Source organism: Xenopus laevis, chromosome 2L (genome assembly GCF_017654675.1).
Source record: "Xenopus laevis strain J_2021 chromosome 2L, Xenopus_laevis_v10.1, whole genome shotgun sequence".
Taxonomy (NCBI): Eukaryota; Metazoa; Chordata; class Amphibia; order Anura; family Pipidae; genus Xenopus; species Xenopus laevis.
Window position 1 is genome coordinate 145,488,207 of NC_054373.1, and position 72,089 is coordinate 145,560,295.

Consider the following 72,089-nt stretch of genomic DNA (forward strand, 5'->3'; position numbering starts at 1 on the left):
AGGGACTACATTAAAGGGCATTACAGATTTACCAGCAACTACATTGATGATAAATATGTAATACTGGCAACTACTTAGTCAGTAATTTTGTAATATCGACCTGAGCGGGTGATTTGCCAGCTAGGCCAGTAAAATAATGGCCGAATGGCAACAAAACCCCCAGATTGCCCAGCAATGTAATGGTATTGGCTATTCAATATACCATGTACAAAATCAAACAACATGTTTCACCATTAGCTAGTTCATATCTTATACCCAGAAAACACAAATGGGTGAAGTTTTTAGTTTGCATATAATGCCCCAGAATTCATAACAGGGTTAAGGCACGGTTGGACTGGGCCTTGTGGGCCACGCCGACCCAGACCCGCATCCATCTATGGCCCACACTGCCCCCTAATCCCACCCCCCTCCAGCAACTACAGGGCAAGTAGGTGTGGGGGCATGGTTTGGGGGAAGGGTTATGACTGAGGCGGGGGGTCTGTAGGGAGGTTACGGCAGAGGCAGGTTGGGCCCGGAGGGGGTGTGGGGCCTTGTATTGAAAGCTCCGGTGGGCCTGCAACCCTCCAGTCCAAAGCTGGGTTAAGGTGAAACATGCTATAGTAGCAAGGATTCATTGGATATGGATAGTGATGGGCGAATTTATTCGCCAGGCGCGAATTCGCGCCGAATTTGCGCGATTCGCGCCTGGCGAATAAATTCGCGAAACGCCCGCGAAAATTTGCGTAAAAAATTCACCGGCGCCAAAAAATAATTTTCGGAAAAACGGACGCCAGCGTCAAAAACGGACGCCGGCGTCAAAAACGGGCGCCGGCGTCAAAAACGAGATGCCGGCGCCGTTTCGCGAATTTTTCGCAGTTTCGCGAAATTCGCTAATTTTTCGGCGAAACAGCGCAAATTCGTCCATCACTAGATATGGAGAGTAAAGGGTTCCCAGACTCAACTTCCCAGCTGCATGTATGTGCTTTTAGTACTAGTGTAGGGCCAATTAGAATCATGTGAAATGCATCGATTTAAAAGAATCCTCACTACATTTTTTTCTGTTTAATATTTTTTACCAAAGTTACATCTGAAAATTCAAATGCAAACCATATAAGAAAAGAGATGCAAAAATGACAATGGTGGATTGAGTTGTTATTATTTTTGTAATTTTTTCTTATTCCTGTTATGGGACAGGGAGGAGAATTGGAGAAAACGGGTAGGCAACACAAAAAAGTGGAGATATTTATAGAGTAGGTCAATGCTGCAATGATCTTAAAATGAATCCCTTGTAAATTATACAATTGAATACAGATTTTCAATAGACTGGACTGGAAAGTAGAGAAAAAGCCACTTCTGGCTTTATAGAACTTACTCTGGTGACCAGCTGATTGCAGACAGACGACGGCATACACAAGTAGAAAAGAGCAGAGGCGCATGTAGCACCAACACATTGGGCCACAGCAAAAGCCATTCCATGGAGTAAGTCCAGCTTCCGTGCACACACCAGGGCAAATGTAATAGCTGGATTTAACTGAGCACCACTTATCTCCCCAAAACACTGCACCAGACTCACAACTGTCAACCCTGCAGCCAGTGCTGGAAGGAGGGAATCTGATCGAGATACTCTCAAGCCAAGGCAGGAGGATCCCAATACCACAGTCACCAACATGAACGTTCCCAGAGTTTCTGCCAGTACTGATCGCCAGAAGCGACATCGTCTCAGCTCCTGTAACGCAAACGACAGGATCACAAATACATTGATTATAATATATTAAACTACTTTTCCATTTCCTAAACTAAAAATAAAATTGTAAATAACATGAATTACAAACCTTTGAACACAGTCTAGTGGACCTTTGTTTCTTCACAGTAAGCCTATGCTTAGTGCCATTTCTATAGCAGCCACAGTGTTTAGGGTCCTGCAGGGGCTGTTTTTGCATTGTGCAAACTGAAAATCTTTAAATCAAGATGAGCTACTAAATGTGAGGCTTTTGGGGATAATTACTGATATATGGCTGAAAGAGTAATACTGTCCCTATGAGCAATAAACAAGCATTCTTATTAACTTCATTCTAGAGTCAGGTATGGTAAAACACCATGCTGAGCTTTTCTATATCATCTGTTATGGAAATCACCCTTGAATGCTTAATGACAACTAGATCCCAGTACCAGAAAAATCAACCCTTCTCAACCAAAAATGTTGGAATAAAAAAAAAAAAAAACACTTATTTGTCAAAGAGGGCCTAGAAAATTTAACCATTCACCCCAAAATAACTCAGAACTTTTTCAAGCTTGAAATGCATTGGATTGCAGCCCAACGAGATGGTGGAATTGTGTAAAGGAACAGAAGGAAACGGTGTAAAAGTGAAAAGGCAACAGATAAACTAGTGTTGATCAGACAACAAAAGATGTCCACAAGGTAATAAAGGCCGATAAACAAAGAAGACCAACTTTTAAATGCTGTATAAATCTAATAAAACTATCAATTCAATAATGCCTCTGGTTCTTACCTCTCTGATGACCATGCTGCTGCAGTGTTTCCCTCAATATGAATATGCAAAAGAGCCACTCTTGTATTATTCAAGCATACAGTTCCAGGGTCCTTCTTCAAACCATCCACCCCTCTCTATTTATAAAGGGGCACTCTTAAAGGCACAGCTACAGCTTTTCTAGCTTTTCATATTACAATACCATCTTGAAAGAAAAAAGAGAGGTTCCTATTATTTACAAAAAACATGTATTTGTAGCCCTAGCTATGTCCGCAGAGATGGTTTAGTGCCATATCATTTTATATTCAGCTGTATGTGTACAAACTAGATCAGTAATTTAATTTAGAAATAACGTTGAATCGTATTCACTTTTCCTAATAATGAATAGCTCAAATAACAGAAAATCCTGACCTGCATCTTTCTATTTATCTCTCATTATGGAAATTTCAAGCTCTGTTACAATGTAAAAGGCAAAGGTGTGCAGAGCAATTGTCTAGCCCGAGCCTTCATCCTAAGGTTGCCTGGGAGACCACTGAGCTCAGGATCTTTTATCTTTATTATCAATATAATGAAATACAAAATAACCTGAAAGGGAACTATTTAACATGCATGTCTTTGTTGTGTATTTGTGCAATGTTCCAGCCTGCATGTGACTCAATAATGCAATGATATTATTGAATACACCTTTGTAGAAACACCACAGTATTTGGTTTATTCTGCCAGCTTTAGAATAAAAAAAAACAAGAATAACAAAACGTAGACATGAAATAAGTGAGGATAATAAACTGTAAATTAGAATAAATATTACTAAATAAGGATCATACGAGTAGAGGAGACCAGACTGGCATTAAAACTGTAAAAAAGTAGATAGGTGTGATTAGCAAAGATAAATACTGAATCCCATTAAGCATGGTGTGTAGGGTAAATTAGAGGGAAGAAGAAAACCTAACTTAACCCAAAAAGCTGGATGTGAATAATGCAGAAGGCTTAACAAATCAAGGCACAGGAACACTATACACAAGTTACCTCATCTGTAGATCTTTTAGATGTAAGCTGCCCTTTTATTTGTTCGTGGTCTGAACATGAAGTTACTGGTGGACCCATCAAAATCTCATTAGGGCTTCATCAATATAAAGCATTGCGTAACTTGATAGCACTATATAAATAATGTATGATTAGAAAGGCATCCGGGAAAGAACAATCTGATATGTTGAAATATGTGTTTTGTTGAGTAGAAGTTTTGGGGTTTGACTGAAAACAATGCAAAGAAATGGGTCCACTACCAGTTTCAGTGGTAAAAAAGGCTCTCAGGTTCTGTTGGGCTGGAAACAATTCCTGGTTCTAGTTAGCCACTGGTTATGATCTGCAAGTTGCTAAATGTCAAAATCCTGCATATTTCCAAACTTGCCTGTGGTGTTTATACAAATGGCCTGCAGGTGTTACTGTGCACTTGAGTTATACTGAGTATACATAGTACCTTCTATACTGCTTAAGAGTGATAGAGTTGGAAGTTACTGTTGTGTAATTGCTTCATGAACCTGCTAATAAAGCACTGTCATACTCTACTCATCCTCGGCTACCAAAACATAACATTGCCAGATCGAAATTTCACTTTATGTCTCTGTTCATGCCATTATTTATGGCCATATTAGTATGGATCAGGGGTGTCCAAACTGCGGCCCGAGGGCCACATGCGGCCCAGGATGCATATGAATGCGGCCCAGCTTGAAACGCTTGGTTCCCAAGGAAATAGGAGGAGGTGGGACTCTGCCCATTGCCCAGTTAGTAATAATAATATAATAATACATCTATTTAATATCCAGGTGTCCCATATTCCAGTGTATAGCTCCATCTGGTTATCCAACTGGCATTGTAGTTCTTTTCTGTGTATTTGCTTTACTTTTACAAATTAAACGTGTTTATTTATTTCATGTGTGGCCCCAGACAATTTTATCTTTTTCCAATGTGGCCCGACGAGCCAAAAGTTTGGACACCCCTGGTATGGATCAAACAATCAAAAAGACTGCTCAAAGCCCACACTCCTATAAAGCCACTCTTGTGTTTATCACCAGGTGCTCAGTCCGCAGCGTCCCCACTGCCATCATAGGCATAGGCCAATGATTAAGGGAATAACTCCCGAAACGCGTAATTTAATTTCATGTGTTTCAAAAAATGTATACATTGTAAACCTGGACATCTCCCATCACTAAAGTGATACAGTGATAAAAATTTTCTTTTCAAAATATTATTCTACATTAAAAGTTACCTAGAGGTCATGTTGATTTTTCGCTGATATTTCTGCTTTTATAAGTCACTTGAAGATCCTAAACCTGACTGTTTTGCCAACCTGACTGTCCCTTCTTAACGTGTCAGTTAGAGTTTCTAATGCTAACGGACTTCTGCTGCACAAATATGGCAGCCCCCTCATAGAGGAACAGGATAGTAAGAAATGTAATGTAAAAGCATCACGCAAGTACTTTTATGACAAAATTATAAATGTTATAAAAATAAGACAATGTTATGATAGATATCAAAAAAGGTTATTTTATGATGTCAGTATCTCTTTAACTAAAAAGTGCAACAGACACAAAATAACAACGTTACCAAAGCATCATATGTTGTACTAGACAGGCATGTCTTTCCTGCCAAACTTGGTTTTCAAATCTCAGAATGTTGTGTGTTGGTACTGCAAGTGGCAAAGTGCATGTACTAAGCAGCTTATTATATGCTCTTGTCTCAGCACACAGTACAATGGTGGATACTAAGGCATTGCAAGAATGGCATACCAGAATATCTATAGCATTGGCAGTTGGGTGCTCAAAGGATGACACAAACAAAAAATTAAAAAATTTTTATTCAAAGCCCCTATTACCCAATACAGTAACTTAATTACCTAACAAAACGTAAACAGTTGACTATATATGAAAAGGGAGCAGTTCCATACATCAGTTAGGGATCATAGTAAAGGAAAGCTGGAGAGCATATCTCCTTTACATGGCAATTACAGTAAGCTTTCAGATTTCTGAAGTTTCAGTCCAACAACCTTTAGGATCCACAAGAAATAACAGTTTGAAATATTTTTTTTTATATACAGTATTACATAACGTTCCATTCCATATTAATTTACAGTTTACCTGCTATCGGGGGACTAACTACAGAGGAAGCACACTGCAGGGGGCCCAGACATTATTGTAGCCCCATGGGGCCATAACTTATATACAATTTCAATAAATACTGGTAAAACAGGTCAACCTCTAGGCATTTTGTGGGCCTGAAATATAATTTGCTGTGGTGCCCAGCAATATCTAGTTACGCCACTGCCTGCTATGATGTTTCAAGAACATCCAGAATATCACATTAGAATTCATCCCAAATGTTATATATCCTTGTAAATAAAATGTTAGAACAGGCCAGATGAGCAAGGTGATGGAGACTCTGGGACAGTGCCTCCCCTCAGCAGCATGTTGGATAGACAAATTGTGTAGCTTCTACTACCTCTCAATATACACAATAAATTGCACAGCATGCTAATAAATAACACGGTTAGGGTTAGTTAAGGCTAGAATATAGTATATGTTTATAAATAATACCCCTATGTAGATTAGCCATGTTTCCTTATTCTGTATTCTACAACTAGTCAAGATGTAGGTGTCCTGATCCTGAGAGGTCCTGAAACTACATTCATAATGTTATTCATTTTCAGAATAATCCTTAACCAGACTATGGGGCTGATTCACAAACATAGGGGCAGTTACCCATATTAATCAATAAGATTATTGGTTTTATATTGTAACAGATAGTAGCCCATGGAAAAGCTGCTTGCTTAGTACTGACAACTTCACTAGCACCAGTGTTTTTAAATAAGTCCTTATATCTTCAGTGAGAAAAAGTTTTTAAAGGGATCCTGTCATTGGAAAACGAGTTTTTTTCAAAACACATCAGTTAATAGTGCTACTCCAGCAGAATTCTGCACTGAAATCCATTTCTCAAAAGAGCAAACAGATTTTTTTATATTCAATTTTGAAATCTGACATGGGGCTAGACATTTTGTCAATTTCCCAGCTGCCCCCAGTCATGTGACTTGTACCTGCACTTTAGGAGAGAAATGCTTTCTGGCAGGCTGCTGTTTTTCCTTCTCAATGTAACTGAATGTGTCTCAGTGGGACATGGGTTTTTACTATTGAGTGTTGTTCTTAGATCTACCAGGCAGCTGTTATCTTGTGTTAGGGAGCTGCTATCTGGTTACCTTCCCATTGTTGGAGTAATATCACTCCAACTTGCAGTACAGCAGTAAAGAGTAATTGAAGTTTATCAGAGCACAAGTCACATGACAATATTGACAATATGTCTAGCCCCATGTCAGATTTCAAAATTGAATATAAAAAAATCTGTTTGCTCTTTTGAGAAATGGATTTTAGTGCAGAATTCTGCTGGAGCAGCACTATTAACTGGTTCATTTTGAAAAAAAATTTTTTCCCATGACAGTATCCCTTTAAGGAAATAAAGTCAGGTTTGCTCTCTCCCGCCGATCTTTCCACGCTCTCTAAGCTGTATCCAAAATATCCAGAAAAAAGTATGGCAACGGAGAAAGCAGAAACCTAAAATAACCAAACCTAAAATAGTCATCTTGTAAATTACAGGCAATATATCAAGTGGTCGTCTTGTAAGTAGGAAATTTGGCCATATGGTGGTGGAAACTGATTGGATGTAAAGAACCGACTGCATGTATTACTACTATTAACGGAGACTTTAAAAGGAAAGTACACCTAAGTGAACATTTTTAACACCGGGTAACTTCCGAAATATTTAAACTTGCTGCACTATTTTGGGTTTCTGCTTTGCCATATATGCTTATCTACATACTTTTTTTCTGGATATCTTCAGTAAGTTATGCCATATAAATGACTTCTTGGTCTGTTCTCTCTTTATTACAAGAGTACTTTATTCTGTACAGTGGATCAGGCAGCAGCTATTGGCTACCCAAAGCAAACAACAGACATCAGCATTATAGAACAGGCTACACATGCAGAGAAAAAAATCTCTCATGAAGTCATGTGGCCCTTTATTCTGTTCTGGCATAGAGAGAATTGGGGGTGGAGAGTACTGAGAAGTCGTAGCTTTTTCTAGTTGTATTCCAGCAATGCCATGGGCTTATACTCCTGATGGAACAATTAGGAAACTTCTACACGCATTAAACACACAGGACAAAGGAATAGAGCCAGCCCATATCACCCCATATCTGGACACCAGGCCTGTATTGTTTAACAGCTAGAGGGAAATGTGTCCCAAAATAATAAAACTTAAACTGAGAACAGAACTAAAAATAAAAAGTGCATGTTTTTTTTAAGTATAATCAGTATTTTAAAACACTGTGCTCAGCTATACTTTACTCAAATTGTGCTGCACATTCCAACATACAGGTATATTTTATCCTGAATGCTTGGGACCTGGGGTTGTCTGGATAATGGATCTTTCCGTAATTTGCATCACCATACTTTGTCTGTTAAAAATCAATTAAACATTAAATAAATCCAATAGTCTGGTTTTGCTTCTTAGTTTGGATCAAGTACAAGGTACTGTTTTATTATTACAGAGAAAACAGAAATAATTTTTCAAAATTTGTATTATTTGGACAAAATGGAGTCTATGGGAGACAGCCTTTCTGTAATTCGAATCATATATTTCTCCTTTGTAATTATTTTTGAATATTTGCCCCTTTACTGTGTATGTATGTATGTTTTTATAAATAAGATGTTTTCGTAACTTCATTCCATTATCTAATTTTTAATGATTTTTTGTGACTTTACCCTTCTTATAACACTTGCCTTGTACATTACTACTTATTGTATACACATAAGAATTTCCTGCCACCTGCTGGCAGAAATAGAATAAAGCACCCAAAGGCTCATTTACTAAAATGCTTGTGCAAAACACCACAGGGATCAGGAACAAAGTCCCCAAATGCAGTACCAGAGCTCTCAGGGGCACAAAATCAGTTCCCTTAGTTCTTAATGCACATAACCAGGGTTTTGCTGCTCCTTGTACCAAATTAAAAATCCTTAACGCTTCATCTAGTGGTGCTCCATAACCTGCATGTCATAATGACAGGTGGGGGATGCCTATATGTGACCCCCCCAGCCAGCATCTCATAAATATAGTGCTGCTGAATGCCAGCAGTGCTTAATTCAGTGGGGACAGGCAGGTCTTTTGTATTGTTCAAAGGGCAAGGCAGGGTGCAAACTGGCTTAAAGCATGGTAGTTTGCATCTAATTTTTGTACTTTCTATCTGCTCTTTGTAAATGATGCCCCATATGATTTGCCCCCAATGCACTTTGGCCCTCAATAGTTGGGCCTGGTGCTGCAAGTTGCCACTCTTTTCACACCCAGCATGCCCGCCAATGTGTCCCATAGTGTGATCACACTGTGATGGCAACATAAATGACTCTATCATAGGAGTAATTTATGAACACAGCTACAAATGTGGATGCTCTAATATGGAGAGCACATAATGACACAATTCATTAAGGTAGTTGCATCCAAATGCGCTCTTGCACGTCTATGTGGTTGTCAATGTATCAGTCCTACCTCTTCTGAGGAATGTTGTGCAGGTCTGGACTGGGATTCAAAATAGGCTCTGACATTTCAAGTACAAACAGCCCCCACCAGCCCACTATATAGTGACTTTATATGGCATCTTACAGCAGCTACCTCCACCCTGTACCTAGAGGTAGTTTCAAGGGTCCCACAGAGGCTTCTGTCAATTGGTACACCAGGCCTGTGCCTAGAGAATCCTACACTGTTTTTCCATGCACAATATGGAAGTGCAGCAACGCCTATTCTGAAATGACTAAATGTGACTTGCACGCCATTTGTGTCCAATGTATCGGGAACAATCATGGCAGCCACAATTCAAATATCAGCCAAGATGATGCTGGAATTATTGGATAAAATGTTGCATTACAAGTTATAAAGATGACAATTATGTGTCCAAAACACTTGCATTTGTAAATGACCCCTCATACATCTTTGTCTTCACTTTCAAATCATACTGCAAAAACATGCCCATCGTGATGCCATGATCATCACTTTATAACAAATATTTCAAAGATTCTAACCTCTTCTGAGGTTCTCCAACATTTTTAAATCATTTTTATATCGGGTTGTGAATGAGAATAGAATTCTGTGTTTGCTCTCCCACCGGTAACTCCCTATTTGCAAGTCTATAAAAACTCATTTTTTTGTTCAGTGTTCTATTTGGGATATCAGAATCCAGTGAGCTTGTGTCAAATAAACTTTGTCTTTGTCTTTGAAATTCCATGACAGTAGCATATACAGTTTAGAAAGCCATTCGGGTAAAGCATATAATCCTGAAATGGAGAAGTCTTTTTAGTGTTTTTCTGGCAATGTATCCATGGTTCCTAGCTGTATATAAACTTGATATGCAATTATAGGAGAACCTGGGAAGAGGTTTGCATACTTAATGTATCTGAAATAATTGATCTGCTTTATCACTGTTGATCGGAACAGACTGCTCTAATACAAGATACCCTTTGCTGTAATGTGATGCATTTAATAAACATGAGAATGTTTAATTTTTAAGTAGTGTATTGTCTCTTGGTAGGGTAAGGGCTTAACAGGCCATAGACATGCAGATTATTAGCCCATGTCGGACAAACAAACGTCTGTTCCAATCTTCCAACCTGCAACTAACCATTCAGATTAATATAAAGTAGTAAAGAGAACAAATCACACAATGCTCAGGCCAATAATTGACAGACAGCAATCGTACGAAAGTTATGTCCGACAAATAGTAGTGACAGTCTCCCATTGATATCATCAGCTAGGCAATATCTGCAGAGATATTACCTTTTGCCAATATAAATCTTTTAACCTGTCCAATGGACTGAACGACATCGCCATAGCACAAAAAATGTCGGGACAATCCACAGACGGTCCAAAAATCGTACGAAGCTTCGTATCTTTTATGTCTATGGTCATCTTTACTTCACCTAGCGGTCCCATGAGTTTCAAGTGACCATGGGCGTCTACAGATAGGGGCAAGTGGGGGTACTTGCTCCTCTCTGGACTTGTACTTCATAATAAAGGATATTCACTTGCCATATGTATCTATATTGTTTTGTTCTTTTTTATATGAACACGTTTCTTAAAATTACCATTAAGAACTTGCAACAAGCTCAGTGTCAGACTGGGGGGCCAGGGCTGCTGCCTCTGGGCCCACCACCACCTAGGGTTTCCACCTTTTCTGGCCTACCTATATAATTATCTTTTTTCCCTATTAATAACATTGGGATCAACCATCATTGCTACCGGCCAGGCCAGTTGGCAACCCTACCACCACCCCCTGGCCCCCCACCCCAGACACAAAGCACCCTCTGGCCCACTTTCCTGAGCCGCAAACACCCCCCAACCTGCCCCCCCCACTCCTACCTTCTTTTTCGTTCAGCCGCTTCCGCGTTCCATGTTAGGACCTGGACTGGGCCGGGGCCCACAGTGATTCTCTCATTCCTCACACAGTTGAGGAGCAGAAAGCATCTCATAGAGGGAAAGGGCGTAGCTAAACCGGACTGCTGCATCCATAATTTGAAGGGGTGCTGACCATAAGATGTTAGCCTTTATAAGCTTATTCATTGTGGACTGGACCAGTGGGTTAGAGTAGAACACCCATTTTAAATTTTTAGGAGACCAGAAAAAATGGTGAATAGTCAAGAGATGTATTATGCTTTATATATTGGTGGGATCACAAAAAATGGTATAACATACAGCGCCAGATTTGAAAAGAAGGCGTCCCTAGGCCGGGCAACTCTTGTGCCCCTACCCCCCAATGCATGCAAGCTACCCCTGATGTGCAAGCGCACACTACCCCAATGCGAACCAGCAATGCACAAAAAAATGCACATGGATCTCCGTCCTCAGCCCTCCGTGCTCGTAAGCAAGGCTGATAGCTGAGGAGGGAGGGCTGAGGATGGAGAGCTTTTGTAATGAGGGCTGAGGAGGGAGGGCTGAGGACCGAGGAGGGAGGGCTGAGGAATGACCCATGAGGGGGGTGATTGCAACAGTAAATGTGGGCAGCACGGAGGGGTGACTGCAGTCTCTTCGGATAAGTGTGTATAATAAGAAATGAGTCTGCATACTTCTTCATTAGGAGAGCGCATGCAAAAATTTGAGCATTTCTGGAGAAAAGTCTGGAAAAATCAGACAATCTGGGTTTTCGTTCCATTTTATTGAGTTTTCTACCAATCTGATTAAATCAAGTTATTTTATTAATAAATAAGGCAAAATCGGTCGAGCTTTTTTTATTGAAAGAATGAGATAAATTCGGGGTAAAAACCCGAAAAAATCAAGCGATTTGGGAGAAAAGACAGGCAAAATCATATGAATCCGGCTTTAGTTTCTATTTTATCAAGATTTTTACCAATCCAATCAAGTTATTTTATTTTATTAAAAATTGGGGATGGGAGTTTGGTCTAGCTTTTTTATTGAAACAAAGGGATAAATTCAGATTTTAGTAAATAACTCCCTAAGTGTTGTGGGGCCCAGTAAGGTTTCAAATAGTGATGCACCGAATCCAGGATTCGGTTCTGGATTCAGCCAAGATTTGGCCTTTTTCATCAGGATTCGGAGTCGGTCAAATTAGAATCCAAACAAATCGCATGACTTTTTTTATTACACAAACAAGGAAGTCAAGAATTTGTTTCTCTTTCCTCCTTCTTTCCATAAAATGCATATTTAAATAAGGATTCAGATTCGGTTTGGTATTCAACCAATTCTTTCACAAAGGATTCGGGATTAGGCGAATCCTGAAATTGTGGATTTGGTGCAGTTTCAACACAGGCTACAAAGGACTCCTGGTAATTTTTTTAGCATAAGGTCTTTGTAGCCTAAACACTTCAGGATATTATTTCATCCTGCACACACATATTGGAACAGTTTACCTTAAATTATGTTTATGTAATGCAAGAATTAACCATACATAGTGAAGGCAGAGGTCAGGAATGGATTTTTTCAAGCCAGCTGCAGGTAGAACAATAAATGCAATTATTTCATTGATTGCCATGGGTTACAACCCACCTGCAAATTTGCCCAGTTTTGATAAACGAGCCCCAATATTTGCATTGCTTTATTTTGAATGACCAGTAACAGCTCATAGGGGTATAAATAGGGTTGTGGCATTCTCTGGCGAAGAATTGTAACATGCAAATCATGTCATAATGTGACTGTGCCCCTCGAGACATCCTCAGATGAAAATGAAGTTCTGTATTACATTAGAATACTAACCAAGACACTGAGTTCTTACAGAAGCTGCTTTACTGAAAGATTGCTAGAACTGTCGGTCTCTCAATAGAGGTGGAAAAGCAAACACAGACATAGAAGAATGACTGGGAGAGTAACAGAGATGCTGTTAGAATGAAAGTGATCCTTCTGTGCAGACAGTCGGAAGCTTATGCATGAAGACTGGGTGAAATGAATTAACAGGGTTGGATGACATAAGATCTGTTGTGATTCTCATGTACTTCTCCCAGAGAAAGGGAGCCTTAAGGAGTTGGGTAATGTTGATCATTATGGCATAGATATTTAACCAAGGGGATTTCCTATATTTCAAGGATCCCTTTTACTTCTGTTATGTCTGGTATGTCTGCTCAAGCCAAACTGTAATAAAAATATTGAGGATTGTTCCTTGCAATCGAGTCTGAGTTTTCAGAATTTTTTTGTGTAAGACTCCTTTTTTGATTCACTATTTGGTCAGGTCCCCTTGGATCCTGACAAGATTATATTTGTTCATCCCAAATAACACCCAAGCTGACTTTACATGGTATGCATGGAAACTCATGAAAATAAACCCAAAGTACCCCTCTAACTGGTCCTCGGGTTGGTTTATACAAGTGCTGGGAGCTTGTACTTTCCTGGGTAATCCTTGCATGGGCTTGGAGTGGGCACATACAGTACTTAGTACATTAAGATTTGGAAGAATTGCTATTTGAGTCTATTTGAGTCTGTGCAAGGACTACCTTTCCCAAGAAAGAACCCCCTGGGCTGGTACATTTTTTCATAAAGTTGAATGGGTTCAGAACTGGAGGTTAGGCTTTTGGCTTTATGCTTTTGCTGTGTCCACTTCTTAAACACATGTTGCCCAACTCATCTTGAAAAGGTGTGCTATGAGTCTATCTAGCAGTGAGCAGTGAGGCAGTATTCATTTTAGCAACAACACTAAACCAATTGGGAATTTTATGCAGGCATGAGAAATGCCATGGGAATCAACATAAATAGAACATAGAAACCAGCACATCCAATCTCATGAACAAAGTCTGTGGTACCGGTATATAAGTATAAGCAGGGCCGCCATCAGGGGGGCACAGGGGGTACAAGTGTACAAGTGAAGTGGGGCCCGGCGGTGCTGAACTTTTCGAAAGAGCCGGTCCCCCCTTAATAGCGCCGAAGCCGCGCCGCCTCCTTCCGAAGTCCTGAACGACCGAATTGCGGAAGTGCCGAAAAAGCCAAACAGCTGAAGTCCGAAGAGGCGAAAAGACCCGAAGTCACAAAAGGAGGCGAAGTTGAAGTCCTGAAACCACAAGTTCAATTCCTCTGAATACCAACATGTGTTTTTTTAATTTTTTTTCATCCCCTATGCATTATTTTAATACCCCTGGCATCAATGTTTTTTTAAAAAATATTCTTTGGGACCCCAATTTTTTTAACTTATAAGGGGGGCCCTGGCATCAATGTTTTCTAAAAAATATTCTTTGGGGCCCAAATTTTTTTAAACTTGTAAGAGTGGCCCTGGTGCCAATGTTTTTTCTAAAAATATTCTTTGGGGCCCAATTTTTTTCAACTTGTAAGAGGGGCCCTGGCACCAATGCATTTAAAAAAAACTTTTATGGGGGGCCCTGGCACCAATACATTTTTTTTAACTTATAGGGGGGCCCTGGTCTCCAATAGCTTTTTATAACTTGTGTGTGGGGGGGGTTACCTTTTTTAGCGCTGATATCTGTGTGGTCTTTTAACTGTGATGTGGAGTGGGCGGGATCTGGGCCAGGGTGGGCGGGGCCGCGTGTACGGTGCCCCGTGGTTTCTAACAGCGGCCCTGTGTATAAGTTTAGCATTTGGCTTAGCATTGGGTACAAATGACTACTGCATGTCAATCTTGAGTACAAAATATTTTTATTATGACATTTCAGTTGTACTTCTGCACATTCTTCAAACTGCCTCCTGTAGTCTAGTAATTCAGTCCACTGTCTGCAGCATTATTTTCCAGCAAGGGACTGAGGGAGAAGGACAGGATCAGGTAGAGGTTCTGAGGCGTTTGCAAATATATTTCCAGTTTCAGCTCCCTTTGAGATGCAACATTTGGTCAGGGAAACTCTTAGGTCATAACAATTAAGGACATGTTAAAACTTTACTTCATCAGAAAATCAGCTTCAAGAATATCTAGGACAACGAATAAATGTGCACCCCAAATTTCACCATAATTGCCCACCAGTGAGAGTGTATACACATTGTCCACAAATCTCATTAGTGGCCTTTGGGTTAGGCCCCCATGGTATCCAGCCCTTATGTTTGGGAGTCCCAGAATTAAGATCTACTCTACAATTGCTTTTTTTTAGTAGTTTATGAGCTACAATAACAGTTTTTCTGCTACAAACAATGATGGTTGGGCACGCAAGATTACTTGGCATGCAATAGCTTATTAGACTAGATAATAAATCTGATTCACATTAACAGTTTTCAGCATGAAAATATATTGCACTGAGGAACAGTAAATATCTTTAAAAAATGTTCCAAAAGAATTTTTTTAAAAATTACAGTTGCCCGTTGGGTTCACTTTAAATTACTATAATGTGAAGTAAAGCTTGAGTATATTCTAAATCAGCCATAAATCAGCCCATCACTCTTAAAATGGCAAGTAATGCCTGAAGCCAAAGCTGTAATTTTACCATATTTAGGTTAATAACGGTCTTTGAAATTTTTATGGAGTTCGGGCAGAATTTGAAGATTTTGGTAAAAAAAAATGTAGAGAAAAATACGTGTCCCTTACTAATGCTTCTAAATGATTTATGCTTATTTACACAGGCCAGTGTTTTTTTTTCGGCTAAAGCATCACTTTAAGTTCCAAATGTTATAGATGCATGAAAATATTGCTACCTGCACCATTTAACCATAGTTTTAAGAACACCTAGGACAGCAAATAAGTGTTCCTCCCAAATCTCACATTAAGCCACTTTCATGTTGCCTCTTCCAGTCACTGGTCCAGCTCCACAGGATCCAATGGTAAAGTAAATTGATGCCACCATTACCCAAGTCCTACTCATGGTAGCCAAGACCCCTGACAGCACTCCTTTATGAATTAAAAGGAAATTATATAATATATATACATATATATATATATATATATATATGTATATATATATATATATATATATATATATATATATATATATATATATCTATTTATAGATATATATAGTTAAATTAAGAGGCATGATAGCAAATAAACACCTTGTATGACTGTAACCATAAGCTGACATATGTAAGTTAGTAGATTCACTTCTAAATTGAAGGGTCAATTGTGCTCAAGTAGGAAAAAAATTAAAGTGATGGTGGTTAGAGGCTAGAGTTTCCATCAAGGACACAAAGTGATGTACAGCTACACCATGCTCTCGAGATTTTCCAGTGACATCTGTTCCTCTGAACTCCCAGGTCCCCTCGTGTATTTTTGGTAGGTCTCTTGGTATTCGCTCAGCAAATTCACTACTTCATGTCTTTCAAATCGAATTGCATCTTGCAGAGGAGTGTTTCTCCACCTAAAAAAACAGAAAGACTCGGGGCTTGTTACGATTTTTCCAATTTCTTCTCATTATTTTTCATAATAATTAAACTTTTCCCTGCAAAGCATACAGTGGTGGTTGAATTTTTGTGAACCATTTTGAACTCATATTCAAATTTTTGAATAAATATGGCCTAACATATAATCTCTCTTTTTATTGAATTTTATCATTTTTAGCAGTTAAGATTTGTAAATCCACAGATGCCACTTACCTTATCTTAGGGACCGACTCACAATATACTGTATATATAGAATATAAACAGTAATAATACAAGGCTGATTAGTAATTCATTTTGATTCTCATTACATGGCAGCTCAGAGACCAGTGTATTTTGCATCAGAATTGCATAATCAGCCCTGTAGCACCAACTTATATAATATATAAACCTCATTAATTATCTAGCTCCCAAGGACCAAACATGGTTCCACTTCTATTTTCCTGGTTGCCCTGTTTATCTCAAGAAACAGACTTCTTGTTTTCAAAATAACAGTCAAAAAGTATGTTTCGTAGAAACTCTTTTATATTGAACTCATATGGAAAAGGGGTATGCTGCCCATTTAAAGTATGATCTTCACCCAATTATGAGTATGATAACAGCTAACCAATGAAATAATGGTGTAAGTTGCTTTTATTCTTACCTGTCCTCTGCAAATGGATTTACTCGACAGCCTTCAATCAGAAACTTGACCACATCTAAATGCCCTAGTGACAAAAAAATCAACAAATAGAATATATTTGAATGCTGGTAGGAACCAATCATCTCTACTGCATTCTACGGGTGGTTTACTCCATTTACTGGGATGCAGATGGGTGCAATACAAAGTAGGAGGCATAAGTCTATATGTATATATTAATACCTTCAGCAGCTGCAACATGTAGAGCTGTTCTAGAATCATAGTCCTTCTGCTCCATGTCCATGGCTGAGAGTGCAAATCTATGAAATAGACATTAGTAGAAATTCTATTATTCCATGTAGTTTTGTCTGGATAATTATGCCTGGATGCAGTGAAATAAACATGTCAACAGCATATGGATTCACACAGGACTTATGGTTATTTTATTTTTAAAAGGAATATAACTTGTATGTTGTATATTGTGAAATATAAAATTGGCCTAAAGGTCAAATGATCAGCTTTTGAAGTGGAATCTCATGCTAGACACCCTGAGTTAATTACCTGATTATTTAATCTTCTGGTGTCTGAGCATACATAGTGTGCCTATTATTGGCTGCCTTTCTTGGACTATGTAAAAAATTTTTGTCATGAAAGGCTCAGTTTACCTATTTATGAAGTTATGGCCACTTCCTAATACTGTTCTCATTGGTGCAGGGATCTCGTAAAAAGTCTTTCAGGCCCTGCTAAACTTATAGTAGAAGGCATTAAATAATATTCTCCAATAATCCATATTACTAAGGTAAAGCTGAGGCATAAGATTCTCACAGGTCATACCAACCACTGAAATCATGATACTATTGGTTGGCAAACACCAGGCACTGTGCTTTGAAAAAGGAACTGAAATGTTCTGAAAGCTTGCTATGATCTCAGTTAGCCAATAAAGGTATCAAGCAGCATAACTTCACTTTCCAGGGCTCCCCTCCAAAAAGATATTGGGTTGCCCCAACATGATCCTCTTCCTCTCCCTTTCTCCTCCCCAATCCTTCCAGTGGATCTGTTGGTCCTTACTCTCCTCCCACCAATGTCTCCTCCTACTCCCTGAACTATTTTGCTCTCTCCCCCTTCCATCCAGGTGTGGTTATATCTACTTATTTCTACTATTACCTTTTGGCTTCCTTCCCCAACTGCTTGACTCATTGTTGTGCTACCCAGCTGGTGGTGGCGGCCTGGCTATATTATGACATATTGTAGCAAAACTCCCTCCCAAGTGCACTGTTGGGGATGAGTAGGTGGTGTGAAGTTTGAAGTATTGATGATTCTCCCTCCACAAAATAGTGATGTTGTAAACCGAAAACCAAGATCATTTCTGCTTGACTAAAGAGGAGTCAGCTAAATTTTTTAAACACAGGCTGATGTAGGTGGCCAAAGAGATAAATAAGGGGCAAAATGAGTGTGAGATGTGAAGATACAGAAAAGTGAACATTAAGAAGTAAGGAAGAATAGACCTTTAACCAACTTGTCTCACCTTCTCATGGCTGACACATCTCCACTGTACGCAGCAAAAAGTAAGTTCACGACAGTCTTGTGCTGTATAGAGGAAGAAGATTGGCTAAATTGGAAAGACTGCATTTTACATACAAGAATCGGCAAGGCTTATGAAACTACAGCGTTTAGATAAAATTGTAAAGAATACATCTAGATCCATAAAATATGAAGGTATTTTCTGATGTTTTGTTGATGGTATTGGAGAATATTTACTAATGGTGACAAAACCTAGTGTGTGCCATCAACCTAAGGCTTAAAATGATGTTTCTGAAAGAGAAAGCCCAAGAATGGGTTTGTCTCATGCTCAGGTTTTATTCAGTTATATATAAGATTTTTAATGACAGATAAGTGCAATACAACAGTATAAGTGTCCCTGGATGTTTTTAAGGGTGGTTTACACAACTTTGTGCAGCCTTCAATTTTCATGTGTTAGACTGATCAAAAGATTTTCAAGGTGGCAAATCAGGCCCTATCCGTCAGGGAACAGTAACCCAAATTTCTAAACAATGAGGTTCTTCCATGGTTTCTTGATCCACATGCCTAATGTTTCACACATACTCAAGGATTATTTTAAAATTAAAAATAAAAGATTTCTTCAAGGATTATCTTAAAATTAAAAATAAAAGATTTCTTACATTACTTATTTAAATATCTTGTGTATTTAAAAGTTTGTCACTGTATTGAATGTACAGAGGTGAACCTTTTGGCTCCGTATAACCCACCTCACCCTAACCTGATTCTTCTGTTTTAGAACCATATTGGTACAATATGTACACACCTTGAAACTGCCTAACATGTATTTCCCATCACATAAAATACAAGCTCCACAATATTTGGAAAGGGAACAGTTCATGATTGTATTTACTTGTGCCTCGCTTCTCTCTTTTCTTGGATCCAGTTTACGAACACAGTGTCTCAGGTTGTCGTAATTATGAAAATTGAAGAGTGAGACAAGTTCCTAGATATAGAGAGAGATAATGTTTTATAAACATTATAAACACGTAGCCATAGAATAACATACATACTCACAATCAGGTTATTCCATAATCATTCTGGGTAACCAACCCAGTTTATGGGTAAGGGTATACTGGGCGATTCGGGGAGATTTAGTCGCCTGGTGACTAATCGCCGCAACTCTGCGCTGGCTAAAATGAAAAATCGCCGGCGCTAATCTCACGTGTCGATTTGTTTTCCGAAGTCGGCCGAAGTTTCCTTGTGAAACGAATCGCCGCGTGTGATTAGCGCCGGCAATTTTTCATTTTAGCCAGCGCAGAATGAGGGAAGGCGTTCGGTAAGATTGCTTGCCGCAAAGTCACGGCTAGACTAAATCTCCCGAATTGCCCAGTGTGCCCTTACCCTAAATTGTAAAGCCACAGCTCTATTCTTATCAAATAAAACAACAATCAATAAAAAGGCAATATAGCAGCAACCCCCTCCCTTGACACACACAAATGCGCATAAGGCCATTATACATTTCACTTGTCAGCACATATGGTGATCCCAAGGTCAGCAAATTCCCAATTTAGAAACTGGATACTAACAATGGGTTGTTGACTGGCTTGATTGAAAAAGCAGATGCAAGGTCCAAGAATTCGGAAGAAGCAAGGATAGCAGACATGGGAGCAACGAAGAAGAAAAATAGTGGGGAGTGGGGAAAGTAGATATATTATACTGGGGTGGGGAAAGTAGATATATTATACGTTTAGTCCAAATTAGAATTTTCGTTTCATGTGGTGCAGACAGTGATATTCTGAGACAATTTGCAACTAGTCTTCATGTTATCATTTTTTTAGTTTTTTTTAATTATATAGCTTGTTGTGCAGCAGCTGTCCAGTTTGGAATTTCAGCAGCTACATGGTTCCTATGTTTCAATTTACCCCAGTAACCAAGCAGACCGGAATATGAACAGTAGAAGGCCTGTGTACAGGACTGGACTGGGATTCAAAATAGGCCCTGACATTCCTAGTACACAGAGGCCCAAACAGCCCCCACCAGCCCACTTAGTAGTCACTTTCTGTGGCATCTTACAGCAGCCCTTCTGGTATTTGCCAGAACCCACAGATTGCCAGTCCGGGCCTGCCTGCATGGAAAGATAAGTAATAAAAAGTCAAAGTAAGGTTTTTGGCTACAGGGTCAGCGACTCCCATTTGAAAACTAGAAAGAGGCAGGCAAATATTGTCGATTACAAATGAAGATCAATTGAAAAGTTACATTTTATAAGGCACTAAAAGAGTGTGTGAGTAATAGTGATTGTGAGAGGGAGAAAGAAAGGGCATTACTAGATAGGCAGAGGGGGAGTAGAGCAGAAATGTAGAAGGGTGAGTGGAAGAAATGGGGAGACTTTAAATCATGATTTTGTTTTAATAAATGAGCATAATAATAGTTTGCACATGGCCCAACAAGAATGGGGGCCTCCAATAGTCATTTCAACTACAATAACCTTTAAATGAAGCAACTTCCGGAAATGGGATATCCTCATATTTATCAGCTAGAGGAGCTGTGTGGTAACTGCAGTAAGCCAACTAGGTAAGCACCAATTTCAGATATGGTTTGGGATTTGGCCAAATGCAAGATTCAGCCAAACCATGTCATTTTTAGGCTCTGCATAACTGAGGGCAACAATTTTTACTTTTCTCTTTTAATTGTCTATTCTTCTAAGATTTGAATATACAAATTAGGGTTGAGATTTGGATTGGTATTGGCCTGAATCATTTGTGAAGGTTTCAGTACTCACATGCATTTGGCACATCTCAAGTACCAATAAAGATTGACAATTACTGACTGAACTGGAACCTATTATTTTATTTAGTTTGACAGTTCAGCACCAATGGGCTAAGCTTTGTCACAGAAATGTGCTTATGAGACTCTTCACCAGCAGAGGTTAATTTCTGTGTTTGGGGAGACTAATTAAAGTCATTCTATACACAAAGTACCAATTTTATACATCCCAGAACACACGGCAGGATAAATGCAGCGGCTATTCCAGATATAATTTCTCCAGAACACATGGTAGTATAAAATGTCGGCTTCATGTATAATACCCCAGAGCACACGCCAAGTTAAATGCATGGCAGAATAAATATAGTGGCAGATTAATGTATAATAACCTAAACCACATTGTAAAATAAATACAACAAATTAACTCCACCCTGTTTGCTGTAGGCAATTAATGTTTGTTTGGTTTAAGTCTTTATTAAAATCCACCTATGCTCTTCATGGATGGATCAAAAGATGGTTTCTTTGCAGAGGAGCCAGCAAGGCTGGGGTAGGGTAGTTCTCTGGAAACTCACAGTAATAGGACCATGAGTGACATTTGTGATATTGATGTTAAGATTAGTTTGCTGTGTGTGTGGAAAATAACAAAAGAAAGTAACAATACAGATGTTGGCCCATTGAACAGAAATAGGTATGTATATATGCGGGTCTAATTTTCTGAACTCTTCCTCCCTATAATATTCATTTTTAGTATATTGACAATGTGACTGGAAGCTTATTTTCTCCCAACATATGTAATAACATCCCTCATGTTGTTCTTATCTGGGCAAGCAACAATATGTCAGTTTAATAAGTACACAAATGGGACAAAAGCTGAAAGTGCTGACTGATCTTCGCTGTTACACGTTCATTGGCATCTTATTGCCGGTGTTAAGTCCATAAAGTATACTTGGAAAGCATATAAGGAAAGCAATTTATATGAAGAGATTATAGAAGTTTATACACAGTGATGACATCTATTAGATGTATTCCAAAAAAATACTCCTTAAGTGAAAAAGGCTGAGTAAAGGGTATGCATATCATAAGCAGATACTCCCTAGGATTATAGATATTCTGGTGTGTTTTCATTCACCAACTACATATACATGGACATCTGCTTTAAAAGGGCATTTGCAAAGTGAGATATTTTTCAAAAGCCAGGGATTGCAGTTTTTCCCACTAAACATGGCATTTTGTTTCTCTGAAGCTTTAACATGTAAACCCATTTACCTGGCAGAAGTGAATTCCACGTATACTGTTGCCAATTTTGTCCAAAAGAGGAGACCAGCAGAAAACTCCCATAATGTTGGGTACCACCAGCAGGATGGCTCCTGATACTCCAGATTTGGCAGGTAATCCCACCTATATAAGATAACAGCAGTTATACTCCAGCAGTTGGCATCAATAAAGCTGAAAAAAACTGGGACTCTCCAGTAGCAATTAAGTGCAAAACAAGTTTCTCCCCAAATATTCCATTACTATGGGTTAAGAATTGTTGCCCATTGCTCTTATATAAAATTTAAAAAGTTGTACTGCCAGCAAAAGAATAGAAGGGAACAGCAAGGACATAGAAAACATTACTTGCAAACTGTTACTTAGGAGACAATATTCTTTTATCTGGAAAAACTATGCAAATAATTTATAATATAGATCAGACAGGGTGTGAGATCTATCTTTATCAGACTTTTGGTAGGTTAATGATTCTCAAAGAGCTCCAAACTCTTTTCTGCATTTTGATACATAGTCAACTGTATTGTATTTTGTGTGTGTATATGTGTGCAGTAAATGCATATATACACACACAAAATATAATTTCAGGAAGGATATGTCTGAAGAAAGAGTTGTGGGTTGTCCAGTGACTTGTTCACATTGGCTGTGGAATCAGAGTAAAGCTGGCCATAGATGCACAGATTTGATTGTACGAATCTTTATTTCTTATGATTTTATGGCCTTGTGTGGAGTGTCCTGACATTTTTCGTGCCATGGCAATTGGTCGTTCGGACGATTGGACAGGTTAGAAAATTTCCTTCAGCTACCGATAATATCTCTACATGTATTGGCGATCTGACAATATCAGTGGGAGACTGTCAGGAGCAGAACATCTGATCTGTTCTTTTACTACTTTATTTGATCTGAATGGTTAGTGGCAGGTCGGGAGATGGCACTGAACGATAGTTTGTCCGATATGAAGGTAAATCTACACGTCAATGGCCAGCTTAAGGGAGCTTTCGCCTTGTGACTAATGCAGGCTTTGCCCATCTGCAGCATCTTCCCAAAACCTGCTGCTTATGACAGAGGCTGTAGATGTCCAGTGGGAATTGCTACTTACTAGGTGGCATGTAGCTACATGGTTTGCAGAGGTTATGACTGCAGCCTGGTACTTGACCCACATTGTAAATAGATCCTTCAGCAGAGAAGAGGAAAGAGTAGTTTGAAAGGGTCAACTCACAATGCCACATGCAAGTGTCTGGGCAGAACTTGTGGCATTAGGGAACTAGCGTCATTATGAGACATAGGTGTTTGGGTAATGTAAGGAGGGGGCCCTGCATAAAATTCTGCACCAAGGTCCTTGGGCATTTCTTTTTTCCCATATGTAGTATCACTAGTGGTCCTCAACTTTCCTCTGGATGCATATTTGGTACATACAATCTTTACTTGAATTGGATCTTATTTTATTGATTAGAAACATACATAATGAAAACAAATAATATATTATCCTTTAGATGATACAATATGAGCTGTACAGACATGCATTCTTGACTCTTAAAATGTTCTCATTGCAGTGTTATCAATATGTTTCAGCCACATGCGATGTAACATTTTCCATGGGACTCACATGAAAAGCAAACTGGCCAGAGAAGTCATACATGCCACAGGAGTGCATCAGGCTCAGTGTGTTCCTCACAGCTTCGGCACTTAGGACTCGCTTTCCTGTGATGGGACAGATCCCACCGTTAGCTAGAGTGGCAGCAATCACGCTGCCAGATTCACAAGTCACTTCAATGGAGCACAGCTAGACATGGAGTAAAAATGCAGAGGTGAACATTTACCTAACGACAATTATTACAAATACAATATTTAATTACATTCTAACAGATTATACTGTTTAAATGAAGCCTCATTGCTACATGGGTGAGGTTTATAATTCTCATTAAAAATGTATACCATTAAGCCTGCTAGTAACCCATGTACAGTGAGGGTTATATATACCCAGTTGTTTATGGGTTCCTAAGAAACTAAGCCTTAGAACCACAACTAGAACGCCACACATGTTGCATTCTAGTTTTCATATAGGATTAGAAATACAGGGAATTATTGAGGCATACTATAGCATAGCCTTTGTTATAAACATGACATTAGGGGACAGATTTATCAAGGGTCGACTGGATTCGAGTGAATTTTCGAAGTTCAAAAAGTTAAAATTTCAAAGTAAATTTTTGGGTACTTCGACCATCGAATAGGCTACTACGACTTCGATTCGAGTAAAATCGTTCGAATATTCGACCATTCGATAATCGAAGTACTGTCTCTTTAAAAAAACTTCGACTTCAATAGTTCGCCAAATTAAACCTGCCGAAGTGTTATGTTAGCCTATGGGGACCTCCTAATGCATTTTTCTACGTTTTTTGTAGTCGAAGTAAAATCGTTCGATCGATCACTGAAACCGTTCGAATCGAACAATTTTACTTCGACCGCAAAACGGTCAAAATCAGCTTCGAGATTCGAAGTTGAAGTATAGCCATTCGATGGTCGAATTTCGAAGTATATTTCACTTCGAAATTCAACCTTTGATAAATCTGCCCCTAAAGGTGTCATAAGTTGAGGTGGTGGTATGTTCTGCAGGTTCTGACACCCAAAAATAATGTGTAATGTTTCATTAACTGAATGTTGGGGAAAAAATATTATTTGAAAGAATAAAGTCGTAGTACATGTAGATTGGATGCCAATGTTACACATCCATAGACCTTGGCAAAAAATCATTACTGTTTACCTGGAAGTAGAGGTCCAGTGCAGAGATCATATCAATACCTGGTGGAAAGCACTAAGAAAAGAAATATGATGGTGATTCTAGAAAGGAACAGTCTGACATAATAACTAAGACAAAAAATGTAACAGAGAGAAATATGGTGATGGAGGAGTAAAGTGTGGCCTTGAGTTAAACATGCAAGTCTATAAGTGTCAGTCAATATTTTAACAATATTCCAGAGCAAGTCCAATCTACCTTCTTCTCCTTCATGTAATATCCAATTGCATAATTCTGATCTCCCGTCTCTTTCTCAGACTGGAACCTGAAATACATAGGAATCTGTGTTACAAAGCTCTCTAAGAATATATGCAAGCCACTGTAATTGCTTCAGTAATTACAAAAAATGTATTGCATGTAGTTTGGTCATAGACATTTTCTGCACACTCGCATAATATTTAAAAGCCAGTAAAGATTCCACAAGGGAAGGGGTGTGTCAGACAATATGACTGAACCTGCAAATTATATTATGTGGAATCAATGGCCACCTCTATTGCTATAGTAGACAAGCAGTCAGCACAACGATTTTCACTCGTTTTTTGTGGGTGGTGCACGTCCACCAGTGGCCACTTTCCACTGGCACCACAAACGACAAAAGACTTCAGGACAGCACCAACGAATTCTTTTATATTAAAACGCCTTTATTCGTGCTTATACGTGATGCCCCTGTGAAGCACGAATAAAGGCGTTTTAATATAAAAGAATTCGTTGGTGCTGTCCTGAAGTCTTTTGTCACCTCTACTGCTATTACACTATTTTGCTTTGCCTGCATATTATCATATCAAATACATTTCCCTTAATTTCACTGAGGATTAGTTCATGTTCTCCTAGGTTTTACATAGCTGTGCCCAGAAGCCCTGACTAGAATGGACTTACGTTGCATTGCTGAAGCCGACATATTCATTCCCAGCCATGTTCTTCAGTAACTGCATAATCTGGATTGGACAAAAGAATAGTTTAATAGATAACGCTTGTATGAAGGGTCATGGCTGTAAGTTCTGTAGATACCTAATGAAGGTCTTTTCTCCACAGAAATCGTGTTCTATACTCTGGTTATATGCATTAACAAATAGCAGTCAAAGCAATTCTATGGTGTATGTGCCTTGGATACATTCGGCACCATGACTGTGGAAGTAAAACAAAAAAACCTGGCTCCACATTTTAAACCCTAAATAAATAAGGTGCCTGGAAGTTAACTGCCAACTTAACTTGTAAGCTCTATGGGACAGGGAGCTGCTTCCTCTTACATAGTTAACATAGTTACATAGTTAAATTGGGTTGAAAAAAGACAAAGTCCATCAAGTTCAACCCCTCCAAATGAAAACCCAGCATCAATTCACACACCCCTCCCTACTTTTACATAAATTCTATATACCCATACTAATACTAACTATAGAGCTTAGTATCACAATAGCCTTTGATATTATGTCTGTCCTAGAAATCACCCAAGCCATTCTTAAAGGCATTAACTGAATCAGCCATCACAACATCACCCGGCAGTGCATTCCACAACCTCACTGTCCTGACTGTGAAGAACCCCCTACGTTGCTTCAAATGAAAGTTCTTTTCTTCTAGTCCTTTAACCCCATCTTAAAACAAATGCTCCGTAAGACTACACATTTATTGTTATTAGTACTTTTTATTCCTCATCATTCTATTCAGGCCTCTCCTACCTATTCATATTCCAGTCTCTTATTCAAATTCAATGCATGGTTGCTAGGGTAATTTGTACCCTAGCAACCAGACAGCTAAATTTGCAAACTGGGAGCTGCTGAATAAAAAGCTAAATAAACCACAAATAATAAAAAATGAAAACCGATTGCAAATTGTCTCAGAATATCACTCTCTACATCATACTAATATTAATGTATTGTTCTGTTGTACAGTTCTGTACACATAAGTAGCACCATATACCGTACATATCTCCATATAAATAAAAATATACATACCTACATGTATTGACACTATTCATTTCAGGTCCTTGTGGTCAAACCCATTTTTTTTTTTTTTTTAGTTGTAAGACATAGTGCTCCAAATTATAGAAAGGCCACTTATTTGGAAAATCCTACATTTTATGCTTTCCAGATAATAAATCCAATTTAAGTGTAAGTTGCATTTTAGTATTACAGGTATGAAATCTATTTTCATCATCCAGAAAGCTCCAAAAAAACAAGGAATGTAATTTCTTCAATCTGAGCAAATAATTCTTATCTTTTTAATGATTTCCTTTTTCTCTGTAACAATAAAAAAACCACCTTATACTTTGATGGCAACTATGTCAAATGAATCCCTGTCTGTTCTTTTAATGGTTACATTTATTTAAGAGTAATGCTGGCCATAGACTCAAAGATCCGCTCATTTGGCGACATCAACACACGAGCGGATCTTTCCCCGATATGCCACTAACTATATCGGGGGTAATTCGAACGTTTGGCTCTATGGCCGACCGTTCGAATTACGATACACCAAGGGGCTCCGACGGGTCGGTCAGTTAAAAATCAAACCTTCCCGATCGATATCGTGGCCAGATATCGATCGGGAAGACCCGTCGGAAGCCCTCATACACGGGCAGATAAGCTGTCAAATTGGTCCATACGACCGATATCGGCAGCTTTATCTGCCCATGTATGGCCACCTTAAGACATAATGCTCCAAATTGTAGAAAGACCACTTATCTGGTAAACATCAGGTCTCATGCATTGCAGATAATGGATCCCATACCTGTACTGTGCCTTTAAACATATACTGCCTACTTTGTTCTGAGCACTATAAAAACAGGTTTGCCTTCTAATGGGCTTGCACCATGACATATTATGCTTAAATGGCAATGGATGACTCCAAGCTTTTACAGTAAACACACAATAGCAAATATGCAAACAGATCTAGAGACTCACAAATATGTATCTTTCTGCAGCTATAAATCAAAATGTATCCACGTACACAGTCACACGCTGCCAAAGAGCACATCAGTATACAGGACTAGACATGAAGAGCCAGAAGAGAAATTTATACACCCCAGGAATAAAAGCTGTTGCTCTTAGATTGATAACGCCAAATGTCGATGCACCCACTCGCGATAGTGGGCGGGGGAGTGACACAAAACCACAAGGATGTGTAGAGACACTTACTAATGAGAACACAATTAATAAATGAGACCAGGGGTACTTACATAGTCAAACTTCTCAGCTTTGTTTGTTGAAGGCTATAAAATAAGAAGAATACAAATACCATAATGTCAAACTCTGTGATTCTTCACATACACCTCTGCAGTAAAATCACACAGCTTTGCCTATCTAGGTTGAGGCCTACACTGCTGCTTTTTTTTTAGATAAACTACAATGTTCCAGACAAGATGTGTATTTTTTACAACACTATTCACTGTCATTTTAGCTTTAAACCACTTAAAATTGTGTTGTCATGTAATTGTAGGACAGAAGGTCCACAGCAGTTGTCATATAGTAAATAAATAAATATGCTTGATTTATTTTTTAAAAAAAGAGCCTTCATTTGTTGCAAATGTTCATGCTTACCTTAATTAATGAGCAGACAGCAATGGCACCAGCATTCACCATTGGGTTGTGGGGTTTACCTGAGAATACAATGTGCTTGAATCAATGCTTTGTTCAGTTAATATTTAAATATGCAATTGCTGCTGCTTCTACCTTCTACTTCTTCTGTTTAGGTTTTCATCAAACAGTGTTTCATCACCGTTTCCAGAACCTGAATAAGTCTATGGGGCAGATCTATCAAAATGTGGGATTAGAAAAACTCACTCACTTTCTATTCATTCCTATGGAGTTTTTAGAAGTGTATTTATCAATGGGTGAAATTAGTGTACACCTTTTGATATATATGCTTTTAAAAATCCTATAGGAATGACTAGAAAGTGGGTTCATTTTTTAACACATTTTGATAAATCTTCTCCTGAAAGTAAGCAGAAGAAGAACGAGAGTAGTGTTTGTTCTGCAGAAAAGGAAACTAAAAGAAACTGACGGGTTATTCTGCCAAACTCCAAATATCCTAAAAAGTGCATTCTAAGGGTCAGTTTTATAAAATCTCCTATGAACTCAAAATTCGACCAGTCCAAATTTATTAAAAGGATAGAATTTTCAAAACTCTGGTGAATAAGATCAACACGAAAACTCGAATCAAATTCTAACCGAATTTGATTCAAGTTGTTTGCTGTCAAGAAGGCAGCAAACAACTCCAAATTGATCCCAGAACATCTCCCATTTACTAAAACAGCAATTCGGCAGGTTTTAGGTGGCGAATAGTCAAATACGAGTTCTTAAAGGGCTAGAGTATGATAAATCTCGAAAATCAAATTAGAATTTTTTAAAATAAACTCAAATCGAATTTGAACAATTCCCTAGTCGAAAAACCTCGAAAATTCGAATTCTAAATTTTCACTTCGAACCCTTGATTAGTGTCCCTACTGATTTTTTGATGCGTGCTGGGTTTCGGGCAAAAACCTGAAATTTTTGGAGCTTTCTGGGAAAATTTAATAATAAATAAGCATAAAAAACCCGAGCGGATTTGATCGTTTGAGTTTGTAGCAGAAAATATTGAGATAAATCCGGACTTTGATAAATAACCCCCTTAGAGGGTATGCTTTATGGCCCTCCCTGGCTAGACATGCATCTTTATTTCTAGGAAATAGGCTGGGGTACATAAGAGAAAAAAACCAACGCAGATGTGACATACCATGAACTAAGCAACACAAATCGAACACTTTGCCGAAGATCTGTGACAATCTCACCCTTGCCTAACAACCTCCAATGCTGGCCTTGCTTCTATGAAAGAAGGCGGTTCTCCGTTTATATTACATCTTTAGCACCTGTCACATTTTCTAATCTTTTTCTAAAGTCAGCCTTAATAAAAGAGCCCTGACATGGAACTGTAGAGCCAGAGGCTGCATGCAAAATGTATCATCAGTAAGTATATAAAGATTTAGGGTCTGGCAGTTGAACATTTGTAAATATTTTTAGGGTTGCGTTTTGAATAAAATTCTGCTACTTTTAGTTCATGCTGTCAGTTTCAGTGTGACAACTGCCAGGGGTCCATGCTTTGGGTGGTAGTCTGGTGGGCAGTGTTATTACTAACTGGTGCAGAATGAGTCTGTGAAGTGTGATAGTAATAGCATGGCACTTTTACCTCACATGTACCCAGAGGTTAATGAAAGAAAATTCCATGTACATGATGGGAGACAATCATTATAAATATAATTCAATTACTGAGCTAAACTGCACTGTGCTGAATTTTGCCAGCCAATTGTGGGCTGTTAGAATGAATGAAATATATTGCATATAGCGCTATCCATCATGCCATGACAAGATCCTCCTTAGCCTCAGGGTGATATTTGCAGTAAAGAAGGCAGGTTATTCTCTTTCTCCAGTAATCAGATGACAAGAGGCAAGGTCATGTGCTCTGTAACGCCTTGATCCCAAGCCAAACTTTGTGAATTCTCTTATCTGCTTTGATCCTCACAGATCTGGTTATTTGCAAGGCAATACAGCATGCTCACTTTTGTGCAAAGTTATTTGGAGATTGAAATTTTTCATATTTCTCTGGTTACATGTTGTACTTGTGATATCTATTCTTTTTTACAGCCCATATAGGGGCTACCAAACAGCCAATCACAGCCCTTATTTGACATCCCTATGGACTTTTTCATGTGTTGCTCTCCAATTTTTTTTTTACATTTAAATCTGGCTCACAAGACCCATGCCTTAAGCTGGCCATAGACGCAAAGATCCGATTGTACAAATCCTTGATTCATACGATTTCGGACCAGGTGCGGAGAGTCCCGACATTTTTCGTCCCACGGAGATCGGTCGTTTGGTCGATCGGACAGGTTAAAAGATTTCTGTCGGCTGCCGATAATATCTCTGCATGTATTGCCGATCGTACGATTTTCAGTGACTTTCAGTGACTTTCACCAGCTTTGTCGGACATAAACTTCCATACGATTGCTGTCAGGGGCAGAGCATTGGCTGATCTGATCTACTACTTTATTTAAACTAAAGGTTAGTGGCAGGTCAGGAGATGGGGAAAACCAATTGTTCGAGGATTCGAACGATCGGATGTTTGCGTCTATGGCCAACTTAAGGCTTACAGTTTCATCCAATCCCCCACCCCCTCACCTTGCTGCTATATGAAGTGGTGGGTTCTGGCACTTTAAGTCCCTCTGCTTTTCAGAGAATCTGTGCACTTCCCACTATGGAATACATTGACTTTAAAAGACCAGTAACATAAAAAAAAATTTTAAAATATTTGTTTCTACTTAATGAAAAAAAAAAAAACACCAAGACAGTTTTAACTTTTAATTTGCAAAGTTTTTATTAAGAAATTACTTACCAATTCTCTGCTTACACTCCTCTTCAGAAATGGTGACAGATGACGATCCATTGTGCGGCGCTCGATTTCTCCTCCCTGCCTTCTATAGGAGATAGCCAGGGATGAGAAATCAAGCGATGCACGATGGATCGCAGAGAATTGGTGAGTAATTTCTTAATAAAGACTTTGTGAATTTAAAGTTAAAACTGCCTTGGTGTTTTTTTTTTCATTAAGTAGAAACTAATTTTTTTTACATTTTTTTTATGTTACTGGTCCTTTAAGTCTCAGAATCCATCACTTTTGTGATGGAACAAAGTGAGGGAGGGGCTTCATTACACAGTGAGCTTGTGCAGTGCTTGGAAAATGCTTTTTGCAAGTCAGAAAAAGACTATCATGATTTACATAATATGAATCTGTGAAATCAGGCATGTCTGTGTCAAACAAATCAATTAATTACTGGAATTAAGTTTCTTCAAAAGCTCCCTGAATAAGCTCACATCAAAAAGAGGGGTATTGTTTCCCTTTAAGGGTTCTGATTCAGTTTACTAGAATGCTAAGAATTGGGCTGAATCGGAATCTTTCTAAAAGTGCTAGGATTTGGCCAAATACCAAACTAGATGCTGGCATCTCTAGCATATAATACCATCAAATATGGCATTGATTTCATTCAGTAATTTATAAGCTCCAATTAACTGTTATTCATGAAAAAAGCAGTATGAAAATAAAAGGCATGTAGTTAAGCACAAACCAATTCTTCCCAAGGTGCCTCACCTTCTTGGTTAAGCGACAGTTTGTTAAAGCGATTGCCACTGGGTTCTTTGCCCATGTGCTGGTGAACAAAGTCTGTGCCAAGATCATTTACAGCGATAGCATATTTAAGTGGCTTCACACAGGACTGCAAACAGAATGGGACACCAGTATCCCCAATGGAGTGCCTTGTTGGAGAGAAAGAGATTAATTAGAATGGGAGAGAGATGTGATGTTCAAATTAGCAAGAGCTCTCCTAAGGGAAAATACAGGTATGGGACCTGTGATCCAGAATGCTTGAGACCTGGGGTTTTTCAGATAAGGGATTTTTTCCGAAAATTTGGATCACTATGTCTTAGGTCTACTAGAAAATCATTCAAACATCAAATATACCCAATAGGATTGTTTTGACTCCCTGTTTTGACAGTGGGTACAAGATATGTTTTATTATATTTTTTTAAAATTTGAATTATTTCCTTAAAATGGAGTCTGTAATTCAGAGCTTTTGGGATAATGGGTTTCTGGACTCCATGCCTGTAGATCTGGATTCTGGATATTCTGGACTAAATGCCTGTAAATTCTAAACTCTGAAAACCATTGATCACCCATTAATGTATAAGGGTGTATCTCATCCTATCCACAAAACATTGATTTCTACACACCTTTTGTTCAGTTGAAGGAGCTGCCATACTGCCAGTGACATTTAAGGCATTATTCTAAGAACAGAACTATGAATTTGTTTCTGAAAAAGTTTCCACAAATGTGGTACAAGTGAAAGTGCAAAAAGGTAAAAAAGCAGTTTCAACCTCATAAAAATGATGCGGGTAATAGAAGCCTAGATCGAAAAAGCAGATATTTTGTGTATGTAGCACCAAAAATGGCTGTAAACTTACTAACCTATACATTTTTTTCTATAGCAGTGTTGTGTCACAGCAGGGCCCTCTATGGCAACTCTGATATACAAAGGTTTCCCATCGAAACTAGAGATCTTCTATGACTCTGATACTGATTGACTGACCTACACCTACATGTGCTATGAATCAAGCCATCTCCGTTATTTAAAACTTTACCTCTGTCCATCCACTGTGCAAAGAGACACGCCCCAACGTTCAGGGCTAAACTTGGCCAGCTGTGGAATGTAGTTAGCCACCTTTGGAGAAACACACACAGTTAAACTGAAAAGCCTTATTATACTCAATTTAGTGCAATAAAAAGCAAAAAACAAACACATCAAAGGAAAAGAGGAAAGGAAATACGGCATGTGACACAAATGGATATTAAAAGAATGGGGAGATGCCAAAAAGACTAGTGTCTATTCCTGTTCAAGCACTGTTATTTACATGTCTTCCTTCACTGTGACTGTATCCAGGTTCCTAGATGGTTTGGCACCTGAAATAAATTTACTAGCCCTTCACTTGTGTAATTCCTGCAGGCACCATGAGTGCTCCCTACTGAGACTATGAGATATAATTGGAGATGAACCTTTAGTTTTGTTCCTTTCCCTGCGGTACAGGCAGCCCGTAGCAAATGACTCAGTGTGCCAGGCCCACCCCTAGGTGCAACGGTCAACACTTTTGATTGCAAGCCAAGGAGAGAACTTCTACATAATCATTGAAATGTGTTTGTTAACAAAACACAAGAGGAGAATCCAGTGGCTAGTTAATGTACACAAAAAAAATAAATTATACAAAAACTCCCAAGATGGAAGCTTCAAAGCAAAACATATTAACTTACTGAAAAAGCCTTGTTATACCCTATTTAGTGCAATCCCTACCGCCAAAAAAACATATTTAGTGTATATTGTGGTTTCACCGCACATTTACTGAGCCAGCAGATACAGTGCTTGTCATTTCACTGTCAAGACCCTATTATACTGTCACTGAGTAATGAAATGTAATGGAACATATTCACTCCTGGATTGCAATAACACTATCCTTTCACACTTAATAAACCTGCATAAATGTGACAGATAACATAATCAAAACACTGAGTTTGGCTGTATCCTGACTACAAGTGCAATCTGATCTGTAAAAGCAATATCATAGCACATTTTCTGAATAATATGACACAGTTATTAGATATATATAAAGTTTATAAACAGACCCAATCCTACGGGAGTTTGGTTATGTTTCTAGCAATGTGTCTGTGAGTACACTCTGGTTAATTTATAAACTGATGAGGGGAAAAATAAAAGTATTGGATGCCCCGAATAACCCTCCCACCCCTAAACAAAGCAGAACAATTTAAACACAAATCATTTCAGACCAGACCATTTACAGTAGATTATGTATCTTCTTCTCGGTGGAAGATTTGCTCATTTGGCATCCCATTTTGGCCCACTTGGGGGGTTAATCTAATCATTTGGCCCCCATGCCAACCTCAGCTGGTTTTAATATTGGTGCGCCCCTAAGCCACTCACACCCTTTCACCCAACCCCTTGCACCCCACCCAGCTCACACCCCCCCTCCCGCTTGCACACCCCTCCCACTTACATCTCCCTGACCTACTCTACATTCCTCCTCCAGTGCTGTTCCTCCGATCGCCGGCACTTTTCCACATTTCAGATGCAGCCAGCAGGCGTTATGCCACCCCCTGAACTTTGCCACCCTATGCAACCCTTTGTGGACTGCCTACAAATCCAGGTCAGATGCCAGGCCCTTCAATAAATGAAAGCAACAGCCCCATGCAGCTGCTCCCAGTGGCTTCTGACTATATTTTGTTTGGAGTGGCCATTATTTTTTCCCCATTCACAGATGAAGAAGCTGCCAACTAGGTAAGAAGGCAATATCAATTAAGGGATGGACAGCTTTGGTTTGCATATCAACCACGGTGCAGTCTATATTCTGGACACTATCTATGTGGGGTTTGTTTATTCTTTCCATGTTGCTTTTGGGTTCCCTTTCACAGTACAAAATATAATGATAGGCTAATTAGACACAATAAGGCTCTTGTATAGTATCAGAACAACATGCCAGATCCTCACCTCTCCCTTGTCTAAGGCACTAGCATTTTCATATAGGCGGTCTACATGCATTGTGAACTGTTCAAAGTCAGGAATCACCAACTTCTTGCAAACAATCTGAGTCAGGAACACAATGTTGCTCTGAACACATCTGAAATGGAGAGACAAGAAATATATGTCAACCCAGACAAAAGCTGAAAAGACTGCAAGAAAAAAGTTACCATGAAATAAGGGAGGCAGAATTAAAACCTACAGTTTCAACTGATAGGTGCTAACTTAAAGGTGAAAGAAAGCTACGGAGGCATTTATTGCCAATAGATTAGCTGCAATAATGCAAGCTAGAATGCTATATTTATGCTGTAGAATATTTTACCATACCTGAGTAAAAAGTTCTAGAAGCTCTCTGTTTGTTTAGGATAGCAGCTGCAGTATTAGCTTGGTATGACATCCCTTCCTGCCTGAGTCTCTCCCTGCTCACTTTTAGCTCTGGGCTCAGATTACAGCACAGAAGGGGGGGGAGGAGCAAACTGAGCATGCTCACGCCCCGGGGCAAGGAGGTGTAAGGTGAGGGCAGGAAGTCTGATACAGAAGCCCGTGTGTACACAATAGAAGGAAAGAAATGCAGTGTTTCTTTTGACTCAGAGCAGCATTACTTTGAGGGTTTACTGGTATATATAGGTGGACCTTTCTGATAAGGTTTACTTAATTTCAACCTTTCCTTCTCCTTTAAGGCGGCTATACAAAGGCAGATTTAATCTGTCAATTTGGGCCCTTTAGACTCATTCGGCAGTTTATCTGTCTGTGTATGCGGACCTCCGACAGGCCCACCCAACCGATATCTGGCCAAAAGTCCAGTGTCGATTGGGCAGAATAGTTTTTTCTGTCGGATTGGGGACCTCATTGGCTAGTTGATGTGGTTCTTGCTCCAATGTCTTGTATACCCACCATTTTAATCCAATCATTGGGCCCAAGAGTGGTTTCCGGAGTGCATTTATCAGAAGTCCCACCTAGAGTATGCATACAGTTTCTATCACAATACAAGTTTGCAAAGTTTTGGAAGGTGCATACACTAATTTGGGGGTCACTGTCTTAGTCATTGTTGAAGTATATAAGACTAAAAGTGTGAGGAGTTGGAAGGCTGACATTGCGTGTTTAGTGCCATGCATGATGTTAGCATGCATTGGCTGGAATGAGGAAAGAATGTGATAGACTTCAAGCAATGTCAGATAACCAGTAGTAGAGTAGGTGGATGTAAACCTCAGGCATTTTTACATATAAATAGATCACTAAGTATTTACAAGGTGTTTGTATATATGCTTGTAATATTTGAATTTGGAGGATGTGAATGTGAACTGGATGCATGTGGCACAATATATATATATATATATATATATATATATATATATATATATATATATATATATATATATATATATATACTTTACAAAAACGAAGATGCACACCAGGGTTTGGCAAAAAGGTTAAAAATCAATTTTTATTAATTTACATTTAAAAAGAGCTGGTCAACGTTTCGGTCTAATTCTAAGACCTTTATCAAGACCCTGATATATATATAGATAGATAGATAGATAGATAGATAGATACTGTATCTTTAAAGTAATTACATCTTATATTTACTGCAATCCCTCTTGTTAAATTATATACATTGTGTGTGGACTTTGATTAACTCATGTCGAACCCTAAATCATAATAATTCAAGGTGTTGGCTGATCTAGAGCTCGAGTGAGTAAGTTCTCCTGGTTTATGTTTATATATTATGCAAGTTTCTGTGCACTGCCTTTCAGACAATTATGAAACTCCCTTGGTGCTAAATGGCCTCAACATTTTTAGAAATCATGAAGCTTAGCCTCGTGCATTGGTTAGTATGGTGTACAATGGTTATTAGGGTGAGCTGAGGGTGCTGCCAAGGACTCAGCAGATCCTCTGAAAAAAGCAAGATCACGTAGAACACTGTTAGTCTGCAGTCCTGGCCCCATGGCAAAAATCCTGGATTATGGTATGCTACCTAAAGTCAAGTTTAGTGTGTCTTTGTTCTTACAGTCTCCCGTTTTTCTAGGGGGAAAATTCACAGCCAATAATTTCCACTGTGCAAAAAGTGTGCACAAATGATTTTTATCTTTATGTTGAACAAGTATAGGTTCATTAATTTTATTCATTCGCTATCCTCCTTTTGTGAGATCAGGAGGCAAACGTCCCATCTGTAGATGAGGGGAAAGAAGAGAAATATTACTCCATGTAGAAATAAGTCAAATCAACTAGACTTTGGGTGACTGGTGGAACGTCTTCAAGGAAAAAACACAGCAAGTGCGGTTGATTTGACTTATTTCTACAGATATACCATGACCTGGGTGAATGAGTATCTTCACAAACATTACTTCATGATTTTTAAACTACAGATTAAAACCAAAAAAAAAACTGCTATCCTATTTATAGCTTTTCCCAGATCCCACAATTTATTAGCATATAGTATAACATTTGTTTTAAAGAGCTATTGGTCTTTATAGGACAAGTAAAGTGAAAACCACTGGGGGTGCCTATATATCAGGTTTTAAATTAGTAGTGATGTGTGCCTGGAGGAACTCAGGTTCTATCCGACCTGTTTCTGTTATATTTTGACTTGAATACAAATGATATAATTTGGGAACAGTTTTGTAGGCCAAAGTTAGTTTTGCTGATAATATACCTTTCATGAGAACAATTATCAGAAATAATAAGAAATCTGTCATTACTTTTGAAATACCTCCCGATTCATCACAACGCCAATGGATGACTCGTGTATAGTTTGCTGTAGCATATCCATGCAATCTTTCAGCCTAGGGTCAGAGGTGAGTATGCCATTTGCCTTTAATGTCTGAAATAAAGAAATGGTAGAGTGAAAGCTAAGCAAGTGACAATGCAAGTTCAAGTTGCCTTGTACATTTATGGTAAGATATTATAGAATCAATAGACTGAAGGTGGCTAATGTGGGTTTAAACTGACATTTGTTAGTGTGTGTTATAAAACAATAATTATTAAAATACTAGAGATGCACCAAATCCAGGATTCGGTTCGGGATTTGGCCAAGATTCTGCCTTTTTCAGCAGGATTCGGATTCAGCCAAGTCCTTCTGCCCGGCCGAGCCGAATCCGAATCTTAATTTGCATATGCAAATTATGGACGGGGAGGGAAATTGCGTGACTTTTTGTCACGAAACAAGGAAGTAAACAATGTTTTCCCCTTCCCACCCCTAATTTGTATATGCAAATTAGGATTTGGTTAAGTATTCGGCTGAATCTTTTGCAAAGGATTTGGAGGTTCAGCCGAATCCCAATACAATAAAATACTGACTTAAAGTGGACCCGTCACCCAGACATGAAAATCTGTATAATAAAAGTCCTTTTTAAATTAAACATGAAATCCAATTTCTTTTTTTTAATAAAGCATTCATAGCTGTTGTAAACTCATTTAAAAATATCAGCTGTCAATCAAATATTGCCTACCCCGCCTCTATGCCTAGGCATAGAGGCGGGGCAAGCAATTACTTTCACTTTCCATTCAGCACTTCCTAGATGTCACCGCTCTCCCCACATTCCCCCAGCTCTCTTAACCATTTAATTGTGTAACCAGTGCATGGTGATGGGCATTGGGTCCCTGTCCCCTGTTGCACAAACAAGATTCTGAGATTATGTAAGGATTGCCTTAATAACAGTGTCCACAAAATGGCTCCTTCCTGGTTGCTATAATTTTGAATTCCCAGACTGATGGAAACAATATTCAAATAATTTACACAGTGTAATTAAAGTTCATTTTGCTTGACTAACATGATAAAATAGGATTTGGAATAATTTTGTTTGGGTGACGGGTCCACTTTAATGTTCCAGGTCCCATGGGGAGGCCACCAGTTCTCTGCTCTCTCACCCACACAATGGCCATCATTTTGTGCTTGCATACTAAATACCAACATGATCACCAAGAACTGCAGTCAAAAACAAGTTGAGGTTTGTATCCTACAATATCATGGAGAGCACTAAGGCAACTTAAAAAAAGCCAACAGGCTTGCCAGCTATTGGGAATGTATAGCTAGATCTCTACTTTTCAATGTTGTCTACGTTATTCCCAAAAATGTTATTCTATTTTAATTTTGAGGAGCAGACAAAAATCTATACACAATATTAATTCAAGACCATAATAAGGAGTACATTGGTTGACATTTATAATAAATGTTTCCATCTCTCCTATTGGGGAGACTTACATTCATGCATGGATGGAACAAAGATTCCAAAACTATAGGACTGTCTCACTTAAGGGGTTTTAAATTGACATGATGACTGTTCCCACCCATCAAATATGCAGATAGTTTAGGCTACCTTTGCCAGGATTGCTTTCCCTTAAGAATAATTATAATAATAAGAATAATTTTATAATTATGCATTGTAGGTTTATTTTGTAATTTAGAATAAAAGTAAAACATCCTGAAAAAATACTTGTCTCAATGTCAACACCTCATCTGTGGAAACAAGCTGCTTCATTTATAAATCAGTCACAATGACAGTTTCAGGCATAATTATAGTGCTGTATCTGGGACTGCTAGGTTGAAACCAGTAATCAGGTAATTAACGTTTGTAAAGAAGATTAATTAAAAAATATTGTTTTTTGCTCACATATTTACAATCATTCAAAGATTAGAGTTACCTCTATCCCATAGCTACTATATGCTACAAGTGTATGAAAAGAGTTTACTTAGTCCAAGACAGGATGCAAATGGGTGCAATACCCTGTGTTTTTCTACTTTTCACCCTGAATACAGCATCGACCTGCTTTTCTGCTTCCAATCTGAATAATGTGCACGTTATTGAGCACCAACCCTAACTGACCCTTGTACTTACCCCCCTGCCCTATGGAATGACAGGAGAATTTTGCTTTTGCAAACCCTGTTCTGTGCTCTGCACCTAGCACTAGATTTCCAATCCAATACCAGGTTCTGGGCACAGTCAGACCTTAGACACAAATTAAATGAGCAATCACTAAGGGGAGCCTTAGCACAGTCCTGCAGTGGGTCGGGTACCTGCGGGTTACCCACAAAAACCTGCGATAACCTGCGGGTTGCGGGTAGAAGTTCCGGGGTGCGAGTTTAGACGTGAGTCGCGGTTCTACGGGTCGCGGGACGGGCTGCGGGTCTTCTCAATAGCGAATTTTACTCCTTTTTTTCTGATGACGCCTACTTCCGATGATGTCACTTCCAGTTTACAATGACAGTACTTCCTGATTCTTGATAGTTAGTGGGTCACCGGTACAGGTTGCAGATAAGGTACTTGCGTGTTTGGTAGCGTGTCCAAGCGGGAAAGAATGTGGGTTGCGGGTCTGGGTTGCGGATTGCAGGTTCCGGGTACAGGTCGGGTATGGGTTCCAAAAAATAGACCCGCACAGGACTCTACACCTTAGTGTTCTTGTCCAGGGTCAATGAAAAAGACCCTGTGTTTTTTTCCTGAAATGCCAATAATTTGTAATTTTCCCTTCGGATTTGACTAATGGATAAGTTAATAGGTGAATGTGTAATTATCTTGAAACTTAGTCCTACTGAATCTCCAATATGTCAAACTGGCTGACCATATCCATTCCTTCCATCACATAGCTCTCCTACAGTGACTAAATTTCAAGGAGCTAGCAAAGACAAATTAGTGCCCATGTGGGTGTAATATGGTGTTATCGGGTGCATACTATGTATGAAAACAGAATAAACTTTAATATAATGGTATAAAGCATCGTCAGAAACAACTCCTCAGGTGTTCAATGTTTAATAACTGCACAAAATGATGAAGATATTTTCACGTGGTGCAAATTGATGGATTTGTACTTACTTAAATATGAAACCTCCAAATGTTAACCAGAGGTCCTCTTCAAGGAATGTTTTTTTTAATGAAAACACATCTGATTACATATAAATATAGATGTGGTAAAAATATTCTAAAAAAACATAATAGATCTCTTTTAAGTATATTATGTGTTTTAATGTAATGATATAGTCATGCCCAGCCTGTGTGCAAGAACACTATTCTACATACTACTGAATTTTTATTGGGTCACAAATGACCCCCAAGTGAAGCCTTCTACCCTTCTTATTAACTCGGATCTTTGAATTGCTACACATCTGAACAAGATAACAACTAAATAATAATATCTAAATAATTTTCGGATCTTTGCAAAACTGCAAGTGCAAGGTAACAGCAGGTGAGTTCCAAATAAATATGGACAATAGGGACCTGGCTTTAAAAAACATTGTTCCCACTGCCTAAATGTATCTACAGGGTATCAGGTTGATTATTATTACATTTATGAATTTGTAGACTGGAAGTTGCTCCTCTCCTCCCGAAATGGTGTAAAATAGCAGGTTACTGAGGCGTTGCTGCACTGAATTGCATGTAATCCTAAAAGGTAAAGAGAAAAATAGGAAACAGTAAATTTTCTCCCTCTAAGCTTCATAATAACATTGCAAAGTTGTATACAGATACAAGAGGCCAGTACAGCAATACACCAACACAAGGATCAAGATCATGCAAACATGAGCACTTCAAAAGGAGTGAAGGTTGCATTCATTAGCAACCAGAATGTTCTAGATGAAAGGTTATTTTTAGTTTCTCTATTTGGAGACTGATGTCCATGGTTAATAAAAAAGTGCTAAGGAGAGAGTCATATTATGATGCCAAGGGGTGGTTTGGAATGCTCGTAAAAAAGCTTCAGGAGGGGTGACTGTATCAATGTTTTACAGAGAGAGACATTTGAGACGGCGGTGGGAGAGCAGTTAGGAGAGAGTGTTGCAGACATTCAGAGGTGACATCAAGCAGAGGTCATGTCCAATGCAATCTATACAATTCAGCACTATAATAAATTAGAAATACAATAATAAACAGGTAGTAATTACTGGTCTGCTCTATGGAAAGGTACACCTGGTTAATATAAGTTAGCAGACCTGAAACAAACGTTGCACGTTATTAATTTCAGCATTATTTGTCCAAGCTGCATACCAGCTTTACAGGTTCATCTTCATTCTTTGCATGATTCTCTTTGCTTTCCATCACAGAGATACGGTCCAACAAAAATCAGAACACAGTAACCTCTTTCCATATCATACAATTCCCAGCACCTAACATGTTTTTGATTCTGTTATTTTCCACTGATATCTGGCCTGAAGCCAATTAGGCTGACCACCCGATCACAGACAGATTTGACTACTACTACTGGTCTGCTAGTAATAAGTAGGTTTAAAGCAAGGCTTAACCTGACCTCATTTGTTAATGCACGGCAGCACGCAAGTACCTGGAGACCACCTGGAAAAGAAAAGGACTCTCCTGGCAGCTCCATGTCCCTCTTCTTTCTTTTTCCACTCTGATGCACCCCAGGGTGGGACAAGTGGAACAACCCCTACCCTTAAAACTAGAACACCCCTTGGTTTTACCTAGATATTACAAAGGTTGGGAGGGAGCACCAACTGGAGGAAGTCAAGTCTGACTTGTAAAAACCAAAGACGATCCACAAGTTGATCATAGCAAACAATGTGATGGAGTCTATTCCAGGGCAACATCCACCACAAATTCTGTTTGGAGGAGTATTTCTTTAAACAGGCTGACCAACAAGCTCAAAGACATCGCATTAAAACTATCCCTTAGAACCTAAATGCATGCACGTATCCTGTGAAGGTACCAGTATCATTCATGGTGAATCTTTTAAGAGGAAACATCTTTCCATTTTTGATTTGCCCAGTATGGACTGCTTCAGGCCACCCATATGGAAGGAGCAATCCTGGAAGCTTGGTGACCTAAGAACTGCGTTAAGGACATTTTGAGGTTGTCCAGGAATGACAATCCAGGACTGCTGCAGTCTGATTCACAACCTGCTTTGTGACTGCAACATCTGGGGTATATTTTTTAAATAAAAAAATTAAGTTTAAAATGATTATCCTATACTTCTGAAACCTGCAATTTTCTGCTCCTTTCTATATATCTGCTCTTATCTCTCCATACACTTCCTCCCAGGCTTTGTGCTCAACTCCAATCTCTTGACCATACAGTTGCATCAGTAAAGCCCCCACAGTAAAACTTTTTATAAAAAGCTTCTTAAAGGAACAGCAACACCAAAAAATGAAAATGTTTTAAAGTATTTAAAATATAATGTACTGTTGCTCTGCACTGGTAAAACTGGTATATTAGATTCAGCAGTTCTACTATAGTTTGTATGAACAAGCTGCTATTTAGCCATGGGGGCAGCCATTCAAAGCTGGAAAAGGAGAAAAGGCACAGCAGGATAAACAGCATATAACAGATAAGCATATACAATGGGATTCTTCAGAAGTTATCTGTTATATACTGTGTCTCCTGTGCTTGAATGGCTGAACCTCCACTATAGTAGTCTTTCTGAAGCAAACACACCAGTGAATGGCAACAGAACATTATTGTCATTAATTTTAAACACTATAATTTTTTTGTGTTACTGTTCCTTTAAAAAAATACATACTAGAGCACTTTTATCTCCGTCTTCTCTTCCTAATAGATTGTAGGCTCTTTGGGACAGGGCCCTCGTTCAAACTGAGCAATGAAATACCTATCACCTAAGCATAGATTTATTTATTTTCACTGTCTAATTTTATTATATATGTACTAGACTTGGGATATTTATCCATTTGAGTTTTTTCACAGTCTGTTAACAAAGCTTTTGCCCTATGTTAGTACAGCTGAAATTGTGTTCATAGGTTCCTGTTTAGCTTTTTGGTTACCTGACCTCCAAATTTGTGTTCTGACCCTGTGTTGTGTAACGACTTGTTCTTCTATGTTCTGACCCTGGCTTGCTTAGTTATTCACTTTGGCAACATGCCTGTCTGATTACTTTGATGTAATAGGGTCGGGAAACAAATTGATATATCTTGTCAGTTCATGGTGTCTGCCCTGCTTTCACTTTATTATAATGAACAGGAGCACATTTCTAGAGTCATATAATTGCCAGAGTACTAGAGTATTCATCAGTGGTGCCAATCCTAATGGACCTCAGTCTAAGAAAGAAAGTGGCCTGGATGTCAGGTTGGCTGGTGGAACATAAGAGGCCAGTCTAATACTACCTAGTTTTGATGGCTTTAATTGTCAAATTCCAAACCAGGGGTCTTAACAGTGAATTAAGAACTTAATGCAAGGACTTCCAACGCTGTATAGCTGTAGAGAATATAATGTATCACCACAGCAAAGCAAAAACAAGATGTCAGTTTAATTATTTTCACAAGCAAAAGCGAGGTTTTAATTCAAGAGGGAATTCAGAATTATGTCCAACCATGACTGCCTGTATTCTGTCAGAGTAACCTTACCCTAGTAATTATCACATTCATGATTATGTTTTATTGGGTTTTAGCATCCACCCTATGCTGTCAGTTTGTAAATGCCAGCTATAAAAGTGCATCATCTCACTTGAACCCAGGCAGTAGCGTAACTACCGGGGGAGCAGGGGTGCGATCGCACCAGGGCCTGCTCCCCACAGGGCCCGCTGGACGCCGCACCACTGCAAACGCAGTAAGGAAACCGCACGTCTGGACGGGGGCCTGGTGCACATCCTGCACCTGGACCTTGAAGAGAGTAGTTACTGTATGTTACTAAACCCAGGGCTGGAGTCAAGTTTTGGGGGCATTGGCAATGCAGGATGCCTTGAGTCACTGCTTGGTAAAATGACATATATCAGAGATATCCAACCAATCTATGCGCTCCCTACTGCATACTGACATGTTGTTTAATCCTTTGTCCAACAACTTGCAGGTCTGAAAATTATGCAAATACAGGTGCAAAACTAAAAACATGTTGTCAGACACTTTTACAATAAACATGCTCCTGCCTAGGATCTCCACATTATGGTGGATTGCACAACAAAAGTGCAAATTGCAGTATAGGTATGGCATCTGTTATTTGGACTGGCTGCTAAAAAAAAACATTTAAAGGGCATGTAAAGGCAAAAAAATTAAAAAGAAACTTATCTCCAAAATACTTTGGTAAAAAAATGTGTACCATTTTTATAAGAAACCTGACTACTGTGGATAGGAATTGTCAGACAGTCCCTAACTGCTCTGCAGGGAAACAATCATACGTATGAACAGCAGGGGAACCTCCTGCCTTACTTCCCAGCCATGCAGAACTCAAGCAGCTTTGTTTGTTTCCCTGTAGAGCAGTCGGCGACTGTGTAGAGATTTGTATTGGATTTTATTTTTGCCTTTACACCCCTTTACTGTTTCCAACTCCAGTGGCAGGGACAAAGATTATGGAGCCAGATTAAAACAGATAAACTGGGATTCTATTTGGAGGATTATTTTGCTGCAGCCACTGGTTCTGCAGAGTTGAAGAAAGTTTGTATTAAACAATACAAAAACTATAAAATCAACATTAGATTACATGACAACACATGGCCCAATGCAGTCTGCCTATTCTGATTATTAACCAGTCTTGCTGTATCGGCTTCTGGCAGATATTATTTGACTTGTGATGTTTTGATAATTTTTGACGATCCCTAAGCAGCCCAGACCACACTGAGCATGTGCACAGTCTTGTCTTGCAAAGATGTTTAACAAAGTTACAAGATGGTGACCCCTGTGGCCAATTTTGAAAGCATAAATCATTTGTTTTTATTAGGCTTGTGGTGCAGTAAGTTCATGTTGATGTTTAGTATACAAAATACAGCATTTCTAGCATTGTTCTATTTTAGACTTTACTTCCCCATTAAATATAAAAAAAGATAAGGATTATTTTTACACAACATGGATTTATACTAGTAATTCTGAACTTTCTGGATGATGGATTTCCAGATAATGGATCCCATACCTGTGTTATTACTGAGAAACAGGAAACCGAATAAGTCAAAATAAGAACGGTTTGCTTAAATAGCAATAATACCATCCTGTACTTCAGAGATTTCTGTAAAATGGGTTCCCAGATAATAGATACTATCCCTGTAGTAGGAGCTTGTCTTTGCCAAAAAATATAATATGTTTTATGTTCATTATGAAAACACATGCTGGAAAATCACTGCTTCCATAACTTGTACTTAGACTCATGCAGTTTGTAACTACATAAATAGTTATAATCCTAAAACAATAATGTTTTCAAATTAGTACTAAACATGTCTCTGCTAATAACTTCAGGTATTAAAACAAGTTAATCCCCCAGTATTGAAATTATGTTAGCCACATTTCCTCTAAGCCATGTGTACACACAAGCTGGGAAAAAGGCTGGGAAGCAGAACACACAACCAGTGTATGCCCATATCCAGCCAGCATCACCTTCAGTATAGGCTGCATGTAAAAAACTGATTTCAGTTAGGGATGGTTACCTGCAGGCCTCCAAAACATCATATAATACATTAAATCAAAATATATTAAGTATATTAAAATTAAGAAGAACATTCAGACATATTGGATATTGTTATAATTTGATTGATATCAAATACAGTAAAAGACAGGCATATATTGTAACGCATCTGATATATATTAAACCATGGTCAGATTATGATAGATAACTGCATAGCTACTTACATGGTAGTTATGCCTGAAAAAGGACACATTCACTGGACATTTTAAAAATGTTAAATTCTAGCGAAGTGAAAATAGTCTCGCTTCATGGCAAATTGCAGGAAAACAAACACTATACTAAAAATATATATTCACTATAGGGGCCAGTATAAAAAATTATGCACAACAGGCATGTGACTGAACTAGGAAGAATAACAAAGAATAATGACAGCGGAGAATCATAGCATTAAAATACTGGGTCCATAATACTGCGTTATTACAGAACACAAATAGGAACCAAGGTTCCCAGTGTGGCTTCTAGTAAGTGCACTATGCTCTTCAAAAACATATCAATTTCAATAACCATCCATACCACCACCATCCATGGCCACAGATCATTATTAAAATAAAATAAAATCCCAATTGCTGGGCTGTACTGATGCAAATTGATCAAATGATATGCAATGTGGCCCTTCCAGCTTCGGATAAAAATGCCCCTGATTTTTCACATAATCTAGTAACTGTCCCAGTATAATATTGTGGAATACCCAAACATCATCAATGAAACATGGAAGTGGGAACAGACCCTATTTTATACTTACTGGCCTGTGTTAGGAAGAGCGGCTTCTCCTGGCATCCCAACGCTGTGGTCATGGTTAAGGTGCCTGGCAGGAACATGTTCCTTTCCTGATACAGAGGCAAGAAATCTTGGGAGTATCCTCAAGTCTCCCACCTTCAGCCTTTTGAGCAAAAGCATTGCCGCCTTAAGAGAGCTGGGAAAATACTTATGAGTCTCAAGGAGGAAGACAAGTAGGAAAGCTGGACAAAAATGTCAGTCATGAAATACCACAGTGATGTGCAAAGAGCAGAGTGGGAAGCAATAAAGCGCAGATGAGCTTGCAGGCTTGATTCTGAAGTAATCACAGGGGGGTAAGGCTAGGTCTTTCCAGTTGTTGCTGTGAATGAATTCAAGTGCCATTCATGGGGGGGAAAAGTGTTCACAGAGTCTTAGTTTACACTAAACAGAAAAAAAATCCACCTGGAGAAGTGAGAATGGTCCTTAAATGAGGGATCTCAGCTAGCAGTTACAAGAGACTGCTTTGACACAGCAGTTGCAGGTAAAGTTTCATTCAACAGCAGCGGGGCTACAATCGACAACACGCCTACCAAAATCTTAAAACTTCCATGACCACATGTTTTCAGTTTCAGGGTAAATGTCAGAGCACACTAGTAAATTTTGGTCACTGTAAGGGACTACGGCTGTTACATTGCAGCTATTTCTAGACCAAGTGCCAAGCCTCCTACAAAATGCCTCCACAAGTATCCAATCAGGGAAGAGGAGAAGGTGGGGCTAATCTGGCAATAACTCAAGCAGGGGCAGGTGGGAGGACATGGAATCTGTGTTCTGCTTCTGAACCAAGCAAACGCCCCCTGGTCTGTGTCATTATATGCTTATATTGCCTAAGGCACCTGCACGCTATGTGCAAACTCAGTCATGTGGAGTGAAAACCTCTCAGGTTACCACAAGCAGTCTATGCACATGCCTCCAAGACAAGGGGTCAGCAATCTCATGTAGATTTTCCTTTACATATTAATCAACAGAAGCTCCTGTTTCCTCCAAGATTGGAGGTTCAATACCATAAATCACATGGACGCAAATTTCTGGTGAATTTCAACATTAATGATCAAGGTGCAAAACGTGCAAAAAGTTTGTACAGTAATGTAATAAGACGTACGTCTATGAAGGTTTTCATTCATCCAGGTCCAGTTGCTCTAGATTTACTTCTACTAGATAATGTAATAAGACATACACCGTAACTGCACTGGCTGCCGTAAAACGGCACCAGAGTTACTCTGTTGCAACTGCTCAGTGTGTGTGAGTTATTACATGGGTAGGAATCACCGTGCCTGGGAATATCTCACAGCATATACAACTATATCACCACCCTGGGTCACTGCCTGGATGTTTCTAGCCAAAGTTGGGTTGTCACTACTTTCAGTAAGAAAGTAAAAGTAAAATGCACTGTCTTGTTATTATAGAGAAAAAGGAAATCATTTAAAAAATGGTATTATCAGCTAAAAATGGAGAAATGACTTTGTGTTTTTCTAGGGTTTTTTGGATAAGAGAAAGGGCAGCACACTGCTACAGTACTTGCTTATGGTACACGTTAAATAATTTAAATAATACAGAAAATACCAGCAAGATTTTCTGTATGGATTCCAAAAAGTGAATTCAAAACAGCTTGAATAGCTTGTGTGTACTGATGGGCACGGATCAGCCTGTCATTCTGTAGTACTCCTGTAAATAAAGCTTTACCACATATTAAATTAACATGTGAAATAAGAGGTATCTGTGTTTAAGAAGATTTGGGGGAGGGGGCTTGAATCCTTACATATTAAAATAATAAAAAGCAATGCTGGGAATTATGACTGTGCTATAAGCTACCTGTTTAATCTATTCCCATGGCTGTAGTAGTATTACAAGTAGTGATGAGCGAATCTGCAAAATCGCAGAAAGAAATTTGCGAAACGGCAAAATTTCTTTGTCCTAATGCATTAAAGTCAATGAGCGTTTTTTTCTTATGGCGACTTTTGTTCTCCAAATGCATTAAAGTCAATGGGCATTTTTTCTTATGGTGACTTTTTTTCTCCAAATGCATTAAAGTCAATCAGGGGAATGTAATAAAAATCGGTAAAGGAAAAAATATTTGCAATGCAAAAAGTTATGCCTTTGCCCAAACAAATTATGCTTTGTGCAAATTTAATAAAGCTTTTGCGAACCAGGAAACTGTTAGACCATTTGCGAATTTTATAGTTTGCGCCAGTGCGCAGTAAATGTAATAAAACTTCTTACTGAAAAAGTCTTTATGTTTGCTCCATAAGATTACGACACCTTCAAGCACTTCTTAAGAATGCGCAATTAAAATTTGCAATGTGCAATTAAAATTTGCAATGCAATAACAGTTTAAGGAACAATATTACATTGCGAGATGTGGATTTTTAGTCTTATTGGTGCAAATTGTTTTTCTCTTTGCGACTTTAATTACATTCCCCCCCAATGGGCATTTTTTTCTTATGTTGACTTTTTTTCTACAAATGCATTAAAGTCAATGGCCGTTTTTTCTTATTGTGACTTTTATATCCAAATGCATTAAAGTCAATAGGCGTTTTTTCTTACGGGCGTTTTTTCCCGGCAAATTGTTCCCTGGCAAATTTACGCAGCAGTTTCATTGAAAAATTCACACGTCTAATTACAAGTAGTACAAGTAGCATTCGTACACAAGTACACATTTACTATTGGTCGAATATCGAGGGTAAATTAACCCTCGATATTCGACCCTTGAAGTAAAATCCTTCGACTTCGATATTACCGCATTTAGTAAGATCGAACGATGGAAGGAAAAATCGTTCGATCAAACGATTAAATCCTTTGGATCGAACGATTCGAAGGATTTCAATCCATCGATCTAAGGATTTTCCTTCGATCAACAAAAAGCTTAGAAAGCTTATGGGGTTCCTTCCCCATAGGCCAACATTGGTGCTCGGTAGGTTTTAGGTGGCGTAAGTAGGTAATCAAAGTTTTTTTTAAAGAGACAGTACTTCGACTATCGAAAAGTCATACGATTTTTAGTTTGAATCGTTCGAAACGAAGTCGTAGTCGAAAGTCAAAGTAGCCAAGTCGATGGTCGAAGTAGCCAAAAAAACTTCGAAATTCAACGTTTTTTTCATTCGAATCCTTCACTCGAGCTTAGTAAATGTGCCCCAAGGTGTGCTGCCCCCATCCCCTTCCACCCCATCTCTCCCTATGGCTCCGTGATCAACCCCTCTCCCCTACAGCATTCGAGACACGTGCCTCTGCTGTTTACCCTTAGTTCTAATGATTAGTTATGTGGCACATAGATACTACCACAACTGCTTTCTTAAAAAATATACCCCTTATGTTCTAAATCTCACTATGAATAATAACAGGGCTCAACTGTAAGGTGGCCCTAACTTGTTCTTTAATAAATGCCGACTTTCAAATATACTTATAGCCATCTGCCTTGGACTCCCTCACCACACAGAATCCATGGATGCCTGAAATGCTGCTTTATGGTAGTTCTATAGAACAGCCTTAGCCTACTTTTGTTACAGCCTATTATTAGCAGCTAAAATAATATGTTCCTATTATTAGCAGCTGCCCCTTATGAACGCAAACCATGTATCCAATATATTTGCTTTGTGTGTATGTGTGCAACTGAGGATTGCTTCCCTTACCAGTATACAAATGGAGAAAGGAAAAATCTTACCGTCTTCTTATACCAAATATCCTGTTCCCATGAAACCTCTTCCCTGGCACCTCCACATATGCTGATCAGAAATTCCCGCTCTGTGTTCATGATTCCCATTTAGGGTGGTTGCCCCTTCTTGAAAATCTAAAACTAGACTCACTTTTGCTGCCTGGGAATGACCTTGTATATCCCAAAGCTTCCAGAATGCTTTGCACATGTCTTTAGTTTCAAAGAACTAGCCAGCAAAAGTAGCAAAGTAAAAGAGAAAAAATCTATCCTCTATAGGTATTTCAGAAAATAAGATTTAAAGGCTGTGACTCAAAGTCACTCTGCCAAAGGCAAATATAGATGCTGAGGGGAGGCAGCAGCAGATCAGATTTTATTTCTGGAGAGGATGAATATGATGCAATGGAATCACAGAACTATTTGTTGAACCTGCCAACATAACTGGCACGTCTGCTCAGGCAGCTAAGGTGAAACTGCCCATAATTCTGTATTTATTGCCACCTTAAGGATAGTTCCTTTAGACTTGTCAGGTATTACAAATATTATAATGGATGCACAGCACCCACAGCACCAGGCTTGGTATGTTTCAATATCCACTTATATTGTGTGTCATAAAAATGTACACAGGCCAGCCTCCTTTGTATGCGGATGAGTGAAAAGAAATGTGTTAAGTCTAAATACAGTGTTTGTAGTATTTACTCCTATGCTGATTTCCAAAATTCTACATATGTGCCTCCCCCCCCCACCTGCCCCTCTTAGGGTGGTGGCACACGTGAAGATTCGGGGGAGAATAGTCGCAAAATGACTTTGGGCGACTAATCTCCCCAAAATGCCTTTTTGCCGGCTCAGATCGAGAGCTGACTAAAACAGAGGCCCATGGTGCAGCCTGCAAAGTGCAAAACATTGCAGATTGCAGCCTTTTTTGCACTATGTACAGTGTGCCCTGCATTATAAATGATAAGGCCTTATTTCTGCAATGGGGAATCATACACAAGCTTTTTCACATTTTTAGCCCTCAATGATACCAGAATTAATAGAAAACACCTTATTCACCATTCTGGCACTAAACAGCTGTGGCAATGTACTATGTAACATAGAGGTTAGTACTTTGTTTAATTCCAGCCAGGATACTATTTACATACAGTCATATGAAAAAGTTTGGGAACCCCTACTCCACTTTCAACAAAAAAGATAACAGTGGTATGTCTTTCATTCAGGGCCGGAACTAGGGAAGGCAGAGTAGGCACGTGCCTAGGGCGCAAAGCTGGGGGGCACCAGGCACGTACCTTCTCTGCCTTCTACACCTCGTCCGGCCTCGGTTTCCCAGGAACAGGAGTACTGGGGTACTGGGGTGTTGTCTGAACAAAGATTGTTAGTGAAGCAGTATTCAGTTGTATGAAATTAAGATGATGTATCTGTACATCATTCTACAATTCAGCGCAATTTGCATAAAGAACATCTGTATGGCAGGGTGATGAGAAAGAAGCCCTTTCTGCACTCACGCCACAGTCGCTTGTTCTATGTAAAAGCTCATTCAGACAAGCCACAGTCATTTTGGAGACAAAAATGTAGTTATTGGTTCATAACAAAAAGCACTTTGCATGGCAGAAGAAGAACACCGCATTCCAAGAAAAACACCTGCTACCTACTGTCAAATTTGGTGGAGGTCCCATCACGCTGTGGGGCTATGTGGCTGCAGGGCCGGAACTAGGGGTAGGCAGAGTAGGCACATGCCTAGGGTGCAAAGCTGGGGGGTCCCTTCTCTCCCCGACTGCGGCTGTAATTTTTTGCGCAAATGTGCCTCTGCTCATGCGTGCACACCATTTCGCGCATGTGCGCTTGATTGCAGTTTTGCGCATGCGCACTTAAGAGCATTTTCGCGCATGCGCAATCAAGAGCACACTCAGCCGGCGCCGTGGCTGGCCAGGTTGCCTAGGGCGCCTGGCCCGGTTGGCCTGGCTCTGTGTGGCTGGTTCAGGGACTGGGGCCCTTGTTAATGTCGAGAGTCGGATGAATTAAACCCAATATTAACAAATTCTTCAGGATAATGTTCAAGCATCAGTCACAAAGTTGAAGTTACTCAGGGGTTGGATATTCCAACAAGACAATGACCCTAAACACACTTGGAAATCTACAAAGGCATTTATGCAGAGGGAGAAGTATATTATTCTGGAATGGCCGTCACAGACCCCCCTACTTGAATATCATGGAAAATCTATGGGATGATTTGAAGCAGGCTGTCCATGCTCGGCAGCCATCAAATATAACTGAACGGAGAGATTTTGTATGGATAAATGGTCAAAAATACCTCCATCCAGAATCCATACACTCATCAAAGGCTGTTGGAGGCGTCTAGAGGCTGTTACATTTGCAAAAGGAGCTCAACTAAGTATTGATGCAATATGTCTGCTGGGGTGCCAAATTGTTATGATGCATATTGCACATTTTCTGTTAATCCAATAAACTTGTGTCACCGCTGAAATATCCATAAGGCATTTTATATATTAAAAGGAAGTTGCTACTTTGAAAGCTCAGCCAATGATAAACAAAACTCCAAAGAATTAAGAGGGGCTCCCAAATATTTTCATATGACTGTACATGGCATTGCTATGTTCTGCTGGTACTTGTTTAGGTTTTCTATAAGTGCACTGCTTTCTACCCACAGACCAGTAACATGTTGGTAAGTTACTTTTGTTTCTGATGGCATTATGTGGAAAAAATACACAAATGTGTGCTTTACTGTTTATTTAAATAACACTGTAACGTCTTCAGTGTTATGTTGTGATTAATTTGAACTATATCCTGAACTACTTTTTTCAATCGGCATAGATACAATTAAATATAAAACAAAAAGGCATATTCATTACAGGCATAGAAGTAAGAATACATAGCAAGTGCAAATTCTTACATTTAAAATATATGTGTCCCAATAGGCAGAAATTGAGCTAAAAATAGTATTTAGTATACAATATGAATTGTCGGCACTAGGTGGCATTAGGTCCCAACATATAACTGTGCCTAGTTTATCATTTTTTTTTAATGATATTTGATAGTCGCATTTATTCACTAACCTTGCATATTATTATGAATAAATGTTCACTCCTTTATTACACTTATGAACATCTGTCCTTTTATGAGAGATCATGATGCTACGTCTCCATTTTACCGAACAGCTGAATATACTATTGTCATCATTTCCCGTACCAATTCCCTAAGTGATGCAATACTTCCTGCCCCACCCATGGACAAATTTGTATAATTTGCAATTTACCCTAAAACACATCAACTTATCATGGATGTATTTTCATTCTTCATCCTGCAGTAGATAGATCTGTTGGCTGCTATGGTTTACTGCACTAGAACAAAGGTGTCCAGTATTGCTAAATGACCCCCATTTGCCATTTTAGTGAATCCCTTTCCTGCCTGCTCAGAGTTGATGGCTATTTACCCAAGAGACAGTCCATTGGTGGTACTATGTACCTGCCTTTGGGGGACCATTTGTGGGGCTTTAGTGCCCCCTGGTTTGGGATTAGGTTCTTACCCTAGAAAAGAGTGCAAGGGAAGCTAGCCACATGTATGCTGGGAAAAGCTTGCTACAGAATTTAAAGTGCCCATACACGGGCAAATGAAAGCTGCCAACAGACGATTTAGGAAGATTATTGCATACCTCCCAACATTTTGGAAATAGAAAGAGGGACAAAAAGAGTTGGCGTGTGGAGTGCAGCAAAATATTTTGACCATGTCCGTTTTGTGGCCACACCCCCTAATTACCATGTTCATTTTACAAAATTTGGCAGGTTATAAAAGTTTGAACAAATTTCTGAGGTTCTTATGTTATTACAGTTTTGCTAATGAAAAGACCTGCTTATCTTAAATTGTAACAATTGTTTATTTGCTTATCTTAAATTGTTACAATTGTTTCTTTGCTTATCGTAAATTGTTACAAAAGTATCAAAATGCACCTGCCATGTATTCTGGGCTCTCTGCCAAAAGCCAATTAAGTTTTAGAAACTTTGAATCTTTTTCTGGCTGTTCAATGCAGGAGATCAAAAAAAAGTTGGGAAATTTCAGTAACAATCCAGGAGTGCAGGTTGAGCTGTCAAAATCATAACTGTCCGGTGAAAAATAGGACAGCTGGGAGATGTGTTATTGACCCATGTATGGGGACCTCTAACTGGCTTCCCTACCAATATCTGACCGATAATTGGGCAGATGCCGATTGGGAAGGTTTTTGTTTGCTGTCAGATTGAGGACCACATTGGTTTGCTGATGAGGTCCTCGCTCAGACCACCTGTATTCCTGTCATTGTGATGCAGTTGTTGTGCCCTAGGGTCCAATGATCCGATCAGCCCAAAATCACCCACCTCAAGGTGGGCATATTGGGGAAAGATTTGCTTGTTTGCGGACCTTGCAAAATGAGAGGATAATCAAGTGTATAACTGGCTTTGGTCTAGTTTGAATAAGCTTTGATCCTTATACTGAGTTGTACAGTAGCTTTACATAGTGGGAATCCTAGTGCATAATTGTACCCTGTTTTGAAGAAAATTATAGAAATTCATATTTTCATATGAAGAACTAAAAGGGTCCCATCTTCTTCCTTTCTGTAGCACTTTTACTTGGATGTATCTCTCCAAATTCTAATGCCTGTCTCTCACACACTTGCTTCTTGTTGCCACCAACATGTCATTCACATTCCTACTCTCTTCCCTTCTTTTGAGTCCACAATTTTCTAGGGGGCTGCAGCAACCAAAAGCAACCTGTTTCCTAGACTAAGCCTGTTTACAAATGCTAAAGGAATGCCAACTTTGTAGGAAATTCATTTATTAGCAAAGCCCAGAAAGTTGCTCACAGCTTTCACAACTGTGTTACTAGGGGGCACTGTTTAAGTACAGAGTAAAAATGATGAAAATGAGTTGCACTGTACATAACACAACTATAGGTGGTGTTACTTGGGAAGAAAAAGAAAAGCTCTATCCATCATTGTTTTATCAAGGCAGCAGGGAAACAAATAACACAGATGCCATTCCCTTTAGGTGAAGGAAAAAAGACAATACGATCTGGGGTCTCAAAAGCAGGTATGGCCCAATGGAAAAACTACTCCAAAATAAATAGATAAATCTCAGTATGTCTCTGCTAGATACCAAAATTGCATACAAACATTATCTAATACAGTGGTCATAACCAACCATTGGTGCCCACAGTGTCTGTAAATGGCACTTAATTCTGAATGCAAATATATACATTTTTTAAATGTGTTCTATTTATTCTCATCCCCTATCTGTACTGGCAATGTGATATACTGTTTGAAATGTACAGAAATGTGAATACAAGAAGCCATACAAATAAAATATGCATGATTTCCTATGGTAGGAAGAATATCCATGAATATCTTTTACTCATCAAAATATATGCCAAAAGCAATGAAATGCTTCGAAAAGACCTTGATATTGCTATTACTTTACATGGAACTTTTTGAAGCTTTTTTTTAGCCATTTTACCTGTGCGATACAAACTTGCTCCTTTGTCTTTAGTACAATTAGTTGTGTCTAAAAGTAGATTTTTAACACTACAATTTAGAACTTTTGTAAGACTGTAAGCTCTTTCAGACATGGACCTCTTGGCCTCTTGTATTGGTTATCGGTTGGATTTTTGTATGTAGATCTGTATGTTCAGTGTATACACACATTTATTGTACCCTGCTCTGGAATATGTCTTAATAATAATGTTAAATAGTAATAATAATTAGTGTAACTGTAGCAGTGCAGGCCCTGGATTTGCAGAGATGAAATGGAACTCCCGCCTTCACATGACACTGCCGAACAGGACACCCACTGAGATGATCATAGAACATTTTAGAGAGCACATGTGGAATACATTACAGATGGATGCTGTAGCTGGAAAATGTATCAATGGCCCTAAAACAGTACTTGACTCATTGATGGGAAGGTAAATCTGCAAATCACACACATCATAGTGAGTGACATTAGTCTCTATGCTCCTTTCTAGCTGAGAACAAAAAAAGACACAACATTTATGACTAGTTAATTCTAATTGACTGCATTTATAGACTCACTGTGATTTAACTAGTAAGCCTGATTTCATTCATAAGACTCCCATCAGCTTGAATAAATTAAAATATGGTCGCTTGGCTTAATAGACTGAACTTGGCTTTTGAAATATCTTATCCCATATCAAACGAAGGACAACTACCCCTGTTAAGACATACAGTACACAAGTGCTATAAATAACCTGTAAATTATATAGTGGTGAATAATGTACCCACTACTGTAATTTATAAAGATAATACTACACAAGATCCATGAATATCCTGTTAATTATACCCTTATAAATGGTGCTTAGTCATGTCATTGGTTATAATCATAAAGTACCCCTTGTTGCAAAATAAAAGAACATTAGACATCACCTCAGAGTTGCATTACCTGTATATGGTCATGGAACTCCTTGACAACTTATAATATCCTTATATTTTACAAGAGGGAGTACTTTATTACAATGCCTTGTAGAGATGCACACAATTAATTATTTTTACATTCAGACAAAAACTGAATACTTTACAAAGATTCACATGTCCCAAACCAGCTCACATCAGTTGTTGCCCAAAAACAACTTGTGTATTACTATATAATAAAAAGTGTAACACCTTTTGCAAAATATAAGGATATTAGAATTTTTTTGTAGAGCTGTAGAAATGGCCACTTGTTAAGCACACAAAGGACTGCCATGGACCCAACAGCAATAGCCCTTTTATTTCTAAATAAAAACTGGGTGTCTGTGCTCTGTTCAGGATACTAACTGGTGAAGTGGGATACTGCAATGAAATTATAAAAGTCTTAACCATTTCGAGCACTTTTACCTCCTCACAGTGTAGAATAAGAAGCTTTCAGATTGATTACTGCAATATGGAAAAAGCATAGAGGTATGGGATCTGTTATCCAGAAACCAGTTATCCAGAAAGCTCCAAATTATGAAAAGGCCATCTCCCATAGACTCCATTTTATCCAAATAATACAATTTTTTAAAAATGATAATAAGAATAATAGAATAAACATAAGCTTGGAATCAGCCCCTACACTCGAATCAGCACTCTTCTGTGCCTGCACCCGGAACCACTGTGTCGGCACGGGTGCAGGCGTATGGAGAGGATTTTAGCACTAGAACTTGAGAGTATTTATGCCAAAATCTGCTCCATGTGCCTGCACCCAGGTCACTGCAGTGGTTTCGGATGCAGGCACAGAAGAAGGTTGATTCGTGCATAGGGGCTGATTCTAGGCTGCTTTTAAGCTGTCCATACACCTTGCGATTGTCATTGTCACAAACTGACACATCTCTGCTTGATTTGACCACCTATGGACCAAATCAGGCTGACTAGATTGCTGGCTCTTTTGTCTCAGTGACTGATGCAGTTTGTTTTACCATGGTGAATGGACAGACGATACCTACATATGTAGACTATATATTAAATTTCCTTGGGAACAGACTTCTTGAGGCAGGAGGAAGCCCTTTGCAATACCAAAATTAAATAGGAAGTAGTTAAACAAATCCAGAGTCAGAGGCAGTAGGCAATCAAACTATTAGTATATTGGTTAACGGAACAATTTCAGGAACTTAGGAACCTATGCAAGTTAAGGCCTACAATTAGGCAAGAATCCAAGAGTGAATGGTATGTTGATGTCACAGTCAATATAATGTCATGGCCATATTGCTCCAGTTAATCTTGTCTTCACTGCGCCACACCTATTTACGGGGAGCCACTGCAACATCTGAAGAAAAAACATTTAAACAATAAAATGTAAATTCTGTAGTGACATTATCCATTTTAACTCACAGCAGCAAAGGAAACATTGCATTGAATTCATGTTTTTTCCCCATTGCTCTCACAGCCCAATACCACTCATGAAATCAGTGAGGTAGGCAGGGGTCCAGAACATCTGCACATATGTGAACCCAATTAAAGGGCTGCAAAGAAAGAAGTAATTCCAAACAGACAAGAGAGTTGGATGGACATCAACAAGAAAGGAATAAATAGAGAGTTTTACAGATCAAGTGCAATGTCATAACCAGAAGCTTCTAGGCTATACACTTTGGGGAAATTATCCATTGGGCTAGCATATATTGCAATTACACATCCAACTAGGCCCAGACTGGCACTCTGTGAGGTCTGGCAAATGCCATAGGGGCTGCTGTTAAATGCCATAGACAGTCACTATTTAGGGGGGCTGGTGGGGACTGGCTGTGCCTCTGTGTACTTTAAATGGCAGGGCCTATTTTTGCTCCCAGTCCAGAGCTGCATCCAATAGGACCCTTAAAAGAGTCTAATCCTTAAAAATGAATATGGATAAAATTACCAAATTTTATATACAGAACATAATGCACCAGCCTAAAGTTTCAGCTTGTCAATAGCAGCAATGATCCAGGACTTCAAACTTGTCACAGGGGGTCACCATCTTGGAAAGCGTCTGTGACACTCACATGCTCAGTGGGCTCTGAGCTAAGCTAAGCTTAAGGGTCGTTTCAAATTATCAAGCAAAAAATTAGGTGGGCCTGTAATATAAGCTGATGCTACAAGGCTGATTATTAAATTCTGATGCTAGTGGTTTCTGTGCTGACGTGTAGTAATTATCTGGATTACACTAATCAGCCTTATTTTGTGACATGTATATTCTATGTGTACTGTATATTTTGAGTTGGTCCCTAAACTTAATAACTGACAGGAGCACAGAGCATGTGCAGTGAATCAGCAGAAAAGAAGATGGGAAGCTACTGGGGCATCTTTGGAGGCACCGTTCTTCACTGCTAAATGGCTGTAGCTAATTGCCTTAGGCTGGTTCAGAAGCCCAAAACATAATGTACAACATTTCTAGCCTACTGCTTTAGTTAAGCTTTAGTTATTCTTTAAACTTCTGGGCCCCCGTCAGTTGTAAAATCTGCCTCCCATATTAATTTGTCAATCTGCATATTTCATGATCAGCAGGTTCCCTGGGGCTGAACTAAAATTTACACTGACTTACCAGACCAGCAAAAAATGTATTCACCTCAAAGCTCACCCACAATGAACCTAAATTTTCCTGCACCCTAACCTCTACCTTGGACCCCCCTAGTGAGCCGAGTCTTTTTTTTAATTAAGATCACCCTGGATGACAGTTTTTATTTCATTTTATGAAAAAGAAACAGTACATGTTGGGACATGGGCATTTTTAGATATGCTCTTATCATATCATAGGCACACAAAATTGAGGTCATCAGCAGAATTTAAGGATGTGAAATAGATGCCTTCTGCTGAACTTATAAAATCCTTAATCGCTATATATTATTTTCTGTGGCAACAGTGTGAAACCTAAATTCAAATTTTTTTTTATGTAAATATTCTGTAAACATCTCAGAGATGCCCTTATAGAGTCACTAGCCTATGTAGGGGTTGGAGTATGCCTCCATCATGGTAATATCCACCAACAGAAAAGGAAAAATTATGAGTGTTGCAATTAAAAAAATTGAGTGATACGATTTTGATTTTAAGCATCTCAGAAATCACCAATAAACCCATGTGGTGAGGTATAGAAAATTAGGACTTACAGGATCTTTGCATACATCCATCATGACCCATCGATAAAATTTGTTCCACTGGATGCTACACTGGATTGCCTGAATCTTTAAAATAAGAAGTCAAATTAAAAACAAATGGCTTTAGGCAAACGTTGCCCCAGTCAGAGAGGCCTTCCTTAAGTGAGCCAAGACAATTATAGGACGTCCCTCTGAAGTACACAAAGATTTATGGATTTTGGGAGGTGGTGGAAGAGTCTTATATGAGACATTCCCAGTCTCCAGGGTCCACCACCCACAATGAGACACAGTAGGAAACCAAATCACTTACCAACTTGTTGTAGGTCATTGGAAAGCTTCATATAAGTATTTGTATGATATAATTGACTTTTTGCCTCAGACAGGTAGTCAGTATTATTCAGAACTCCGGTCTGATGGTTATTTTATCATTACTTTTCAAGCTGTTCAATGTCTCTTTCTGAACACATTAAATTGGACCCCTCAGCAGCCATCTTGGTTTCCACCAAGTCCTGAAAAGTGTCCATCGAAGGACACCTAGACTTAATTGGGTAGTCCAACCTACATCGCTTATTCAGTTTTATTGACAAGGTTACTCTGTCCCTCACTATCAAACTGCAAAGATTGCATATACATGAGACATATTTCTTCATTAAACATAATATAAATAATACCTAAACCAATGAGACCATTGTCTCTTGACACCATTAGAGAAAAAGAGAATATCTGTAAATGCATTATTTTCTGTTATTGGAATGACCATTGCCTATTATTATGGCTTCATTGGACGGAAGCACAGTGATTGAACAGTCTGGTCGAATCCATTTTATTTGTCTATTGGCTATTATCTGTGATGGCATAGCTGTAGAGAAAGTCCGAGTATAAGCATCCCATATGCCACTATTATGGAAATGTCTTTACAATGTTTTTGTTTGTTTAACTTTGGATGTAAGCTTTACTTTCAAAATTGTTTTGAAGACATTAAAATAATGGGTAGGGGCATAGTTTGCATAAGGGGCATGTCTGGTTGTAACAAGGTTTGGCCTTGATGGATTGGAGGTGTGGCCACAAAATGTGCTGATTTTTAAATTGGGTATATTATACTAAAAATAAATAGCCTTTTCCTTTAATCATCAAGCAGCACACAGAGCTCCCATCGCTCACATCAAAGCTGCTTCTGGCACTTCTGCTTGTAATTATTTGGTAATTCCCCGGCAGTCCACAGGTCTCTGCTACAAAACCTTGAACCGACCATGAAGTCAAGCTTTAGATTAGTTAGGCCACTAAACAATATGTGAATCTCTTGGAGCCAGATGGGCCTTAAAAGATGTTTATTTAATGAATTTGTCTCTGGAATAATCCTAAATTTTTAAAACTGACCAACTGTACAGAAGAATTTCAGTGTTGTTCAACTTACTATATGTTGTGGACCAATTATTTCTTGTACTAGGGCTGGATTAAATTAAAATGCTGTTTTCCTAAAGTGAAGTCTAGAGAGCCTTTGAGGTTAAAAAATTATTTGGAAGGCTATATTCAGCCCACAGCCTCCCAGTTGGACAGAACTGATATAAACCATTGTCCAGGGACTGCTCTCACTATTAATGAAACTGGATTTTTAAAATGCAATATAATTGTAATAATCTTTGTACCATTGTATATTCTATACTAGTTTTAGGCTAGTGTAGAAAGGGACTTTGCTTTTGGGCACTAGTTCTGGTGCCTTCTTTGTCAGTGGTTGCTGGATGATCACAGGGCTACATGGCCAGAACCAAGTTAGACAAGTGCCCAAGGCAAACTGTCCACGATCCAGTCATAATAGTGCCTGCCGCAACCCTCCATGAGCAAGCCTGCACCAAGCAGGGGGGATGGATGAGAAGGGGTGAGCACAGAAAATCAACAAATTGTCAGCATCTGATATCATTTGGGTCCCTGAAATAGGCAAACAATACGTCTGGCACCCCCTCCATTGCACCCTAGGTAGATGCCTCTTCTGTCTACCTTTAGTTCAAGCCCTGGGACGGGGCATTCCTTCGTTATGTTTTCCTCCTTCCTCAATGTGGGACCAGTATGAATAAACAGCTTTGTATATTTTCATTTTTTACTATTGCAGCCAGGTAACTTGAGTTTGTATATGTTTAAAACGGGGTAAATCCATAAATAACAACATACACTTTTTAGCTTTGATATCTAATACCAGGGTCTAGCTTGCTTTGTCATTACCTTGATTGCCAATTTAATAAAGGTAGCTGATTTCAAATGACATTGCCGCATTGTGAGAGTAATAGTAAAAAGTATGGTGTAATAGTCAGGCTTGTAATACCCCTTTGCAGGGCCTCCGGGTTCAAAGGACTTTGAGAGGCTCCTGAAATCTATGAACTGGGAGATATGCAAGGAATTCTGGCTTGGATGGGGGGATCTGAATGGGTCCCAGCTGTGCTAACTCCAGCTAAGGAATGTTCCCCACCACCACTGCCACACACAGTCATAACATGCAGCCAACACAACACAGACAGAGTTAGACTATCTCCCTCTTACTGGCTGGGGCACATTCCTCTGACTTCTTTTTTTACAGGACAATGCCCCAGGAAGAGTTTGACATAGTGGTTTGACCCAGCAACCTTCTAGGTCTATTGGCTGCATCCCACCAGTAACTACTGACAGTTTGACAAAGAAATAGCAGTTAATTTCCTCATTCCATTTACTGCATACTACACAAAACTGCTAAACACTGCAACGGCACAAATGAAATATGGAACATTGCAATGGTGTTTTGTGAAATTAAAAAGAAAAAAAATAGTAGCTTCCCATGATTTCAGGCCAAACGTATTTGATTAGTAGTAAAGAAACCTAAATCAGTTCATTAGAATCTGTGACTTTAAAGGGGTAATTCGCTTTTAAGTTAACCTTTAGTATGTTATAGAATGGCAAATTATAAGCAAGTTTTTAAATAGCCTTCATTTTTTATAGTTTCTGCATTATATGCCTTCTTCTTCTAATTCTTTCCAGCTGTCAAATGGGGGTCACTGACCCCATCTAAAAACAAATTCTCTGTATGGCTACAAATTTAATATTATTGGGACTTTCATTACTCATGTTTAAATTCAGTCCCTCTCCTATTACAGTCTTTTCTTAAATCAATGCATGGTTGCTAAGGTAACTTGGACCCTAGCAACTTGCTGAAAAAGTAATAAAACATGAAAACTTATACTCTACATCATAAAAGTTAATTTGAAGGTGAACTACCACAAATGGAATAATGAGTCTGTGAACCCCCTTTATACCACATTGTTGCAAGGGAGAGTGGAGATGACACTATAAACAATTAATTGTTTGGACAGTTGTTAACATTTGTTGACCTGCATGTCTTTTTATACAAATCAGTGTGTTTATCCATAGACACCAACATATTCCACAGCTTTGTACAATAAATCAGTGTATACCTTAAACATACAGGAAACCACACAAAAAACATCAATAACTGATACAAGAGGTAAAGAGGACCTTGCCCAAAAGCTTGCAATCATAAGTTGTTAATGCTGCAAATGATGGCCATACTCTTATCCCAGATGCATTATTCTACCCTCACCTCTTCCTCCTCTCAGGCCCTAGCAACAGGTAATGGGTTATACTTTAGAAGATCCTCAGGCCAGCCAGGAGCCTTAAGCAACCAGGCCAGTTGCAGTGGCCAATAGATGCGCTCGCAAAAAGGATATGTGTGCCGGTTAGAGTGGCGAAAGCGCACTGGACTAGGGGGTAAGAGGCAGAGAAGCTGCGTGCCTGGTGCCCCCCAGCTCAGAGCCGGGCCAACCCAGCCAGGCGCCCTAGGCAACCTGTCGGGCCACGGTGCCGGCTCAGTACTGCGCATGCGCAAAACTTGGCTTCACCACGCTTGCGCGAAATTTGGCTTCAGCGCGCATGCGCGAAACTTGGCTCCCGCGCGCATGTGCGAAAATTGGCTCCAGCGCGCATGCGCAGAAGCGCATTTACGCGAAACATAACAGTGACCGTCGGGGAGAGAAGGGACAGGACAGGGGGTAGGCGACAGAGCAGGTACGTTCCTGGCGCCCCTCCAGCTTTGCTCCCTAGACACGTGCCTACTCTGCCTACCCCTAGTTCCGGCCCTGCCCCAGCTTTACACCCTAGGCACATGCCTACTCTGTCTACCCCCAGTTCCGGCCCTGCAAACTGGTATCTGCCACCTTAGTTCTCCATCTCGCTCTCTGTTTTTAGAGAATCAGTCAAACATCCAGGCCCGGACTGGCAATCTGTGGGTTCTGGCAGCTGCCATAGGTGAATGCTAGATACCATAGACAGTCACTGTATAGTGGACCTGTGGGGGTTTGTTTGGGCCTCTGTGTACTTGAAATGTCTATTTTGAATTCTAGCAGACTCTCTTTCTTTCCTTTTCATTCCTTCATCCAAAACGTACTCCTTCTTTTCTTTTCCTGCTTCCCTCGGTTGCCTTCACATGACTGTCTGTGCAGAAAAGGGCAGCTTGGGAAATGTAGTCAGTTGTGTGCTGACTGCTCCTTCATGCTGTAGAAACTGTGGTAGACACTGTAGTGTAGGGAACTGTGGTGTAGGGAAGGTTGTTGAACAGGATCTACACCCCCCCCCCATAAAAAGATGAATTGATGTAAACTTATGCAGAATGGTCCTCAGTGTGTGGTAGCTAAACATTTTTGAAATTAAAATGATGTTTGGGTGTGATTTTTCTTTGGCTATGCCATTATTGATGGAACCCGCTGTGGGAACCTTGAAATTACCACCCCATTCACAATCACTAGGGTTCTCCAATGTCAATAGGCACACTTGCACATTATTCAGCAGAAGAGACAGGACAGACACAATAAGCACCTAAAATAAGCATGTTTGGATGTAAAGTACCTTTATTGAGTGGTGTCAATAAGCATATGATTTGTATCCATTTTAGCACAGCCTCACATGCAGCTGCATCATAAATGACCCCTAGAGTGTCATGATACTATCTCTCTATGCAGTTTCTATGCACTTCCTGTATTCAGGTAACCCTGGAGTTGCCAACTGTACTCCAGTATGTCAGAAACCAATAAAAGTAGTAAACTGTAGAGAAGTACTTGAATATGTTTGCATCAATTCATTTGTTTGGGTTTAGATCCATGCAAGCCTGTACATTGCAGCAGGAGGCAACACACCCATTGTCCAGCAGCACATGGAAATTCATTTAGATGTTGCAGAAAAGACCAAATGGCCACCAGTCATATCAGTATATGAATCAGTATTCACAGACAGGGGTTTCAGCAGACTCACTTAACTTGGTTAGGAGAACTTAGAAGCTCATATTCAATTTAAAGGAGTTGTTCACCTTGAAAAAACCCAATTACAGTTCAGTAATTTTCAGATAGTACATCAAAATTAAAGACTTTTAGTAATCCAGGTACAGAACTGTTACAATTTGCTATATTAGTTGAAATATTTCCCAGTTGCACTTTGGGATGTTAACAACTATTGTATCAATTATAACAGATGAAATTCAGGGATTTGCCAAAGATAAGAAATGTGTCAAATGGAGCAAATTAAAACAGTTTACAGAGTTGGTGACCACCCTCCCAGAGCTGCTCTAGGGAGAAGTGCAAATTAACTTTTACATTCAATATTAGAATAACGATCAAAAATAAAAATATGAAGCACCTGAAAAAAATGTATATTTCAGGTATAAATGATACCAACTGAACTGGAAAGGTTATTTGGAATGTGAACAACCCCTTTAATTAAAAAAAAAAAAACCAACAATTTGAAGCCTATGACTGAATACAAAAATCTGCTATTATTTGTATTTAATTATAAATTCATGGTTTTTAGTTCCTAGTAGTAATGAAGGAGACTCCAACCCCCATATAATAAAACCCACTACCCCTATCCTACATAGTCCCCCTGCCTGCTCCTGCCCACACAGGTGATAACTCCAGTAATTACCCCATATCCTTTAATTACCCCTCATTACAGAGTAAGCACAGTGGAGCTCACAGACACCATCTTCTTCTTTTCGGTAATATTTGGGTCTTCTTCCTTTCCTTTGGCTTTTTCTGTCACTTTCGTTGCATGTGCAGAACCCGAAGATTGCTCCAACTGTGCATACGCCGATGCAGCACTTACTTTCCAAAGATGACCAAAGAGAAAGAGATGGTGCCTGTGAGCTCTGCTGCTCTAACTCTGCAATGAGGGGTAATTACAGGATAAGGGGCAATTACTGGAGTTATCACCTGCTCAGCAGGAGCAGGGAGGGGGGGACTATGTAGGGCAGGGGGTAGTGGGTTTTATTATATGGGGGTTGAATTCTCTTTCAAGCATCTAATTCATGTAAGAATAGAGAAAGATGGTGAAGGGATGGCTGGTATGGTTAGGACTTCTTTTTTTAAAGGAACAATAACACCAAAAACTGAAAGTGTATCAAAGCATTTAAAATATAATTTACTGTTGTTCTGCACTGGTAAAACTGGTGTTTTTGCTTCAGAAAGACCACCATTGTTTATATAAACAAGCTGCTGTGTTTCCATGGGGGCAGCTATTCAAGCTGTTATGTGCTATGTAACCTGTGCCTTTTCTTGTTTTTTTCCAGCTTGAATAGCCAAAGGAATAACATGCTACACAACTTCCAATTCAGCTGCAATCAGGGGTGATTCGGGTGCCTCTGCTGCCCTGAGGCAGCTCATGTGATGCCTCCCCCTCCTTCTCTTACCTTAATTTGCATCAGAGTGGGTTCCAGTGGGGCCCACATCAGTAGTGCGGAAAGCCAAATTGCATTCTCCTGCACTAATAGAATTTAGTTTTTGGTTTAAAACCCGGAAATTTGTCTCTTTAAATTAAAAGGAGAGGCTTTTTGACACCCTTTGTCACTTATGGGGCAATGCAACCTGAGGCGCAGTTCTTACTTTGCCTCATGACTGGCATGCCCCTGGATGCAATTGTGGGTAAATAAACAATGCGCTTTGGAAAACATGGCGATTTGCATCTGAAATTACCCTTTGCACCCTGTATTTGTGTAAGTAGACTAGGCATAAGAAAGACTAATAACATTTAGTGTAATGCCCTTAAAGAAGAACTAAAGCCTAATTAAAAAAGTAGCTAGAAATGTTGTACATTATGTTTTGTGCTTCTGTACAAGCCCAAGGCAACCACAGCCCTTTAACAGGGAAGATCTGTGTCTCAAAAGATCTCAGAGTAGCTCCCCTTCGTCTTTTCTGCACTGCACATGTTCTATGCTGCTGTCACTTAATAAACTTAGGAACCAACTCACAATATACAGTACATATAGAAAAGAAATGTCACAATATAAGGCTGATTAGTAGTTAATACAGATAATTACTACATGGCAGCACAGAAACCAATGCAACTAGCATCAGCATTTAATAATCAGCCCTGTAGCATCAGCTTATATTACAGGCCAACCTCATTTTCTGCTTGATATTTTGTGACGACCCCTAAGCTTAGCTTCTCAACAGCTGCTCAGAGCCCACTGAGCATGTGAGTGTCGCAGATACTTTCCAAGATGGTGACCCCATTGTTTCAGTAAGCTGAAACTTGAGGCTGGAGCAATAAGTTCAGTATATAAAACATGGCATTTTTAGCCTCATTCATTTTAGGGTTTAGTTGTCCTTTAAAAGAGAAGGAAAGGCTAAAACTAAGTAAGCTTTATCAAAAAGATTTATATAAATACACCAGTAAACCTGCAAAGTAATGCTGCTCTGAGTCCTCACACACAGCATTTATTTCCACCTATTGTGTGTACAGGGACTTCTGTATCAAACTTCCTTCTTTCAGCTTAAACCTCCAGGGCTAAAGCTTGAGCATGCTCAGTTTGCTTCCCTCTCCCCCTCCCTCCTCCCCTTCCTGCTGTAATTTGAGCCCATAGCTAGGAGTGAGCGTGGAGAGACTCAGGCAGGAAGTAATGTTTCACCAAGCTAATATGGCAGCTGCTATTCTACACAAACAGAGAGAGATTCTAGAGCTATTTACTCAGGTATGGTAAAGCATTTTGCAGAATAAATAGGGTGTTATAGATTGCACTATTGTGGCTAATCTATTGGCAATAAATTGCTTCGGTAGCTTTTCTCCTCCTTTAAGGAGTTAAAACTTTATGCATGTTTTTATATTTGTGACGTATCTTTGTGTATAACAAAGTAGATGGTACGGCTAATTAACAGCATTGTTATGACTGGATCACATGCAAGTGTCTCCTAGAAGATCTGACTTGTTCTTGGCACCAAAACATGTCGCTGACACTTGCTCATGTTTCCTACTTCATCCAAATTGTGACATTCTAATTCTTTCTCCTTGTGCTTAATTATCATGGTTAAGAAATCCATTATACTATTCCCCAAGTAAGACACTTCAGTCTGATAGCTTTGCTTGCGCTTTATCCCAGTGTTTGTTTATGAAATCCTGGCAGAAGAGAGTGGCTTCTTCTCCCCAGGACCCAGAATGCTACTTTTAATTCTGACAGTGTGTAACTGTGGCAGTGCAGCTGCTTAAAGATCAGGTCGGTGAACCCTTTAGCAGCAGTAGAAGCTGAACTGCTGGCTGCATGCTTCTGGAACAAGTGGGTGGCAGTCTGACCTTCACTGCTTTTAAAAGAGTGCAGTGACCTGATCTATAAGTGACTGTACTGCCACAAATACAAATTTTCTGAAAGACAAATATGCTCTCCCTAGGACTTCAGGTGTTTGGAAGGACACAGCCACAATGAAACATGTCAGTAAAAGTGAAAAGGTCTGGGATGAACTCAAAGATGGAGCAGATTTTTTCTGCTAATAATAATAACTAATAATAAATAACGCTGAATTTATTAAAGGTATGAACATATGTATTTTAGGGTTAAAATTCCCCTATGGCTTAAATTCCCTAATCTTACTCCTTTTACCTAGTTGCTGGGCACAAGCCCGTGTATGTAGTTTACTTTTACATGTCCAGTTATTGGCCAAGAGGTGTAATGACCACTTCCTGCCACACTTTAATATAGTGCTTGGAAAGGGGTGGATCTTCCTCTTTGGCTGCTGGTGTCCTAACCATCTGGATGTGCCCATTGAGCCTGGGTACACCAAGGCCCAGTAAAGCCATAGCTCTAAAGGGACAGGATAATATCTGTTATAGACTCTCTAGGAGAGTGAGATAGAGAGTACAGATAGAAAGAGCAGATTTGTGCTTCATCAAGGATCTGTAGCATGGAGTAGCTTCCCAGTGCTCCTAGATTGCCTTTAGTGAAGGGACCACAGTGGATAGGGTTAGACTCCTTCTCCCTGACCACTCCGCTGGGCAGGATCTGAACCACTTTCAAGGTACATTTGCCTGGGATTCCTTTTACTGCTTGACTACAATGTCTTATGGGAGTCACATTCCTCAGCTGTCTCATCCACCTGTCCTAGTCTATGATATTATATCTGCCATACCTCATATGACTGTAAGTAAACCTGTGGGACATTTGTTATGTACAAATAAAACTGTTACTCTTTGTTTCAACCCAAAAGAACCTCCTGGCATCCATCTTTTCCTATTTTATTGCTCAGTAGCCTGTGGTAGTTGTAGTCACACAACACCACATCTGAAATCTTCCACTTAGTGAAGGCCCTAGCCTGAAGTGTTTGAGTCACATGTAACCCATGCTCTTATCACTAGCTGGACATTAACTCCTTTTGGTCTGTCTAGCCCTAGTTAGCGTTACTTTAAGGTTTATTACAGTGGCTGCTGAGTAGTAAATCTTTTTAGATTGAGTGGAATCAATAAACTGCACATAATTGGGGGCATTTGTTGGCAAGCAGGTGGTCCCAGGTATAGATCTGGCACCATGACCAAAGTTCCTGTAATTCTGTCACTAGAGCCTGGCTGCTAGTACCTTTTTTTCCCCTTGATGTTGATTCATCTTAACCAGGCTCAGGTGCAATCTATGTGTTACACTGCTGCACAGCTGCAATAATCTAATTAATAAGTACTTCCCAGAGTCATCTCTCTTAACCCTGCATTTATTGGCTGCTGTAGGACCATGTAACTGAATGTGCTGTTTGTTTATTGTTAACTGACCTTTTGGATTGGTATCTGTTGCAAGTGCTGGTTTTGTTCCAGTGTTTCTTTCTCTGTTGCCAGTTTTGATTGTAGCATCTTACCTTGCTTTCCTGTACTGGCTCTGTCCCTGCCTGTTTCAGTGTTCCTGTGTTGGTCTGTACTAATGACTTTCTAGTTCTTCCAGGCCTGTCAAGTTTTTTTTTCTTTGTTGGGAATTCATATTCCAGTTCTGTCTCTCTTTGTCCTGCCCAGACTTGCTCCTCTTGCTAGTATTAATATATATTCTTATTCCACTCATATGATGTCCTGGTCAAGTCCAGACTATCTTGGCCTGTCATTTTTGTTCTGCCCAGATTTACCGAACCGAATTCTAATCCTAATTTGCACATGCAAATAAGGGGTGGGAAGACGAAAACATTTTTTACTTCCTTGTTTTGTGACAAACAATCACGGGATTTCCCTCCCCGATACTAATTTGCATATGCAAAAGCCCGAATCCTGGCCGAATCCCGAACCGCATCCTGGATTCGGTGCATCCCTACCTGGCTGGAATGCATCACCAAAATGCAAAAGGGACCATATATATATATATATATATATATATATATATATATATATATATATATATGCTGTATAGGCAGAAACACATCTAGACCACATCCCTGGCAAGCCAGAAATGTTTGTTACTAAACGTACTAAACCCTAAAAACAAATATGGCTAAAAATACCACATTTTCTATACTGCACCTGGCTAACAGTTCAGCATCAGAGGTATAACTGCAGAGGAAGCAGACCCTGCAGCTGCAGGGGGGCCCCTGAGGTAAAGGGGCCCCATGAGGCCCGCAATATTGAGCAATCTCAACATATACTGGTAAAACAGGACAACCTCTGTATATGTTGGGGACCCAAAACTAGTAAGAACTAATTACCCCAATGTTCAGCATCATTATAATAGTAATGATCCAGGCCCTAAAAGTGCACAGTGGGTGCTTTTGTTAGGAGCATCAATTACCTGCACATGCTCAGTGTGGTCTGGGCAACTGTTGAGAAGCTAAGCTTAGGGGTCATTGGATATCATCAAATCAAAAATGAAGTCTGTGGTTTGTCTGATGCAAATTGGATAAACTTCTGAACTGTTATATAATAATAAGTCAAATAAATTAATAATCAGACTTTTATAGTGACTTAACAGAAAAAAAGATGAGGGGGCATCTTTGGATTCACAGATCTTCCTTGCAAAATAGCTGTGGTTGCCTTGGGCTGGTACAGAGCCCTGAACCATAATGTGCAGCATTTCTTCCCTACTTCTTTTTTTAGCTTTAGTTTTAAGGATCAATGTAATTTTTTTAGGAGCAATAGATATACCACATAGTTTGTGTAGCT

The 72,089-nt window shown here is 39.2% G+C and overlaps 2 protein-coding genes across 3 annotated transcripts in view; both read right to left on the bottom strand.

Annotated features, from left to right (window-relative positions):
• LOC108707549 overlaps nucleotides 1-1,697 on the bottom strand; it is a 3,666-nt gene extending 1,969 nt beyond the window's left edge. Inside the window, exon 1 of the mRNA XM_018245544.2 lies at nucleotides 1,352-1,697. Within this exon, the coding sequence (XP_018101033.2) occupies nucleotides 1,352-1,694 (343 nt within the window). The 5' untranslated portion in view covers nucleotides 1,695-1,697. The remainder of the gene's footprint in view (nucleotides 1-1,351) is intronic.
• A 14,233-nt stretch (nucleotides 1,698-15,930) lies between these two features.
• gls2.L (glutaminase 2 L homeolog) lies at nucleotides 15,931-48,091 on the bottom strand. 2 transcript variants are annotated; one of them, XM_018247423.2, is made up of 18 exons: nucleotides 47,421-48,091; nucleotides 41,620-41,716; nucleotides 38,042-38,163; nucleotides 35,313-35,442; nucleotides 33,400-33,479; nucleotides 32,354-32,517; nucleotides 28,777-28,835; nucleotides 28,416-28,448; nucleotides 26,123-26,181; nucleotides 25,445-25,511; nucleotides 25,214-25,264; nucleotides 24,059-24,235; nucleotides 22,453-22,584; nucleotides 19,334-19,426; nucleotides 18,449-18,510; nucleotides 17,167-17,243; nucleotides 16,948-17,011; nucleotides 15,932-16,285 (listed from the first exon to the last, which is right to left on the bottom strand). In XM_018247423.2, exons 1-18 carry the CDS (start codon nucleotides 47,573-47,575, stop codon nucleotides 16,129-16,131), a joined length of 1,779 nt encoding a protein of 592 aa, XP_018102912.1. In that variant the 5' UTR covers nucleotides 47,576-48,091; the 3' UTR covers nucleotides 15,932-16,128. The 2 variants fall into 2 exon arrangements, with proteins under 2 accessions (XP_018102915.1, XP_018102912.1); XM_018247426.2 differs by lacking the exons at nucleotides 33,400-33,479; nucleotides 35,313-35,442; nucleotides 38,042-38,163; nucleotides 41,620-41,716; nucleotides 47,421-48,091 and adding an exon at nucleotides 33,227-33,377 and having other exon boundaries at nucleotides 15,931-16,285.
• Between the last annotated feature and the right edge of the window lie 23,998 nt (nucleotides 48,092-72,089).

What these genes read in the sequence shown, in the direction of transcription:
- gls2.L (XM_018247423.2), bottom strand. Translation starts at nt 47,575, where the DNA reads ATGCTTTTGCTCAAAAGGCTGAAGGTGGGAGACTTGAGGATACTCCCA. An exon ending in CTGGCCAGTTTGCTTTTCAT is followed by an intron (nt 22,585 to 24,058) that starts GTGAGTCCCATG and finishes TATCTTATATAG; the next exon opens with GTGGGATTACCTGCCAAATC. An exon ending in ACATGTTGCAGCTGCTGAAG is followed by an intron (nt 17,012 to 17,166) that starts GTATTAATATAT and finishes TTTTGTCACTAG; the next exon opens with GGCATTTAGATGTGGTCAAG.